The 72,089-nt window shown below is 30.4% G+C and overlaps 3 protein-coding genes, 1 long non-coding RNA gene, 1 other non-coding gene and 1 pseudogene across 5 annotated transcripts in view; 2 read left to right on the top strand and 4 right to left on the bottom strand.

Moving 5' to 3' along the window:
* LOC118027472 (protein SEEDLING PLASTID DEVELOPMENT 1-like) overlaps positions 1-7,952 on the bottom strand; it is a 12,884-nt pseudogene extending 4,932 nt beyond the window's left edge.
* A 34,649-nt stretch (positions 7,953-42,601) lies between these two features.
* On the top strand, positions 42,602-45,601 carry LOC118063546 (transcription factor TCP4-like). Its single transcript, XM_035077601.2, is given in 3 exon segments — positions 42,602-44,903; positions 44,905-45,206; positions 45,292-45,601. Coding segments are annotated over 2 exon segments (1,251 nt in total). The 5' UTR covers positions 42,602-43,919; the 3' UTR covers positions 45,172-45,206; positions 45,292-45,601.
* Positions 45,602-47,520: 1,919 nt separating this feature from the next.
* LOC118063573 (protein IQ-DOMAIN 10) lies at positions 47,521-51,012 on the bottom strand. The gene is made up of 6 exons (XM_035077636.2): positions 50,872-51,012; positions 50,512-50,576; positions 50,250-50,417; positions 48,991-49,218; positions 48,050-48,163; positions 47,521-47,961 (listed from the first exon to the last, which is right to left on the bottom strand). Exons 1-6 carry the CDS (start codon positions 50,888-50,890, stop codon positions 47,650-47,652), a joined length of 906 nt encoding a protein of 301 aa, XP_034933527.1. The 5' UTR covers positions 50,891-51,012; the 3' UTR covers positions 47,521-47,649.
* A 308-nt stretch (positions 51,013-51,320) lies between these two features.
* On the bottom strand, positions 51,321-51,394 carry TRNAI-UAU (transfer RNA isoleucine (anticodon UAU)). The gene has a single exon. It is a non-coding gene; the product is annotated as a tRNA-Ile (tRNA).
* Positions 51,395-71,100: 19,706 nt separating this feature from the next.
* Positions 71,101-72,089, top strand: part of LOC118027501 (uncharacterized) — a 1,345-nt gene continuing 356 nt past the window's right edge. Inside the window, exons 1-4 of the mRNA XM_035030884.2 lie at positions 71,101-71,213; positions 71,329-71,442; positions 71,703-71,842; positions 71,926-72,089. The exon at positions 71,926-72,089 is cut by the window's right edge and continues 41 nt beyond it. Coding sequence (XP_034886775.1) covers positions 71,160-71,213; positions 71,329-71,442; positions 71,703-71,842; positions 71,926-72,089 — 472 coding nt within the window. The 5' untranslated portion in view covers positions 71,101-71,159. The remainder of the gene's footprint in view (positions 71,214-71,328; positions 71,443-71,702; positions 71,843-71,925) is intronic.
* LOC140955687 (uncharacterized) overlaps positions 71,488-72,089 on the bottom strand; it is a 1,051-nt gene continuing 449 nt past the window's right edge. The window contains exon 2 of the long non-coding RNA XR_012170105.1: positions 71,488-72,089. This exon is cut by the window's right edge and continues 257 nt beyond it. This is a non-coding gene — a long non-coding RNA (uncharacterized lncRNA).

The following is a 72,089-nucleotide window of genomic DNA, read 5'->3' as shown; positions in this document are numbered from 1 at the left end:
CAGTGTCAACAAATAAGGAATCAGGAGAGACAGATCAGGGGGGGTGGGGGCGAATTGTTTCCGTGCAGAAAATCAGCATATGTCAATGGCAGATTCTTGGCAGAAATTTGTGCCTTTGACAAATGGGGAAGTTTTCCCCCATTTTCAGCTATAAGTAGAGAGGTTTAGAGAGAGCAAAGGGGAACAGAAAACACACTAAACATGTAGTAGAAGGAGCTGCCTCATTGCAGCAAGAAGGAGCTGTCTTCATTGGCAGAAGCAGCTGCAGAATGGCAGCATAACAGCTGCCTCTTGTCTTTGTAGATTTCCTTCAGCAACCTACCTTCAAACTCTCCTTTGTAAATTCTTACAAAATTTTTGCCACAATCTTGAGAATGTCTGTACAAGAACTAAAACAATAAAAATGGTAATTCTTTTGGTTTACTAAATCAGAAGAAAAAATACCTGACGAGAACTAGCATCCACTGTTGCTTCTAAGCTGCGATGAACTCGCAACTCAGTCTTTGAAATTATCTCCACCCCACAGCTAAATGTTGAAGGCCCTTTCCTCTCAAGCACTGTCTTCTGGACACCCCTCCGGTTTGCTTCTTCATCCCCTAGTGTCACACTCTGTAAAACTAATTGCATTAGTATAAATGATCAGAGAGGTATCTGTGTGCCGATATTGTTAACATAAATAGCAGCATTCAACAGAAACACAGCAAATAATGAGTAACTGGAGGAATAGAAAATCCCTGCATTGATAAAGGTGAGAAAGAACATAATAGAGATGTAGAAGAATAGGATTGCACTGCAAGTCCATCACTACTGCTAATGATTAAGCAAAGCAATGTGGAAGAGCAGTCATTGCAATCATGCCCAAAGAACGCCAAGCATTAAGCAAGAATGAATTCAAAAGAAGAATAAATAAAGGAAACAACATACAGTGAGGAATTGCAACAATATTCTCTTCGCTATTTAACTCCACACAATTATACTGCAGTACAATACTACACAAGCTTGGGAACAACATGGGCAAGTTGATCAGCTTTTTATATAATAATTTTCAGTGGTGCTGATTATCCAGAGGAACAATTCACTTCTGCATTGAACTTATCACGTCTTTCTTTCCCTTTTTATATCCGTTTATCTTTCCTTCTCCTTTATTTATTGATATGCATCTAGTAATTAAAAGATGGATACAGAAAAAAGAAGGGCCAGGTTTTTTTTTTAAAAGAAGAAGAAGAAGAAAGAGAAGCACACATTCTCAAAATTTCTGCATTAAAGATTCTTGATCCTTGATGAAGTAAAGAAATAACTTGAGTAAAATAAAGAACGGAGAAAATGAAAAACTACACCCTGCAGTGACACTTTTACACCTTGGTGGCAAGGTTATAAACTCCACCACTTCAATCCCTTGTCTTTACCTTTGTTACCGGGTGTCCTAATCCCTTAAAACAAATTTTGACAAGGCATCTATGAGGCTCTAACATTTTGACTGCTATGCCATGAAGAAACACATTGATGCAATGTCAATAACACAGTAACACTCAAGTGTCACACCTTTTAAAGCAGAGAGTAAAACAAAATCTCAAGCTGAGTTCAGAACTGTGTTCTGCACATGCACACATTTTCACACCTTTACTTTATTATCATTAGGAAAAAGAGGAATCCTTGAAAAAATCTTTCAATTAGAGGAAGCAACTATGATTGTTGAGCAACAAAACTTCTAGAAGCTGAACTTTTTAAATGAAAGAAATGTTTTTTTTTTTTTTTTTGTGATCATTAAAAATCAACTGACGTCTTGAGAAATAATATGAAAGTACATTTTTAAGAAAATATTCAATCAAAAGAACAATAGACGACTACTGAAACGAGACCAAAAACATCTAGATTCATTTTGGTTAAAGCTAGATTAGATCTTTGAAAAAAAATATAAAAGACCAAACCTCCCAGTCTTTTACCCCTTCCATCTTTGGTCGCATGGAAACTTAATCTATTATCATCTCTTGGCACATGCAAGATGACTTTATCAACTAAAATAGTTGGATCCACAAAAATGTTTTACATTTGTATTAATAGAAAGATGACACACTAGATCTGAATTTAACTCAAATCACAACAATAAATAAGAATAATCAAATCATATAATTGGAAGCTATCCTCCAAGTAATTTAGCACGTTCCAACTCCAATGTGAGCGGAATTTAATCTCTAATCTCTTGACACAATGCCTGGCACCCACAAAATGTTTTTACATTTTGTATTAACAAATAGGAGACGCATTAGATCTAAATTGAACTCAAATCCCAACGATAAATCTTAAAAATCAAATCATATGATTGCAAGCTGAAGACATACCTATTCAAATAGAATAAGTGACAAGGATTAAAAATAAAAAGTAAGGCACCTTTGTACCATATGTTGATGCTTTCATTTAAGGGACCAAGCACTAAATCACTAGCTGCAATTTTGTTTGTGAGCTTTTTTTGTGTGTGCTCGCTTGTAAACACATATCATTCATTTTATTTTTTTACTAGTTGGACAATATTTTCTCCTTAATTCAAATTATAGATGTTATGGAAGAAAGTTAGGGACATTGATCCCTGATAATCATCTATGTAAATCAGCCCTTATGTAGGTACAGTGATGCCCTGTAAATCAACCCTTGTTTAAGTAGATTAATGCCTTGTCAATCAACCCTCAAATTGTTGAAAATCAGCCTTACAAAGTACTATATAATGGAGGTCTCTAAAGGTGAAAAGGAGAAAAAACACAAATTTCTTTCATACTTTTGTGTCTTAATGTAGAGACAAGACCATTTTGTTAAGTTGGGTGTATTGGAGGGAAAGAAAATGGGAAAACAAACAAGAAAGACAAAAGGTGGTAGAGGAAACTTGGATCAATATTGCAGCGAACACAACCCTTTCACATGCTTCAACAGTATCTAAGAAAACCAAGAAAGACAATTGCCCAGTGATTTAACAAGTTAAGTCAAGTTTTAAGCTTCCAAAACTTGGTTCATCTGTATTGCTACTCATCTTGAGTTTTATTAAGCCCATCTAGACTTGAGCTTGAGTAGTTTCACATTATATGAGTAAAATTATAAGTTGAACTAGGCAGCAGGTCAATAAGTTAATTAGTTTAACTTGATACAAAAGAGGAGTATAGTATTGAGATCATTCTCAACCATAGATATAGCTGATTGGGTCATTTTTACAGGTCTACCAATAAGGAATCATTTCATCAGGTACGAAAAAATATTGATTATCTCAAAGTTTAGATTAGTTAATTTGATATACCATAACATTTATATGAACAAGCGAGGCAATGATGAAATTTACTTTCATGTTGAACATATCAATGCATGCATCCAAACACCATTATCACAGTAACAACATTGTAGTTCATTTTATTTCAAAATTTTCACAATCAACACCCAATAGCATTAGGAACTATTAGCATATGATAGTTTGCACACTCCATAGATCACAACATAAAAGTTAGAGCCCTTGACATATAGCATAGCAAATACACAAACCAATTACTCATCTTCATTGAAAAAAATAATGTTACCTGTATTCCTCCAACAAGCATCTCCAGAGAAGGATTCATTATCAAATTCTCTATTGTGATTCCATGAGCGGTGGCTACTAGCTGAATCCCACGCTGTGCAATTGTACTTGCAGCCATTGCTTCAAGTTTTGTCCCAATTTCATCTATCACAATCACTTGAGGCATATGATTTTCTACTGCCTCTATTAATACCTAAACATTAGAAACTTGTAAGCATTTGCCCCCGCTGACAATAAAATTACAAAATAACGCATCTAGGTCTCTGGATCAGGAAGTGAAAACAATAAAATCATGTTGTTAACAAAACTAAAAAAAAATGGCATGCATTGCTCATTGTAGTAGTACAATGATCATATGCCAATTACTAAACAGTAGTGTTATATGCTTCAGAAATTTCATTTCCCAAGGGCATAACATGCGTATATGCTTAATTAATGCTAGTCATGTCACTTTATAATTGAAATATCTATTAATGTCATTAACAACATTTCTTATCAAACTTCAGCTAGTCAACTTTGTTTCATGAAAACAGGCCCATAAAGGAGATCACACACTTCCAGCCTATACCTTATGTTGCATATCTAAATCAGGAACTTGCATCCGTCGAGCATTGCCTATTCCAGCATGAGGTATATCACCATCGCCTCCTATCTCATTGGATGTATCAACAATCATCACTCGTTTCTTGTAATCATTTGCAAGCATTCGAGCAATTTCCCTGCAAAACTTAGGATTTTAGGTCACCCTAAAGAATGATGGATGCACCAAGCAAAAATCCACTATTAGAACAGCGCAGATGCAAACTCGGTACTCAAATCCGAGTAAGACTGGTTTACACCATTGTTAAGCATATAATAAATTCAGCAACAAAAGTTCTCTCCTGCTACAAAATATAAGCAAAAGATAGCATATTTCGACTTCATCTATTTTTCCATGCCCAGGATATTAGATGTCTTCAGAAATGGAACAAAACATTTGCATAGAAATATTTAAGGATGAATAAAAAAAGCAAAGATGGTCTAAGTCAACAGTAGTGGTGAAATAAGGGGCATTGAGAAATTGAAAAGCATAAGAAAAATGAACTAGTTAGCCGGGGGAATTTTAAGAAAGCAAAAACCTATAGAAGAATACTAAATTTTCCAAAACAAAAACTATTATACATTGCTCTAAAAGTAGAGCACCATGGTTCTTTATAACATGGGACTGTGACATAGTTTAACACCAAACTAACATGAAACGCCTTTTTTCTTTTAGGACACAATTCATTAACGAAGTATCACATCTAAGAGTAGCATGCCCACTTTAATTAGGCAGGCAAGTAGATTCAGGTGAAATAAAACAAGAATCATTATTCTTCTTCTAAATAAAACCTTCAATAATCAAGAGTCAGTAGCTCACTACAGTGCTCAAAACACTCCTCGACCTAATTGCAACGTAGGCAATTGCTCATTTCTTTTAATGCATGACAACTTGATGCAGAAAACAATTTAGAACAAAATAGAAGCTTTTGTGTGAAATCATATCATGTCCATAAAAAACAAGAACAGCTAACCTGATAATTGTAGTCTTTCCCACCCCCGGAGGACCAATGAACAAAAGGGAAGCACCATCGTGAACTAAATCTCTCAGCAAACTAGCACTGCCTGGTATTGCCCGACCAACACGACAAGTAAGACCAATGATTTGGCCCTCTCGATTTCTTATGGCACTAATGCGATGCAATGTTTGGCTGATGCCTGCTCGATTGTCAATAGCAAAGTCACCAACCTACACTATGCCATTCTAGTAAGCCAAAAGCCTCTATTTACCATTAATGATTAATCATGCGAGAAAAAAAACAATTATATAGTATGGAAGAATGAGGTAGTGATAGCTTAACTAAAATATTGCTATTGAAGAAAAAGAAAAAATTCAAACCAGGAATTTAAGCAAAATAAAAAAAGCAGAGAGGGAAATGCTTGAAAAATGGATCATAAAAATTTAGTGAAGAATCTAGGTCGTTCTCCTTGGGGGACTAAACTCGAAATTATGCTCCTTGAACTTTTGATAAATGGTTCAAGACTTCAAATTTCATCCAACTCATTTCTCCTCCTAATTCTGAAAATTAAATATGTCAAACTTAATATGTAAAACTTAGAACTTTTTTCTTTTCTTTTCAGTTAGTAAACGTTGGAAATACAATCAAAGCATCCTTTATTTTTTCTTTACTTTCTCAAAAACAAATGTTGCCAATATTGATAATTTAAGAATTATGAAGAATAGTATGCTATTATTCAAATCCTTTAAAGTAGTGACAACAAAGACGATGATGATAAAGAAACCACTAATGAAATAACAAAGACACTAAATCAATCACAATATATTATCAAAATTGAATCACAAACATTATAAAATAGAACTCGTTGAATCCTCAACACAATGTATTTGAGTGGTGAGTAAAAACACGAAAAGAATTTAGAGTATACAATGCATCCCATGATGACAAAACGAGCTACCAATAATGTTGTTGTGAAAGAAACACGGAGTGGAGCTGTTGCATCTAGCTCATGTCACGAGGGGTACAACATTTGAAATATTACAGCCCCACATCAGAAAGAAAGAGAAGGAAACGTAATGTTGTACACACCTTAGAAACCTATTATTAACAGCTTAGAGCTCAGCTTTATACACTGGACTTGTCTATTTCAAGAGAAATTTTACAAGTTAGTTAGCAGGTGGAAACCACCAGTAGAATCCTGCTAGGTCAACAGCTGAAGAACAGGTCATCAGAAAAAGAAGGAAAAGTGAGCATGTATGTAACTACCTACTTGATCCACTATTGATAACTTGATTTTTAAGTTCTTTTGCCACATGAAAAGGACTATGTTGCACAGCATTGTTAGGCCAATGAGTTACTTGGGCATTGCAATATTACCCTTGTATCTTTTTTTTATCTCTAGTTATGTGAAATGTATATGACCCTAAGATTTGTCAAGGATAATAAGTGGTAGCAGAAAAGTTTTCAAATTTGTGATAGTTAAGAATATTGTAGAGATGTGATCTTGCCATCAGGTTGAGATTAATTTGCAACCATTCATACAAAGAAGCTATCAAAAGAAAATAAAATGAGTTATATGGTTCAAAACTTGACAGAAAATAAGGTATTTCCACTAATTCATCCTTGAAAACTACTAGAAAAAATAAACGACTATTCTTTTGAGCCTTACATCTCTATTCCTCTCAACAAGAGCCTATTATTTATGTATATTGTTGTGTTCGTAGCTATCTCAGTTATTATGATCAAATAGTGGGAACTGGAAAGCATGTCTCAGCAAAACTATCTTAGAAATAAACCCAACAACATCGCCAAACAAGTCCACCAAATGAGAAGTCAATAATTCAAAGGTGTGATTAGTACCTCGGTCGCTATCATCTGGTAGTTTAAGGTTCAAGAGCAACTTGTCAACGAATACAATGTCAACAATATAATGAGTAACGACTAAAGAACGACCACGACCTCCCAATCTACTAGGCTTCAGCATTGCAATATCACTGAAAGCCCTAAAAATTGAAATGACTTTCCTTGCACTCAAAAAGCTGACTTGATTGATACTATCTCAACAGACATAACACTGGAAAATTTTGAGAGGTCATAAGTTTACAAAATTGTGATTACAATTTACAAGCACGAAACATTTATCATTCAACTAAATAGTATCCTCTACCCAACATTGAATTAGAAAAGTACAACATCATCCTAAACTAACATAAATTATAAGCGCATTTTATCAAGAACTTAGAAGGCAAGAATAACAAAACAATTCGGAACCTGTGAAGTAGCATGTTGGAGATCCTGAAGAGTGATGGGGCAATCAGATAGAACAAAGTCCCCAGATGGAAATCTCGCTAGGGGCTTCCTACCCAAATCCATAACCACCTCAACCAAGTCAAGAAGCTCCGGGTGTTCACTAACTCTTCTTCTCATTTCTTGGGGTAATAAGGCCAAAAGGTGACCCAACTCCACCTCAAAACCATCTTCTGGCGAAGGAGAAACTGAAGAATTCGAAATCGAAAGTAACCCACAAAGTTTTTTGGAGAGAAATTGTCGAGGAAGTCGTTGTTTTGGAGAGAAATGAAGGGTTTTGGAGAGTGGATAAGTATGGTGTGGGAGTTCGGTCAAGGGAGGTAGAGGTAGATGGTGTGGGATTTGCAGCCGAGAAAGAGAAAGCATTTGATTTTGGCGGGAATCGAAAAGAAATTGTTTTGGAATATTAAAAAGCAGGGCAGGATTATAGGTTCTGCAGTGGGATGGATATCAGATCAGATCAAATTAACAATGGGAGAAAGAGAAGAGAAGCCACAGCTTTAATGGGGGTTGGGGTGTTTAGGAAATCTATCCATCCACGTATAGATAATTAGGAGTTTTTTTCGTCATATGCTTACGATGGGTATGTTTGTGCTGTTGGCGATGTTGATGGTTTTTTTTGTTATAAACACAGAGTAAACTTTTATCAAACATTACAATTACATTTATTTACAATTACAATTATAATTATAATTACAATTATTATAAAACAAACTAAAGGAAATCATCATTCGTTTGTTCATTTTTACTTTAGAAAAGGTCACAAATGCTGGGAGTGTAGTTTGTTCTTTTTTAAGGTGTTTATGAAAATAAAAAATTATTTTAAGAAAAATATCTCTAGAGGTCTTTACCCTGTCAAACTAGAACATAAATTATTTTATGGCCCAAATTTTAATGATATATTTATTTTTATTTTATTTCTTTAATATATAGAGATATATTTTACAATTTAATTTTACACTTTAATTATTAAAATCTATAATTAATGCCTAATATTTTATTTTTGTCAATTCATTTAATTTAATATCAGAAATATACATTATATTATAAAATTTATACACCAAATATTAATTAAACAAATTAATTCCTATGGTGTTTTCTGAAATCTTTATCAAATTCTAATGGATAATTCACAAACTTGTTATGATATCGATTAATTAATTTTTGTATTTTTTTTTAAAGTATGATAAAAATGCAATTTATTTTATTTAAAAACCAACAAATGAATGAAAACTCTTAGAATTTGACCATATGCACATAAATAAAAACATATTTATTTATATTTTGAAAATAGCGAAATTTTTTATTTTTCTAAAATTTTAAAGAAAAGCATATATATTTAATATTGGGTCAATATCTTACAATGTAAGTTTAGAACCATAAATATTAAACAAAATAGTTGAGAAAACATGCAAAAGACCCATAAATAATTTTAAAATGATCTTTGAATTTTCTTTAGAATTTCTAGAAATCATTTGGGGTATTTTGGCAAACACTAAAAAAATAGAAAAACAAATGTAGGGAAAATCAGCATAGCATGTTTACTAAACATGTCTTTGGCTAAAAATTAAAAGCTTAAAAATTATCTTAAGGTCGTGTTTGGCAAACACGTTTTAAGGATAGGAAAAAAAAAAAAAAAAAAACTCTTTTGAACATTTTTGGCATGCCAAAAGCGCTCTTATCTAAATGGACTCAACTTAGTCATATGGGTTAGGCTTCCCAAGCTAAAACATAGAAGCCCAAAAGTAAGATTCATTCTCAATTTTGCAAGAAAAAAGATCGAAAGGTTTTTTTTTTTTTTGCTTTAATTTTACTAAGAACATAAGAACATGCCGATAAACCTAAACACGCAATCAATGATGCAAACCATATTTCATTGATTGAACAGCATAGATAAATAAAGAATGGAAGATTGAAACGAAATGATGCATGGTATAAGAACAAAAAACCAAGAATGGCTTGAAATCGAGCCCAATAGCCATGAACACAAATTTTAACATTCAAACTTTCAAAGATCGATTGATCCAAAATAGGCAATTAATAGACAAATAAATGGCAAAGAATAAACATGTATAAGTATCACCTTTTATTGAAGTATAAAAGTCAAGCTAAAACATTTATTTTTAGAAAATTGAGAATTTCAACTTGAGAATATTTAAACCATACCTAGAAAATGTGTCTATACCTAAAATTGGCCTAAACTTTAGAAGCAAAACATAAACATACCAAGGCTAGCTTGGGCATGCATCTCCTGACCTGCTAAAAATCATAAAAAAAAAACTTAAAAAAAAACCAAAAAAAAGGATAAAAAAGTAGCTCAGCCAAATCAAACCTCAAGATCTAAATAATGCAATTCCTTAACCAAAACATTATTGCATTGATTATAAGATACATTCCTAATTGTCGTCACTCTTTTAAGTTATCATTCTACCAAGAACAACATGTAATTGTACCTTTGTTGAAACAATAAAAGGAATCTAAATAGATTTATTTACTAAAAATGCATTAAATTATGTTGGACTTCCTTTTGAATAGCATTAATAACATCAAATCTCAACTTTAAAACAACAAACTATGAATTAAACATTATCTTAAACACACACACACACACACACACACACACACACACATATATATATATATATATATATATATATATATATATATATATATATATTAGTTGAAACATGAATAAATGCATTTTAACACATGTACTAGCCACTAAAATATAATGTATGAACATTAAACAATCCTACAAGAGTTTAAAAAACATTCAAGGGGAGGCAATGTTATCTTCATCCTCCTTGTCCTATTTTTTATATTTTCTTACTTCTTCGACCTCTCTGTCTAACTCATGATTTATACCTTTCTCTTTCTACCCTTTGGATATTATTTCTTTATATCTTTTCTAAATAAAATTCAAAGACTCCTCTCTTTTCTCTTTATTGTCCTTTTTTTATTTTCTCTTTGTGTTTTCATCTTTTTCTCTCTGTTTTCTTCTTTAAATTCCCCATATTCTCTTATGCTCAAAGAGTGAATAGCTTTTTACAAACAAACTAAAACCAGAAATGGCAAAACCATGATAGTCTTTACCAATAGTTTGTTAAAGAATATTTGTATTCTCTCTTCCAAAACCTCTCTCTCTGAAAATAAAGGGTGTCTAGTCCCCTTTTATCCTCTTGTAAAAAGAAATCATACATAAGAAAATAACTTTAAAGTCTTTTTGTAATGGTGAAATTTTCTTCAAACATGGATGATTAAGTTGGATACTTTGTTAAGGTTATTGTGAAGATTGAGACATAAATTATTCATTTAAGGATCTAAATATTATAGAAGGGATGTAGATCCACAATAGGGATCAAACCACACTTGATTTAGAGGTATATAACTCTACATTCATTTATTAGAAAGTAAACTCTCGATCAGCCCGAATATGTCAATCAGGGAAAAGATGTTGTCGAGTTTATTGAGCCGAATGAGGCATAAACATGTGATAATGATTGCTAATACTTGTACATGAGATGTTTCTCAGTCGAATGGTGGCAGGTGACACCTCTAAGGTTGTCAGAGATGCTATATTCATTAGCCTAAAGGTGGCATGTTGATCAATCTTCATCTGTTCCAGAAGATGGTGAACAAAATTGGACGACGTGTCATTTATTCCTTCATTAAAGTCTGAGTGACATGTCATTTGTTTAAACCTTAAAAACTAAAATTTTAAAAAAGGATCTTAGGGAAATCTCAAATTACTCCTTGTTCTTCCAAATTAAGCATATGCAACCTCAATTGACCCCTAAACTTCTTAAATTTTACAATTACACCCCTGAAACCTTAATTTAAATCCTTTAATTTGAGCATCTTTTCACCTCAGTCCTTAGTTTTCAAAATATCCAATTTCAACCCCTATCAATCATCAAACTTTCAATTTATTTTAAATTGACCAATGATTTCATCAATATCAGTCATTGAACTCAAACGTCTTTTGCACTTTGATTCTTGGTTTTGAGACTCTTCAATTTAACCCTTAATCAACCTTCAATCTTTAACTTTCTTTCAATCAAACCATTGATTTCATCCAATTAAGCTTGTAAAAATTAAATTTGGTCTTTCAAAATTCCAATCTTCTTAATTAAACTCAAATTAGGCTTCCAAACTTAATGTTTCACCAACTAAATCCTTAATAAAATTAATTTAACCAATTAAAAGTCTAATTAAGTCCTTACACTTAATCAATTCTTTTAATTTTGGCCTAAAATTATTTTTAAACCTAATTAAATCTTTAATTAGGATCATGACTAAATCAAATCAACCTAATAAAATCTAATTAAGTTCTCAAACTTAAATTTTATGCAAAATTTTCTAATATTCACTTAAGTGAACGTTGAATTTGTATTGTTTTTCATATTTATATGCTTCAAGGGTGCCATTGAATTTCTAATATTGTTAAAGATCTAGCTTGGTCTATGCATTTATTGTTAATGCATTTGGATCCCTTTTTATCTTGTTCTTTCCAATCAAGTCGCTTGTCCTACACATTTGTTTTATAAAAAAAGAACATGATAATTTTACGGAATCTAAAATTAGGTTATAATAGTGGTGGAACAACCACATTAGCCTAAAAATCTCAAAATGGCTTAAAGAGAATCTAAATGGTATTTTGGTATTGGTTTGATTCTTAGACATTAGTTTGGATTTATGTTTAGTGTGAAAGTGGGATGTAATTAATTGTTTAATCATTCTTCCATATATAAAGTGAGTGAGCTAGCTATTTGGAAGACATGGTAACCAAGACATTACCATGAATGACATTATCCAATTCAAAATGGAATTAGAAGGTATTTAGTTTACATTTACTTTTTGTGTGAGCCTTAATATGATTTTATAATAATACGATTCAAGTTTATATTGTATTTTTAATGTCGTGTTCAAAAATATGTTTTTGACAAAATTATTGTCCACCATTTTAAAAAAAAAAACAAAGAATAAAAGTTGGGCATGCAAGCTTAGCCTTTTACGCCTAAGCACCTAGTCCTTTTAGTTTTTTTAATTTAGAATAAAATTCACTATAAATAAAATTATTAAAATGATATTTGAAAAATTATCCAATTATGTTATAATTTTTCAAATAAGTTTATAACTTTTATGATAATATTAACAATTAATTTGTGAATTATTATATTTAAATATAATATGCAAAATTAAAAGAACAATTATTATTCATGAATATTCAATAAGAATAAAATATTTATTTTTTATTTTTATTTTTCACATAATTTTCTTATATTAATTATTCTTTTATTTTTCCTATAACTGTGTAGAAATTATTGAGTCATAGTTTTTTTTTATTGAAACTTGCCTTTTAGATTATGATAAAGTTTTATTTAAAAAATAATACTTCTTATAAAAATATTTTTGTTAAAACAAAAAAAAAGAAATAAGGAAAGGAGTTTAGATTGAAGACTTACATTTTCTCCACCTTAATTCAAATCATTAAAATTTTTATGAATATTAAATTTAATTGCTTAGTTTTATTATAAAAAAAAACATGCTACTAATATATATATATATATATATATATATATATAAAGATGCATGAATAAGAAAAAAAAATTTATCTACCAAAAGTTTTTTACATAGAATTTAAATCATTGTCGTTATTATAAATATCTCTTTTAATTATCATAAAAATTATATAAATATAGATTTTGAAAATTATCTTGCATGGTTGAGATACAATGGCCGGTTGTTTAAGATAAATGCAATTGTTTTTGTTAAAACAAAAAACAATACATGAATAAGGAAAGGAGTTTAGATTAAAGAGTTACATTTTCTCCACCTTAATTCAAATCATTAAAATTTTTATGAATATTAATTTTAATTGCTTAGTTTTATTAAAAACAATGCTACTAATATAAAAAATATATATTTTTATAAAAATAAGAAAAGATGCATGAATAAGAAAAAGAAAATTTATCTACCAAATTTTTTTTTACATAGAATTTAAATCATTGTCTTTATTATAAATATCTCTTTTAATTATCATAAAATTATGTAAATGTAGATTTTGAAAACTGTCTTAAAATGGCTAAGATACAATGGCTGGTTGTTTAAGATAAATGCAATTGTGTTTTAAAAGCAAGGTGAGAGACACTAGGTGTTTGGCACATGTTCTACTTTATGCTTTTAAAAATATTTTCAATTTGAAAATGCATTAACTTGATACTTTCTTAATGTTTTTTAATGATTTTCATGTGCGAATATCACAAGCAAACTGTTATATACCTATTTGATTAATATGTTTTGAAAGTCCTGAAAACTTAGTTAAATTGTATAACAAGTGTTGTTGTTGATTTATTGAGTTATTGTTTTTATCTTCCTTGTATCATTCTTTAAATATAAAAGTTTAAGGAAATTTCCAATAACTACTCACTCAACATTACTCTATATTTTGAGAATATGCAAATTAAACTACCTAACTAACTTCACTTCTTGTTGTTTTTTTTTTTTTTTTTCAAGTTTAGATCTCATCTGTCACAACCCAAAAATAAACACCCTTGGCCGAAATTCCAAATACTAAGAGGAAGAAATACTTTTTTTTTCTTTTCAAATTAACCTAATTAATGACAAACCCAAACATTTATTCCTTCATTAAACATGTAATTTACATAAATCCATGCATTCAAACCATTATAACATCAAGAACCCATCTTCACATAATACCAATTCTACTCAATCTAGTAATAAACATGAAAAACAATAAAATGGACCATCATGGAGAGTTTTCTTACCCTTAAGGAATGAAGAATCAAAAGCCAAAACAAGTTGAATCAAGTTCTTTTCCTTCACACTTCCTTCTAAGCTCAATTTTTTTTTCTTTCTCTAAAACCACTCCTAAATCTTTAAACTCCTTGTAGTCTCCTTAATGTATCAACCCTCTCTTTAATTACTTAACACTCTTTCTATCTTACACTTTGTTTTTTTTTGTTTTCTTTTTTCAAGCAATTTTCATGAAAAATAACACAAACCCTCTTTTTCTCATTTTTCTTCCCTTGGTCGGCTGCACATTCCCTCTTTCCTTTTCTTTTTAATTGCTGGCAGCTTGTAAAGAGGATGGTTTTGGGCAAAGTCTCAATTTGGTCCCTAAGGAATTTCTAGACAATCATTTGTGCCATTTGTTCTTTTATCTGAAAACAATTCTTATCATACTCCAAAAATTCTGAAATTTTAACCTAGGTTAAATTAATATTTTATAAGACTCCATGCAAAATTTCAACTTAATTTGATGACCAGATTGAAAGTTATGTGTTATAACATAAAATTAGCCGGTTTATAATTTTTCATCAAATTTCAGATTTTTTTTTTTAATATCTTTCATACTTGCACAAGTCATATCAATTAATTCACTCAATTCTCAAGACTTTTTTTTTTTTTTACCGGGTTTTACACCATCTCTTATGGTCCTTCCTTTTATCAGTCCAAACTTCATGATTCGTTTGGTTTACCCCATAACCAGGTCTATTTTAGTTTTCATCTAACCTCGACTTTGTTTAATATAGAAGCACTTATTGCGTCCAACCTATTATTTTATTTTTCTTGTATTTTGATTCAAATTACTTCTCTAATTAAATTGTTGTATGTTGTGCAACTATATGATATTATGAATATAAGGATATAAAGAAAACAAAAGAAGAAGAAGAAGAAGAAGAAAAATCAAATACTTGTATAATATCTTACCTATTTTAGCTATGTTTAAGTTCATGGATGAATAGAAAAATAAACTCAAAAAGAAAAACTATATATATAAGCTTGGAGAACTCTTTACACTAATTTCTCACGGCAACCCAAAATCTTTCAATGCTAAATGATTGTTATACTAAATTATAACCATTGTTGAATGTGGATTTCGAGGCAAGCTAATGTGTTGAAAGGGATAAAATAGAAAAAAGAATTTACCCCAAGGTAATGATAACTATAAATCCTAACTAGTATTTTAAAATTTCTAAGTAAGGAATTGGTTATGTAATATAAAATATAGACATCTCCTTATACATCCTACCTAAAATAAGCTACATTGTTGTTTATTTTTAATGATAAAACATGTTGAATGTGCTTTAATCTTATGGCTCTGGGCATGTTATAATGCAAATGTTATATCATGTGTGCATGAGAATAACTCCATATCCAATCCAAAAAATTAAAATAATGCATAGTATATAAATAAATGAATTACCTAAATATAAACCAAATTAGTCGAACAAACATAATAAAAATAATCCCATCATCATTGAAAAATAGTAACAAAGCTTAGCCTTTTTGGATCCCTAGTTAAGTCGTCATTATATCATATATGAACATCAAGGCGAGCTAATATGTTGAAAAGGGTAAGAGAGAAAGAAAAAAAAGTTGCCATCTAGTTTTATAATAATTAGAAACCTTAACTGATCTTTTAAAGTTTCTAGTTAAGTCATAATTATACCATAAAGTCTCATGTTAAGTAATTTTATTATCATTCCAGTTAACATTTCAGGATAATGCCAAATGCTGGTTTATGTTAACCAATGTTTTATCTTCAAAAGTTATTTATTTGAAAGATAGGCCCAAAATATTTTTATTAAATAATTTTATTATTCTTTTGGTCAACTTTTAAGGATAAAACATTGATTTTTTATTTGTCCCATATTGATCTTGAACATTAAACCCTGACACACAATCAAAACTTGAATAATTATTTATTTGAAAGGTAGGTAAAAAGTATTTTTACCAGGTAGTTTTATTATCCTTTTGGTCAACTTTTAAAGATTAAATCATTGAATATAGACCCATTAATAATAAAACCTTAACTGAATATTTATGATTTGAAAATATATTTTTTTCAAGACGATTTAATTGACTTCTAAGGATAAAATCCACTAAAGATTTATTTATCTTATGTAAACCATAACCAAAATTTATGATTTAAAAATGTTTTTTCAAAATGCTTTTCTTAGTTGAATAAATATTAAAACAAATTTATTATCATTTTTACATCAACTTCTAAGAATAAAATCATTAAGGTTTTTTTATATCCTATGTCCACTTATGATAATAAAATCTTGAACAAATATTTACAAGTTGAAATATATCATAATCATTTAAACATCAAATCCTAAGGATAAAAACTGTTAAGGTATTTTTTTATATCTTATGTCCACTTATGATAATAAAACATCGCTGATATGAACCAAGTCAAGTCCGAATGTCACATTAAAATGTTAGCTAACTAATTTTGCGAGATCGAACATATCTCTCAAATCATACATTGGAATGCGCTAAAATTTTACAAGGAAATATCAGACACATGAAAATATATTTTGAAAAATTTTCATGTCAAATGCAGTTTAAAAAGAAATATTATTTCAGAGGGTCAAATTTACTAGAAAAATCTTGACAAATTTGCTAAACTAGACCTTTGTGTACTAGTTGGGACATATTTGGAGTTATAGTTGGAATGCTGTTTCGCTTGAAGTTAGGATGGAAACTAGACATCACAATCTTTCCAATCATATGTGGTTGGTCCAATAATTCATCCAGACGAGAGAGAACAATGTGTTTGAAGTCAGGATTGAAAATCTGCTAAAAATGTGCAAAAATTAAAGATACGGGCTACATGGAGGAATTTTGGCATGAAGACTTTGTTATTATTATCCTATTTTATTTATTTATTTATTTGTTTGTTTTTGGATAATTATTTTTTTAATTTAGGTTTGTTCTAGCCCATTAGACATTGCTTAGAGGTTTATTTCATTATTGAACTTATATTAGTTGATTACTAGTTTAGAACCATTAACTTGCAACTTAAAAGTAATCTTTTAGGGATAGTTGAATGAGACCATATTATGTTTTTTAGCTGAAAATTTTAGCAGCAAGATGGAGAATAAACTTGAGTTTTTCATTTTGTTTATTTGTGGCAAAACAACTTTTTTTGCATGGATACAGATCATATAATGGCTTATCAAATATTAATTGGCTTCGTGGCTTTATTCACATACTTAGAGTTTTTAGATACAAGGTTATCTTTAGGTCCAAGTTTTTTTCTAGTACCTTTGGTTCTTAAATATAAGACTGCATCTGGTAATAGGTTCTATCAAACCTAATTTTCAGCTTTCCGGGTTGTTATCTACTTCTTTAAAGATTGCTTTAATGCTTGATCAAGAGGTTTTCATTAATTGGTATTAGATATAGGCTTTAAAAATTAGGTTATATCCTTTATTTTTTTCTTGTTAGTTTTGGCTTTCTTAGGTTTAGTTGTCTTTAAATTGGTTTTTTATTATTTTGTGTCTAAAGCTTAGTAGTTTGCATCTAGGGTTTCTTAAAAAAAGATTTTATTTTAGTTTGTCATTGTCTCAAAACATATCACCATAATAAAAAGTCAAAAAAAGGGAAAAAAACATCTAAAAGTCACTTTTGTCAAATTTTTCATGGCACACAAATAAAGGATAATTTGGATCAAAACAATTCAAAAAATTATCATATTTTATTTACTAGTTCTACGAGTCCTAATCGCTCATCATATAAAATTTGAGCTCATTTAAAGATCGTTTTCCATAGTAACCAAGGTTGGGATTAAAATTTGTCGTAACAAGTCAGATTCGTATTAGAAGGGAATCTCAGGTCAAAGAAATTTAGAAAAATCTCAAATTTTATATTCTGATTTTTAAGGTTCTAATATATCCCCATATATAATTTAAGGTCATTTGGAGTTCTTTTTCTATAGGAACCACATTCAGGATTGAAATTTGTCGCAATGGCTATAATTCGCATCAATAACTCAAGCTGGTTTTACTGCTGTTATTTTTCAATTATGACAGTACAATAACATTAAAATTGTGATATTTACATTTCTTATAAATTTTTATATATACAACCTTTGCATGTTTTTTCTTTTGCATCTTAAAAAACATCCATTTTTTGTACAGCTTCACTTGTTACTCGTGAAATTGTAATCGTAATTTTGTCATTACTTGTTTTCACATTTTTCATGCTTCTTGAATTATATGCACACATTTAGATACACTGTTATGACTGTTATATTTGGTGTTGATTTCAATTCTGCAATAGTCAAAGAAATGTGACATGAAAGAAAAATGGAGTAATGAGCATATTTGAGTGAAACACAAAAGGAGTGTAAACATATGAGAGAGTGGGTGTGGAATATATATTTCTTGCCAGCTAACCAGTTTTCATATTCAAATATATTGAAGGCAAGAAACAACATGGCACCACACAGGGGGAAACAATGAAATTGTAGCGGATGGATTAAATGACTAATGAATTTAGAGATAGGCTTGATAAGTTGAAGAGGCAACATGTTAATAATCATGATAGGGTTCAGATTAGGCCTGAGCAAAGAGAATTTAATGTTAAGAGGGCTGTTAGGCGAGTTAACACTAATATGGATACATTTGTGGCTGATAATGCGAACACGAGTGGAGTTTAATTTGATAATGATGTTATTCTTTAGCTTGATACTGATTTTTTTACCTTAAAACATTTTTTTCATGATACAAATTTGAGGTGATATCTTTTTAAAGAAGGGGAAGATGATATGAATCAAGTTAGGTTCAAATTTGTCCTGAAAATGTTTGCTGACTAGTTTTGCAAGATCAAGTATATCTCTTAAATCATACATCAAAATGAGCTACAATTTCATAGGAATATACTAGATATATGAAACTATATTTTGGTAAATTTTCATGTTAAATGGGGTTCATAAATATATTATTTTAAAGGGTCAAAATTATTAGATAAATCTTATCAAATTTGTCAAACTAGACCTTTGTATAGTTTGGGACATATCTAGAGTTACATGTACAATATTGCTGCAATTCAAGTTAGGCTGAAAACTAGAAATCTTAATCTTTTCAACCATATATGGTAAGAACAGTAATTAATTCAGATGAGAGAGAATGGCATGTTAGAATTAAGGAATGAAAATCTATCAAGAATGTGTAGAAATTGAAGATTCGGGCTACATGGAGGAATTTTGGCATGGAGAACTTTTTTAATTTTCCTATTTTAGTTATTTATTTATTTTTCAATAATTATAGTTTTAATTTGGGTTTAGGCCCATTAGTTTTATTAGGCTTAGTTAGACAAGACTATATTATGTTTTATTTGCTGTAAATTTCAGCAGCAAGTTGGAGAATAAATATGATTTTTCTTTTTATTTCTTTATGATTAAACAACTTTTATTTACAGGGATAAAGATTATATACTAACTTATCGAAAATTAACTAGCTTCATAACGTCATTCACATATTTAGAGTTCTTAGATATAATGTTATCTCTGGGTCCAAGTTTTTTTTTCCAATACATTTGACTCTTAGATACATGATTATTTCTAGGTCAAAGTTCTATCAAACCTATTTTTTTTGTTTTTTGGATTGTTATCCCATGTTATTGAGAGATTCACATCAGTCAAACATATATTTTTTATTTGAAAATATATTATTATTAATTTTTAAAAACTATTTTATTATCATTTTCATGTTGACTTTCAAAGATAAAACCATTAAGGTTTTTTTGTATCCTATATGTCCGCTTATGATAATTAATTCTTGAATAAATATTTAAGAGTTGAAAATATTATTATTATTATTAAGCAACAATTCAATTATTAATTTTAAATTATAAAACCACTCAACATATTCACGACTAAAAAAATATCAATCAAACAAATTTAGAATCAAATCAAATTATATTAAGTTTCACAAAAATCAAACCAAAAGCTCAATTGAATTCAACAAAACTCATGGTTCCAAAACATAACCCCAATCATTCAGTAATTCAGCAAAACTCATTGTTCTAAAACCTAAACTCAATCATTCAATAATCAACTCAACAAATCCTCTCCTAATATTCCATAATCAATCCAAATCAAAAAAAATCATTTCAAATAATATTTTACCCACGAGATCAACTCAATGTTTAAACAAATTCTTTTAAACAATACTTTCAAATCAAGCATATAAATTATGGAAACAATCATACAAAATAATTCCTTGTATTTTTTAGAGAGAGTGATTTAGTATGTATTATGGGGTGTTGGTGTGTGTTGTGAGGATTAGAAAAACTGTTTTTTTTTTTTTTTTTGTGGGGTTTTTTAGATGTATTATTATGGTGTGTAAAAGATACAGGTTCGTGTTTATAATTTATATTGTTTTTCGAACAAGTACTTTCACATTCTAAATTTTTAAAATTCTATCTTATGATATAGCTTTGATTTTCCATCTTTTTTGTTTTCTTCGCTTTTATTATTTTTCAACTAAACTAGTCATTTTTATTGTTTTATGTTATTGTCCTTGGAAGACAACTATGATAAACCTTCTTAACCTTTCCATCACTTCTACTACTTCTTTTTCTCATGTCATCATTTTTTCATTTTTTTTGGTCGTCTCAAATTCAACCAACATTTATATATACAACCTTAAATATCAATTTATTATTTTATTTACTCTATTTTTGAGCTCTTTCTTCTTTGTATTGTTACCTTCTTTTGCCTTATTTTTGCACCTACATTTAAAAACAATTTATTGTATCAAGTTAAAGATTATCTACTAATATTTCTTGACAAATGTGTTTAGGGTCAAATGTCTCACATAAAAATATAGCCCAAATTATAAAAATAAAAATAAACATGGTAGTTTGTTCGATACCCTGACTTACCAAGATATTTCTAAAACACTAACTAAAATCCAAATTTTAATATCTTTACCCCCCCCCGCCTCAATAAAAATATAAAAAAAATAAACATATTTATATTCATATAAATATATTTAGCCAAACCTCATTTTATCATTCAAATCTTCGGTCTTTATATTCATATTTATTTCCATATCCATCTCTATATGTATGTACGTGTGATGTTCACAACTCACAAATAATTAGGCAAATGAGCGTATGCTATTTAGATTATAAGTATGTATCCTTACAAGTTCATCGTAAATACAACAAACCGAACACAAGATAGCATGCACACTACAAAAATATACATATATAAAAAAATCTTGCATAAGATATAGGAATACAATCCTAACAGCATACTAAACATGGAAATATATTATACATTAATAAAACTAGTTAAGTGCACTTACTTATTGAAATACTTACAATATAATCAAGATGAAATTTTATTATTATCAAAGATTAATTGTTTATGCTTAAATTTTTATTGCTCTTCACTTAATACAAAAGGTTTGATTCAATAAGTCTCTTAGGATTCCAACAATAATACTTTGTTTAGGTGCATTGAAGACAATGTCTAATGAACCAAGAAAATTATGCTCAAATATCTCTCTACAAGACCAAACCTAAACTCTAAATTTAAAAGAAAAAATAAAGCTCAAAACTGAGGAGAAAAAACTAAAAAAATAAAAATAGAAATAATGCAAAATAATAATAATTAAAAAAACCTTATTAAAAACTCTCTTTTCAACCTCCCTTTTTATAGCGGATTTGAAAAGCTAAAAGATAAAGAATCAATTATGGTAATAACCAAAATTAATTGCCACCATTACCAATTATGATAAAACTAGAATCAAACTTGAACATTTTGACTTTAAAAGCCCGTTTGGAAACGTGGACTTGCATTTTTTAAAAAAAATTAATTTTTTTGTTAAAAATTAATTTTTTATATAAGTTTTAAGATTGTTTTGATGCGCTTATCTCAAAAAATATTTTTTTAAAAAAATAAAAAAAAAACATTATTTTGATGCATTTCGGCATGAAAAACATTTTGAAAATCAATTGCAACCACAACTCCCAAACATGCCTTAAATCAAATGTCTTTTGAGTTGAAAAAACTATTTAGGTTTTATGAAAATCTTTGGAAATAAAACTGATCAGATTTTATCACTCATGGGTTATACTAGACAAACCAATGGGTTAAAGAAACAATTTTCATGAACCAAACTATGACTAGACCCAAGATCAAATTTAACTCAAAAAAAATTAATTTTTTATAACCTAAAAAATTATTTTATAATAAACTTAAACCCAAACTTAGGCATGAAGTCAAGATGAGCCACTTGCTCACGCATGTATATGAGAACTTAAGCTAAAAGCCCATTTTACTTAGGTCTCATCCTCTTTAAAAGTTGGGTGTTTTTTGGGCCTAATTTTAATGTTCCACCTACCCACTTTATGAACAAGGAAAACTTGTTTATTTAAGTTTATTATAAAGGTTTTGGGTTTTTTCAAAGCATATCAACCAATAGTTATTTGAAATTAGTTTCTGTTTTACATATAATTTGTTTAAATCATGTTAATATTTCATATTAAATAGTTTATATTTGGATTTTAAATTTCAATAAAATTTTAATCCACAAAATAAATGGACTTCACTTTTAAATCGGCTTTAAATTTATCAATAAATCATGTTTTAAATAAATTTTACCTCAAATACATATGTTTTAAACTTATGATTTTTTTTTTTTAGTTTTCATCTTGTTGGTTTCTCTATTTGCCAATTGGGTTTTTGAAGAACTTTTTAACCTAGTGCCTAGAATCATGGTTTTAGCATATGAGTGTGCTTCTGTTTAATAAAATTCCTCTCAGAATTTTTCATATGTTGTGAGAACGTATTTTTATTAAGAATACCGTCTGAGATGTTGGCAGGCTTTTGCGTTTGCTTGATAAAAATCCTCTTTTTTTTTTTTCTTTTTTTTTTCTGGGTTTTCACTTTGTTTAATGGGTTGTGAAGATTTTCTTGACACTACTTACTGCGTAGAATCTTGAGGTTAGGATATGGGCATTGAAAAAGAAACCAAGACATATCGCAACTTTGCTGCTGCTGCATGAACTCATAGTCCCCATAGTTGTATCTAATGGAATTTAGAATCAAAACCAGAAACCTTTGGGGGAAACTGCACTTCTTAAACTTAAAGCGAAGAGAGACTCCTTTGCCTTAAGAAAAACAGGATGTTTTTAATAATTTTCCCTCTAATTAATCAATCATCGCCATGGATGTAAAAGAAGTTTCAATGGTGTTTGTGAGTTTATGTAATGTCTCCGGCATCCAACTCACACTAGACGTTTCATAAAAATAAATAATTTGCAAGACACTGTTGGATGTGGATCCAGGCATCATGAAATCCTACTCTCGAAAGCCATTGGAAGGATATGTTTTGTGCGAATAAAAAACTATAAGTAGAGGGTTGCCAGGATTTGGAAATAGAGAGAAGCTGGTTGTTTTAATTCCAGCCAACGAAAGTAAGCATAATTCAATATATATATATATATATATATATATTATATATATATATATATATATATATATATATGGGGACAGTGTATACGTCCTGAATATGTGTGAACATATATAGAATCTATTTGAATACGCTAAAAATCAATAATAAAATCCAAAACTTCTTTTGGATACATAGGGAAGACTATAATTCAATATTTTTTTTAAGGAAAAACGGTATTTTAAATATAATTTAAAAAACTTTTACTTTTTAATAATCTGTTCATCATCACCATTTTGGATTACAGTCATTATAAATATTTATAGATGATTAATTAATGTTATTGTTAGTCCTTCGCCATTAGAGTGATGCCAATTTTTTTATATCGCTACTCTCTATTTTTTTTTATTTTTTTACTTTTTAAAAAATAAATAAAGACAAAATTTATACAAAAAATTGAGTGTTGTGTTTGATCTCCACGTCTATTTGTATCAAATACACTCCTAACAGCAATGTCATTGTTAAACCTAAATAATTAATAGGGTGATTAAGAGGTATGCTTTTTTTTTTCTTTATGGTACATTGGATTCAAACTTCGAGGACAAATTAATCTAGGAAAAATTATTAAGAAGTATATGAATACTAGTTTGATATTGGGAGTGCATTAGTAATATCATCCAGAAAAAAGAATTTAATATTAGTTGATGTTTATTAAAGATAAAATTAAAATATACATCCTCCAATAAAAAAATTATCATAATGTACATATTTCAGTTTTGCTATTTTTATCTATGCAATACTTGCAGTACGGATTACAGCACCTACTTGCAGTACGGATTACACAAGAACATTAAATTAAATTAATTTTTTTTTTTATTTTTAATTATGTTTTATTTGAAAAATTAGTGTTTAACAGTATTAAATGACATTATATAAATTAGACAGAAATCAGTTAATAACATAACATTTACAGAATTTGATCGAAATTCTAATTTTGGTCCTTGGTGATATTTTACCTGATATTATTGCGCACTTGAGAAATCAAAAAAAACTGTGATTCTTGTCTAATATATTTCATACGTGATGGAATTATAAATAATTTAATGGAACAATAAAAAATATTTTATATAAAATATTATTTATTTCATGATGTAATAACAATAGTTAAATCTATAATATTTAAATTTAAAACTATCAATATTAATATATATTTTTTAAAAAATTTATAATCTCAATTTGAAAAGCATTATTAACCAAACACATTAAATTATTTTTTGTTCAACCTTAATTTTAATTATAATTTTAACTAAATATATATAAATATCAAATCAACCCCATCTAAAAATATTTTTTATAAAATAATTTTTTTTAAACAATAACCATAAAATTTGCCACAATACCAACACAATCTACAGCATCTATTACGCACAAGAACATGAACTAGAAAAAACAAGGTCTGCCATTTATATATGTCAATTTGCAGTGGGGTTGGAGAGGTTAGAAAACGATATTCAGTTCTTGTATTGTTGTCAATATCATTGGAGAGGTTAGCAATGGAAAATATTGGAGTATTAAATATAATAATTTTCATGATGAGGTGTTGTATTTATTTATTTATTTATTTTCGTACTATAATAAGGTTTCTAAATTGATTTGGTCCGATTCATATACATTTTTTTATTTTAAAAATATTGATGGGACATGACTGGGAAAGTATTCGGATCCTCTTAACATCAATGATTATGCGTCAAATTCCATTATTTATTCTGAATTTAATAATTTACATTATTTGAAGAAAAAAATACTGAGTAATTTTGTGTGTATCATTTATAATACGAGATAAATCCTAAACGAGAAGTAAGAACTAGGGAAGTTCGTAACCCAATTGAAGATTTTTGTCGCCTTTTCTATACACAATGTTAGGTTCATATCCGACACTTAAAAAATGTAATTAATGTTATAGCAATCTCTTTATATGATGTATTGACGGTAACCTTAAAAAAAAAAAAATTCACTCAAAAACAACTTTATGAGAGAAAAAACTAATACAGCTTTGTGTTATTTTGTATAAACACCGCGCATTATTGATGATGGGGAAAGTCATGATGCCCGCAATTGTTTTATATATATATATATATATATATCAATGTCTTGTGTTTTATATATTCAAATGAAATGATGCGTAAGGGCTGAAGTCATACATTATTTACATAGCCTCATGAATTACATACATTTCATTTCATGTATGCTATCTACTTTATTTTGTAATTTTCAAAAAGTTTTTTTTGGTATCATGAGAAAAAATTGACATCAAATTCAAAGAAATTATTTTGAAGTGTGATTGCGGTTGCTTTTCAAAGTATTTCTTATTTAGAAATGTATCAAAATAATATTTTTTTATTTTTTAAAAAATATTTTTAAAATTATCACATCAAAATGATCTAAAAAACAAAAAAAAATTAATTTGAAGTAAAGAAAAAAATAAAAATTTTTTAATTCTTTTCAATAACGCTTTTGAAACACAAAAACAAATAGGGTCATATTCAACCTTGACCGCTATAAGATTTACTGCAGGTGCATTTATTTTACCTTGATTATAATTACTTTTGACCATGCTTTTATTTTGGAAATTTTATTGTCAAGGAGCAAATCTTCTAAGAAAAAAATAGCATTGTGTTGGTTGTGCATGTAAGTAATAATTATCCTATATTAAAAATAAATAAAGGTACAAGATATTTATATATAAGATGTACTTAATTATAACCTATAAGTTGAAGTTTTTTTTTTCTTTTAAGTGGTGTCCATTCTCTTAAGTGTGTTTTTGGTATTGCAGTAGCTATTGTAACCGTGGTTTTGAAAAAAAATATTTTATAAAAAGTACTTTTAGTTTGAGGTTAGTTTGAAAAAATATATGTTTGGTTAAAACTGTGGTTGAAATTGAGGTTGAACAAAAAGTAGTTTATTGTGTTTGGTTAAGAATGCTTTTGAAATTGAGGCTATAAAATAATTTTAAAAAATACATATTAATATTTATGGTTTTTAATTTAAATATTGTAGATTTAACTATTGCTATTACATCATGAAATAAATCATACTTTATATAATTTTTTTTTTTATTGTTTCATTAAATTATCTACAATTCCATTACATACAAAATTCATCCGACAAGAACTACAATTTTCATAATTTTTTGAGCGTGCAATAACATTAGGTAAAATATTATCAAGAATAAAATTGAGAATACAATAGGAATAAATTTAATTTATCTTAAATTAATTTTTTTTAAAAATAAAAATTATTGTTCACGTTTACGTGAATAGTGTGAGTGAAATCAATTAACTGCATTGGTTTTTTTTTTTTAAAAAAAAAAATTGTTCACGTGAACAGTGCGATAGCGGAGGCATGCTGCACTGTTCAGTGAACAGTGCAGTGCAGCATGGTGCACCCGCAAGAAGTAGCTCCTACCTGCTTTCCCTTTCCATGCGTTTCAAACGCAAAATTTTGTGGGACCCATGAACAGTAACCTATGTTTTTTTTTTGTAACTAAACGTTGTTGCAACTGCGTTTTAAGAAAACGCAGACGCAACTTCTTAGACAAACACTGTCTAAGTCTTTAAGAATGCATGTTTGTATTAGATATTCATATATTTTTCCAAATACAAATAACTTTTTAATTATATTGGGGGTGTAAGTTTTTAAAATTAAAATGTTAATAAGTTATTTTGTGTGATAAAAAGTTACAATGAAACATGGATAGTTGGTATAGTATGCATAGAGGAGAAATAAATAATGATTTAATGGTGAAAAGAAATTTCAATCCAAGAAATTTAAGAGAGAGAGAGATATCTCAAAATGAAAAGAAGAAAAATATATAAGAGGAAGGAGGACATTTGCACCAATCGAGAACTTCTGCACAATCCTTTCCTTTCCTTTGGTAAACAAGGCAGAGGGTTTTCAGTTTGTGTGCAGTCCCTTTCCTTCATTCGCTGCCCATCTATCCAGTTAAGATATACACTAGATATGTGCTTACAGATAAGTTGTGGTACGAATAATTTTTTTATTGATAAAATTTATTTTAATTTTTATGTATTTTATTCAAACAAACTAGATGATAAAATAAATAATCATGTTATATTATAAAAAATAAACTTGATTGATTTTTTTATTTAATTTGGATAAAATAATAATTTAAATAAATTTATCTTCATCAATTCAAATAATTATTCATTAACCAAAGCCAATTATTTTAACATTTTCAATTTTTCTTTTTGGTTGATTTGTGACAAAACATAATAAGGGTGTATTAATATGCAAATAGTTCAAATAATTCAATCATAAATAGATACTTTATTAAAATATACCAACATGTACAATTGAAACAATGTTATGCAGTATAAGAATATATGCAACAACATCCTAACAGTTTCAAACTTGTTTCATGCAAATAGTTCATAACATGTTTAAAGAATACTTAATGCGGTAAGTTGTATCCTGATAGTTCATAATATACTCAAAAACTACCATGCATCAGGTATTGTTATACAACTACATGCATCAAGTTCAAAGTACATCAAATATTCATCAAAGAGGTTCCTATGCTAAAAAGATACCATAGTTATTACAGACTAGAATATTCAATATTCATTATTCATTACTGATTAAAAATTAGTAAAATTCCAAAACAATTCAAAAAAAATTATGACGGCTGGTTGGTTGTTTATTGCTTACTTCCTCTTCCTTTCATGCATCATTGTCTCCCTCTTGCTTTGTCACCAATCATATTCCTCGTCTTCACCGACAATTGACTGATGCACTTGTTCGAAATATAAGTCGAGTGAACAAGTTTGTCATTAACCTGCATAATATCTTGTTGCATATCTATTAACAACTTATCAACTACATCAATAATTTATTCCTACTTGTCAGTAAGACTATCAGACTTGTTTGATAGTACATGCAATTGCTCTATTATAAAAGAGAGTAGGGTTGGTTTAAGGTGTTTTGGGCTGAGAGGAGGTAGACTCTTCAGAATGTGATCTTTTCTTACTATCCACAGTTTTAAATTTGACAACAATTACTACTGAGATCTTTCCATAAATCTTAACAGTTAGCTCAATGTCACACAAGGGTACTTTGGTTATGATTATTACCCTAGATATTGACCCATTAAAAGGCACACACATTTCCTTCTTAATTGTAGCTTTTTATATGATATCAATAAAGTGAGTAAATAGGTCGATATGAACTTCAATAGCAATAGTATACATGAACGAAGCTTTCTCAACTGTCAGCTCAATATGTCTTACAATAGGCTAGAAGTTTGTTAGCATGATTTTTGCTAACAGTTGGCAAGGATGTTGCATATTGTTCATAGGTAGTCAATGTGATTTGACTAAATATTTTGGTCTTTTAGGGCCAACAAAAAAATCATTCATCTAAGTCTTTGAAGGGCTCTTATTTTCTTATAGGGAAAGTCAAGATCTATGATTTCATATAGCTCATATAACTTCTTAATGATAGTAGAAGAAAACTTAAGGGTTTGATCTCTAATAATGAAAGTAATGTAGTGGTTATCAAGATGGAAAGGCTCATAGTTTGCATAAAACTCTCCAACTACTTCAACATATGGAGCAAGTGCTTTTTCATTCAATTTACCTTATTGTCTTTTCTTGAAGATGTCTTTTATAAAAGCAAAAATAAGGTTAGAAAGTTCACTTATCGAAACTTCTATTTCACCCATTACTCTTCTTGGAGAAGTTGAATCTATAAGCCATCTTAACATTAAGGGAAATGAAGCGGTTAGTTTCTCCAGATTGTGCTGCAGATTTATAGGAACGAACTAGCCATCGCTTCGCCCTTTTTTTCTCTCTTTTTAATATTAGAGGGCTGAACTTGAGTCCTTTCAGAAGATGAGGTCTCATGTTCTTCCTCATTGGAATATCATAAAATAGGGTTATAGGTTTCTTCTTTTCTTTTAGTTTATAACATCCCTTCGATAAGAAAATACGTTAGTCATTTTCAGAACAAATAAACCATAAGAAATGGGTTTTACAAATGTAGTGCACAAATGATTGTAAGACACATTTTTAATAATCCTCTTAAGAAATTTTAGATCAAGATAAGATATCCTTACCATTTTTGTAAAAAAGGCTAAATGAAAAATAAATAGATGCCTTGTCAATATTTTTCTTTTTTATTAGACGATATCAAGTAAAGATTAAGAGATTTTCTTGAAAAATAATATGAGATGAGTGCCTTAAAAAAATATTGAGAGAGAAAAAGAATGATGATTGCATGTTTTGATAACCAAAACCATTAATTGGTCATTGAAAAAGCTATTTTTCACATGTTCCCCGCTCACATCAAGCTTCATGATATGCACTTATAGTCTCTCTTATTATGACATGTCAATGATATGAAGAAGATTGACTCTCTAGACTAACCATTGCTTTTTTTTTTTCTTTCATATATTAGTTAGGCCACATCATTTTCACATGTTCTTCTCAACAGTGTATCTAATTATACATTTAGACATTAATATGGACCTACATTAAGTAACCCAATTTTCTAGCCTATAAATATTCACAGTTGATAATTTTGAAGAAGATACTTACCTTATTAATCATTGTTCATTCATGAATGCATATCATTTTAATTGACCAAAATAAGATGTGAGTGTGTGAATGAGAAAGACAACAGTTCTGCTTTAAAATTTCTTTTTTTATTTTATTTTTATTTTTGATCTGAGATATGCTAGCAAAGTGTGAGCATACCTTGAAAGTCCAACTTTATACCAAGGCTTAGATACAAAACATTTTCACACCTAACATAAGATTTGATGAACTCTATCATTTACATTATATAATTATTTGTCTATTTTCATAGTAAGCAATTGATTTTTTTCTTCACATTGGAAAGTGCAATGGACCCATACTGAAGTATTCGTCTATTTTTATAATGATGTGAACACTTGAATTTTTCTTAAAGATCTATCAGGAGGAGTGTCTTATTAGTTTGTTTACTAGGTTTAGCTAGTTTAAGTCAATTCAAGGTTACTCCCTCTTAATTATTAGATATCTGCTTTTAAATCAATTTTAGTTTTGTTAACAATTAGCAAAACAACTTGATTTCCTCATAGTGCTTAAAATAATACATTATTTGGTCTTCTAAAAAAATAGTGTTTTAAAAGTAAGACCATACCAAATAATATTTGCCTTGATATTTTTAAAAATAAATTTATAAGATATAAGGATATATATTAGGCATATTTATGAGGTTTGCTTCCATGCTTTAGTGTTAGCAACCTCTCACTTGCGTGAAAAAACATGTAAAAACACAAACAAAACTTTATACACATATATTTATTATTATTTTTTTACAGATTTTGCCTCTTTTAATAATTAAAGCATGTTACATACACCAATGGCTTTCCTAAAAAAAAAATCAAATTTTAAACCATCTAGAGGTTTCGTGAATAAGTAAATCAATCAATGTTCGATGTTCATATGTTCTAATTACACAATCTTTGATTCAACCAAGTCTTTAATGAAGTGAGATCTTATATCTATATGCTTGATTCTTAAATGTTGCACATGATTTTTAGAGATACTAATTGCAATGGAATTATCACAATAAATAGATATAGTATCTTGAGATAAATCATAATCCTCTAACATCCTTTTCATTCAAAGAAGTTGTGTGCAACAAATGCTTGATGCAATATAATTGGCTTCTACAATGGAAAATGAGATTTAATTTTGTTTCTTCCTCATCCATGCTGCAAAGTTGCCACTAACATAAAAACACTCTCCAGTAGTGTTTTATTTGTCGTCATCATTGCATGCCTAATCAATATCTGACTAATCAATTAGACTCAAGTTTAAATCTTTTGAATACCATATACCATAATGAATTGTAACACTAAGGTATTTTAAGATTCTTTTAACTATTGTAAGATGTGATTCTTTAGGATGAGATTGGAATTTAGCAGAAACACTTAGTCTACTAGCAGTAATGTAAAGTAGACTCCTTATCATGTTTTTATAAAGTGTAGAATTAATACATCTAGCATGTTTAACATATGTGCTCATATATGTACAAGCATGACTATTTCTTTCCATGCCATAATTTTTAACCATACATCTAACACATTTAGATTGAGAAATAAAAATTTTATTTTCACTCTAATTAATTTGTATGCCAAGAAAGAAGTTTAACTCACTAATTATACTCATTTCAAATTATAATTTCATTTCTTTTGAAAAATCATAAGAAAGTGAGTCACGAATAGCTCCAAACACAATGTCATCAATATTAAATGAGCAATGAGTAAATGTTTACTAGTTTTTCTTACGAAAAGAGTCATATCAGTTTGTTATTTTTTTTTAAACTATTATCTAGTAGATATTTTGTTAACTATTTGTGTCATGCTCATGGTGCTTGTTTGAGACCATAAAAGGGTTTCTTTAAACTGTATACATGATCAAGAAATAAATTATTAATGAAATCTTTTGGGTTGTTCTACATAGACTTTTTCTTGTAGAATTATATTTAGGGATAAACTCTTCATATTCATCTAATGCAGTTTGAACTTCAAGTGATAAGCTATTGTAAATAGTATCCGAACAAATTCTAAATGAGCTACTAGTGCAAATATTTCATCAAAATCAATCCCTTTAACTTGAGAATATCTTTGTGCCAATAGTCTTGCTTTGTTTCTGATAATTGTTCCATACTCGTCTGATTTGTTTTTGAAGATCCACCTAGTTCTGATTAATTTATAATTATTAAGTCATGAAACTAGTTCTCATACATCATTTCTTGTGAACTAACTTAGTTGCTCATACATGGCATTGATCCAACTTTCATCTTGTATGGCATCTCAACCTTCTTAGGTTTAGATTGTGAAAAATAACAAACATATAAGACTTAATTGATAACTCTTTTTCTTAACCTCATACCTTCATCCAATTTTCCAATAATGTTTTCCTTAAGATGATTGTATTTTATCAAAGAGGAAGGTTCTTTCTCTCGTGATTGTTCAAAATCATGTGAGAAACTCTCCTCCTAGTCTTTTTCATCTTATTCTAATGAGGTTTCTTCAATTATCTCAATGATGTTATTGAAATAAAGGGAGTTAAAATAAGTTATAAAAAATCAAGGGTTAACTTTGTTTTGGTTGGTTAGGAGCATCTTTAAAAATAGGAGCTTGACAACCTTATTGTAGTCTATAAGTGCATGAACCTTGTTCATTATGCAAGAAAAAGGTAGGATAGAGTTGACATCTCAAGAAATCTTACTTTTTTGCTTCTTATTATAGAAAATTGAGGGTTTCTGGGTTTTTTAAATAAATATAATACTCACGATAAATCTCATAGATACATAACTCCGTAGCCTCTTTATCATCAAAGCCTTCATGGATGTCCAAAGGTGCACTCCCTAAAATATTGAATATTATCAAGCAACCCCTTTTTGAAACCTTAATGCTCTCTACTTAAATAAGATATAATGACCTTTTCTCAATTAGAAAATAGCTTTTCAGTAAAGAGCTTATACATGAGAAGCCAAAAATTTATAAAACTAAAAGAAATATTGACATGTTAAGTTTACAATTAGGAAATTTAATAACTATTTGATCTTTAAATAATCAACTAGGCCATATAGTTCTAAGGTCATAATGAATTTCATTAAATGATCCTTGCAATTCCCTTGCTTACCATTGAAGGTCTAATCTTTAGGCCCATATAATCTTTTAGATAAGGCATTAGAGTTACACTTATATATAGGGACACTTGAGATCAAATGAAATAGAAAAGGCTTTTTATTGCTTTTTTTTAAGAGTTTCTCTAAGTCTTTCTTAATCACAAAGTAAAGTATAAAAGTATGGTCATGTTGGGTATTGAGGGTCAAGCCCCTTGATTTAGGTTGAGGAATTGAATTGCGTATTTAGTTAATGAAGATGTTTATACCTTGTAAGAGTGTTAAGTATATAATGGTGTCATTATATGGGCAAGTGGTGTTATTTTTTGAGAATGTGAGTTTCTTATTAATATCAATTGGGGTTACTTCATTAGTATTTTCATTATTGATGATAGGAGCATGTTTCTTTGGTAAGGCTTGGTTAAGGTCTTGTTATATGATGGGTGTGGTTGTGTAAGGGAGGAAATGAATAAGGGTAATGAGTACTTGAACAATAATGACATTACTCTTTTAAATGAATAAGGGTATGAGAGACTTGCATCTTTTCTTAAGTTTTCTTAAGAGTTTCTAGTATACTACCAATTGTGAAGAGTTGATTGATTGGTTAAGATGTCTTTTGAGTAAAGGGGAGGCCAAAATAAGAAGGGTTATTATTGATAGTGGTAATGGTGATGTTGGTGTTGTTATGGGTCTCTTAAGAGACTTCTATTATTTCATAGTCCTTGGGCTTTTGGGTGGTTGAGGCCTCTAATTGAGTTCTCTTTATATAGTCTTAATAGATGGAAATATTATAACCAAGCATTTCTACTTAATGGAGTTGCCAAATATATGTATAAGAGGTATTTTAAGGGTATTAGAAAGTGAGGTAATGTTCTATATATAAACAATACCTAGACGAGGGGCAAGTGTTATAGTGACAAGCATGGGAAGAAAGGTAGTAATTATAATGAGAGATGATATTATGGTAGGTAAAAGGGTGTGGAAGCATTGTAAAAAGATTTTGATTATGTGCCACTACCTAAAATTGCGATGAGCATCACACTGAGAGAAAGCATGAGGTCAAAGAGAAAAGCTCTCCAAATAAATAAATAGTCAAAAAGTTACCGAGTAAGGTAACGAGTGAGATATTTATAAGTGTAGGTTATGATGCTTGATCTTAGAACTGGGACAAATGTCTAGTGCATGAGAGTTAGATAAATATCATAAGTCTAGAAAGGATCCACAGGTAACATCCTCAAATCTTATTAAGAAAGATTGAAGGTGAGTTAGATCACTCTTAAACGAACCCTATTAAGCCAAATATTCCTAATCATTCTATATGACCCACTGACTAGCCAAGAGCCTTCTCACCTTATCGGTAGCCAACCTTTGTACGTCATCACTCTTATAAATTGACTTATTTGAATGCTATCTAAATAGGTCTATATAGCTCCATTTGAAAGGAAACTTGAATTAAAGAATTAGTATAAATATATAAGAGAAGATTTTACATATGAATGGATATAAAAAAAAATGGACATAAAAAAAATGTTATGTATATATAAATAACAACACCCTTTATTTAATGTTTATATTTATGTTTTTAATGTTTTATTAATAGCCATCTCCTTATTGCATTGAAATTGGGTAAATTATCAATGTGAATAAATAATCAAATTCAATAATTTATTGAATCAAAATCAAAATAAATAAAAAAAGTACAAGATGGTGTTACAATTAATTCGTCATTACTTAAACATTAAACATGTGTATGTAATTTCTTCATAATTAATTACAACTAATGATATCATTTATGTCATTTCATAAGAAACCATCACTGAGACTAGAAATCTAAATGAATTTTGTTGATGGTTAAATAAATATACTCCATCTTTAATGATTAAAACTCAAAATCCCAAGTTAGATAATTATAAAAATAATTAAAAGCTATTAGTAAGACAATATAGTCATAAATACATTTCATTAACCATTGGAATAGTGAAATGATGCTTATACTTTTAGATTAAAAAACTTAAGAAGCTTGCAATCAAGGGTAGAATCGTTTTTTTATAAAGAATTCATTGATCATTACAAAATTAATTGGAACAAATTTGTCATAACATCTTTTTTATCACTGTTAAATAACTATTTTATTCTCAAAAGCTAAAAAAAAAATCTATTAAGTTTTTATCATGGACTCTTTTTTTTTTTTAAAAAAAAACAATTTATATAGCAAAGTTACGATCATACTTTTTGGAGAAAAAGTAAACATGCATAGAGGATGTCTTGTTTTTTCTATTTTTTTAAACATATAAATTTCAAAATTATCCACTTTCCATAATTTAAAATATTATTAGTCAAATTCGTTCGAATAATTCAAGGAATATACACGTACATACTCCTCTAGAGAGATACTTTAGGACGAAAAAGAAAAGTAAAACTATGAGCAACTAGAAAAGAATACGCTGGGATATACCATATATTTACCAAAATGGGAAAACAAGAGACAGGTGGCTAGAACCCAGGCGATCAACTCACGACAGAATCTAGTAACAATCAAAGCCTTTTACTCTCTCTCAGATGCCATCTGTGGGCAAAATCGCTGCAAAAGAAGTGATTTTTCTATGCCGCACAGTAGTTAGTGATTTATTTATTTATTTATTTATTGAAGATCGTGAGCCTCCGAAGAAGATATGGAAGTTGGGGAGCTTTGTTCCTTCGTTGGCCAACACGTAAACATACTTAAATCAGGTTTTGCTTATTTATTGACAATCTTCTCCGATCAAGAATTTATGATTTCGCAATTTCATGCACAACATTGTGCTGTCATGTTGGTGACAAGACATATAATGAACAAGGTACACATGACATCATTTTTTATAGGCGATGTTCCAAGATTAATGATAACTATAAGGGTATAAAACAAGGATTTTGTCTCACATTATGAACTATTGTTCTTTATTTATGGTGCTTGAAGCCTCTCTTTTTTCTATTCTTTTTCCTTCTTCCTTAAGATAGAGATCTTTTGTCCAAGAACATGATCAGCCAAGAGGTGGGGTTATTTGAGCAATATTACAATTAAAGAACAGAAAGGGATGGAGCATAAAAATATGCGAAAAACATAATTTGAAGATGAAAGGGTCACCAAGAAAAGAAAAATGCTATTTGTCCTTGTGTATTTTCTCTTTTCCTTGAGCAATTTTAGTTTGCTTTCATTGTTGATAATGATGTGTTTAAAAAAAAATCAAAACAACTTTTTTTTTTTTAAAAAATTTATCAAAAAACCATCTCAACTTGAAAAATTAAGCTGTTAGGTAAAGTCCTGAATATATAATTTATATTATTCTTTAACACATTTTTTTAAAGTGAAAGTTCTTTGAACTTGAACCTTGCACATGTCTATGTTACTTTGTATTTATTTTTTATTCAAATAAATAAGGAATAAGTGAGATTTGAATTCATGATCACTTAATTATGAAGACTCTGATATCATGTCAAAGAACTGTTGTAATCTAAAAACATAAATTATTAAGTAAAATTTAAAAAATAAAATCTCAATATATAATTTATATTAATTTCTAACCTATTATATTTATATCATTTCGAGTAACACATCTAGCTACAGAAAATATCTGCACATACTTTTCCACCATGGAAGTTTCATTTAAGCAGGTCGGGAACGTCGGGAGTATCATTTCGAGTAAACATCTAGCTAAAGAAAATATCTGCACCTACTTTTCCACCATGGAAGTTTCATTTAAGCAGGTCGGGAACGTCGGGAGTGAACGTTCACATTTCATTGTCCATGGTTGAATTATATGTACGTGGATAAAAATCCTCCACCTCTCAATTCTATGAAAATGCTATGCCCATTTTCTAGATTGAGAATATCTAGAAATTCTTGGACGTGATGTTACTTGCATTAGTACAAAAAAGAAAAAGAAGAAAGCGCGTAATGAATTGAATAACATGATAACGATTATTTATTAAAATAATATTTTTTAAAAAAAATATTTTTTAACATTTAGAATTCAAAATAATCTAAAAATATTAAAAAATATATTTTCAGCAACCCAACCATAAAAACAAACGGTGTATTTGAACAAAATAAGTGAAAAGAATGGGTTCTTTCAAATAGCACAATCTAAAATATACTAGGAACATACCAAACTTGGGGAAATAATATAGATTGATGAGCCGTAGGAAAAACATAATTTTTAGGTTGTGTTATTCTCAACAATATAATAAAATATATATGCCATTGTATAATTTTTAATTTTAGACAAGCCAAAACTTCTAAAAAAGCTCAAACATTCAATGGAATAAAAACAACTATAATTTTATATCCGATCAATTGAATTTAAATTTTACAAAGTTATTCTACATGTCCAGTTCTATAAAAAAAAGTTGATTTATTGCAGCTGGTGAGGTTTGAAAGACCGTCAAATTATACCCAAAAATTTTTATTTTATTTTAGTTACTTTCTAGATAACTTCAAGTTCCAGTTACTTTTTCTACCTTGCTTTAATTCAAAAGGGTGCAACCTTGCCTTTTCTTCCTTCCAATCCACAACTTTTTATCAGACTTTTTTTTTTTAATTACAAAACATTTTTATGTGAAAATTATTGCTTATAACAAAAGAAAATAACAAAAATTGCTCAGCCTCAACACACCAATCGCCTTCGACAAGATGATCAATCCCATCTACATTCCCTTCCTTTTCCATGCTCCAAGGCTCCACTATTATATAAACACCCCAAACAAGTCTCTACTATCATGCTAAATATTTTACATTAATGTTTGTTAGGTGTATGTATGATGGATGAACTTCTTAGGGCATGAAAACGACACACAAATTAAATCAAATTGACATATCGACAATTTAAATATTCTTAACTCTTTATTGTTCATGATTGTCAGCCTAACTAGTAATTTGCCAAATTAGTCGATATTATTAAAAGGATGGAATTAATTTTATTTTTTTATTAACGTCGATGACTTGTGTGGACTAATTCATATAAGCCCTGAAGTTAATGACTGTGTAAGCCTCAAGTGACCATTATATTAGCAACCACATGGCTCGAATTTGAAACCACAAGAGGAGTAAATCCTTTAATATCAAGTTTTTACCACTTGACCATCTACTAGATTGTTAAATTAATCATTTACTTTAACGAGTCAAAGTTATTTACTCTAATAGTATTATACCGTAAAGAGAAATGAGATCTTAGATCCGATCTAAAAGAAAAACAATGAAAAGAAAAATATCAAAAAATAATTACTAATATACTAAAACACAATGATGTTTTACTTTTCATAAAACAAAAAAGATCATTTTAATGCACAATTTTTTTTTTTTTAGTAAACGGTCCCTTTAGTTTTAAATATTGTCCCTTTTGGTCTCTTTATAAATATAGTAAAATACATTGGCCATTTACTATTAATTGATTATTGATAGACCTTGTGGTCTCTATATTTTTTATATTTTTCAAAGGCGATCCCTTGAGTTTTAGATAAGGTCTATTTCAGTTTTTTAATTATCTATTTTTTTCACTATAGTCCCTTAGTTTTTTATGTTTTCATATTTGATAACTATAGTTTTCGTATTCTTCATTTATTAAGTCCCTATAGTTTTTGTTAAAGTCCATTTTGGTTCCTTCATTTTTCATACTCTCATTATTTGTTCCCTTATGATTAGTTAATATTTTTGTTTTCATAGTTGGTCCCTATTTTTCTTTTATAAATTTTCAATTTATTTGGTGCATATAGTTTTAGTTAAAGTACATTTTGATCCCTCAATTTTTTATATTCTCATATTTGGTATTTTTTGTTTTGGACTTTTACGTTTTAGTTCTAAACTTCATTTTTCTCAAGCTTCAGTCCCTATAAATTAAGAAAGAAGTGAGAAAGTCACCAGAAAATAAGAATTCATATAAGAATTCAAAGTATATCAAAGTTTGAAAAGTTTTTTTCTTTGTTTGATTTGATTTGAGGTCTTTAGATTGATTATAATATCTTTTGAGTTGGAAATAAATTTATTAAGGTTGCAATGAATTTATATATATAGATGAAAGTGAAAATTAGATTTTTAGGGTCTTGAACTCGTACCTTAATTTTCTAGTCATAAGATGTGATCAAAATATGTTGATCAAAATATGTTGCAGTCTATAATATTTCATCCATTCTATTAAAAACAACTTGAGTACATGGTATGTTTTTTTTTAATAGATTTGGGGTTTATTAAAAAGCTTGGTTTTTTGTTTGGGATTTTTAGATTGATTAAAGGGTGTTTTTAGTTGGAAATAAATTTATTAAGGTTCCGACAATATATATATATATATATATATATATATATATATATATATATATATATATATATATAAAAGTAAAAATAAGTTGAAAATATTTTTTTTTATTCCAACAACTCATATTTTAATTTTTTAGTCATCAAAAAGGTGATCAAAATTTATTGCAATAAACAATGCTTCATCCATTTTACTAAATAACAAAAACTTGAGCACATCACTTGTGGTCCACTTATTATTTTTTTTTTTTTTAAAAATCCAAATGCACATGAATTGTTTTCTTTGAGCTTATCCTTTCTAGTCTAACATGCTTAGCTTTTTTTTTTTTTTTTTTTTTAATTGATCTTCTAGTTTTTATTTTAAAATAAACTTTTTGAATAAAATTATTTAACTATTGTTTCAAATAAGATATGAACTCTTGACACTAATATTAACTATTAATTCATGAGTAGTTTATATATGAACCTAAGAAGTAGATTTTGTTTTTAAAAAATTTGCTCTTGAATATTCAATAAGAATAAAATTTTTTATTTTTTTATTGTTAATTTTTATATAATTTTATAAAATTAATTATTCTTTTATTCTTTTCATGCATTCACTTGGTTATAATTTTATTTTTTTAATGAAACTTGCTTATCAAACCATTATATGTTTTGTTTAAAAACCAATGCTTCAAGTATAAAAACATATTTTTTTCCAGAATATAAATTATTTTCTAAAAAAGACAAGTTTTTTGAAAAAAAATAAAAATACATGTATAAAAAAAGTCCTACAAAAGTATATTTTTGCTCTAAATTATAAATTATTATTTTTTACAAATATTTATTTTAACTATTATATAACTAAATAAAAAAACTCCCACTAACTAAGAAATAGCGCAGACTGTGACTAGTGCAGTATAAATTGAGCACAGCGAAAATATCACAAGTACAGAATGATGGTAATGTAATGTAATGTAACTTTCCGGTTGATTATTATTATTATTATTATTATTTTATTTTGGGTGTCTTTGTCGTTGTGTTTCGGGAGTGATTTAAAAAAAATACATTTTTTTTTATTATTTTAAATTTAAAATAATATATTTTTTATATTTTAAAATTATTTTGTATGTGTTAATATTAAAAATAATTTTTTTTAAAAAAATATATTTTTAATATATTTTAAATAAAAAATGTTTTAAAAAATAACGGTAGTCTTAAAAACACTTAAAATATCCAACAGTTCAGCGATATTTACAAGATTGCCTCCTCATCCTTCGGAGTTTGTGAATTACTCTGAGATGAAGTCGTGTAAGAACTAGGGATGGAATGCGTGCATTTGTGTCGTTTACGGGAGAAATGATAGCTTCAATGTAAATCTTTGTCTGCTAAATTCCAGTTTTTGATTGTAACAAGAGATACTCTAATGTTTCCATCAGAAAATATAAGATAATAGAATAATAAAATAAAATAAAGTTGCATGAAAAAGTTTGTGAGAGACCCATAGAATTTTTTAAAAAATGGCAAAATAATTTTATTGAATGGTTAAATTTAAAAGAAAAATAACTTTAATAGTATAAAAAAAAAAACATCAAAAGAATGAAGATCAAATTGAAAAAAAAAAATAATGCATTATAAATTTTAATTGAACAGTGCAAATAAAAACCAATAAAATTTTAACAAAAAAGTTAAAGAAAAAATAAATAAAAATAATGACCAAATTGAAGAAAAAAAATATATGATGAATTGTAATTGAAGAATTAATTTAAAAACCAAACAAAACTTTTATAAAAAGGTCATAAATAAAAATCATAAATTAAGAATAAAGACTGAAATTAAATACAAAAAATAAAGAGGACTAATGTGTATTTTTGAGATAAAAGAGAGAAAAAAAACAAAAAAAAAACCACTGACAACAAACTGCCTATCTGTAGTCATAACACGTTGAACCTAGAGGAAGAAAATGCATCGGTGCTTCCAACAACACGATAAAAGTTTAGATTTGGTTATTGAAGAGGTGTTGCATGTATCATCAAAATAGTGCACACACCTTTTACATACTGGCATATAAAAAGCACGTGCCAACAATATTTTATAATAAAAAATTATTTATTCAATGTAAAAAGATGAAAATATCTTCAATAAAAAAATTATATATGAAAAGATAAAATTACCCTTAGATGTATGTTTGATTTTTGCCTAATTCTAAGGGTAAAATTGATTTTTTATTATATTTTAAAAAATAAAAAGACAAAAAATTCATCCCCCCTCCACTTTTGAGATAAAAATAGCAATTAAAGACAATTAGTTCATTTGCCTTTCAACTTATGATGGTGAACAAACGAGTGAAGTGACCAATCTAACAATATTTTGGTTATGATTTACTTCTACTGACACATTTTTTTTTTTTTAAATCTCAATTTAAATAATTTATCAAGTACAAAATTCGCCCCAGTTTTTTTTTTTTATATATATAAGAAAGGACAATAACAATCTAAATGGTTGCAAGATTTTGCTTATTTGTAAATATTCAAATAACGAAAACTCGGATTTTCATAAATAATTTAACAACAAAGACTCAAGAAAAATGATAAATAATTAATCAAAGAAAGCCAAAACGATTGAATCATGAAACTTTAAGCTGAATGATTACAGCTAAAAGACCACAGTACCATAGCTCCAGTTCAAGTACAGCCAGTTCTTCCCTTTGGATCTTCTACCTCTACTTGGACTTATAAGTAATTTAAAAACACATGGCTACGTAAATAATATTCAGAAAAAGAAAAAGGAGAATAACAAATCGAGAGAAACATAATTTGGTTAAAAGGAAAAATATAAAAAAAAATACAGGGTGTCAAGATGCCATTGTATGAGAAATCCAACCAGAAAAAGATGGGGTGGAAGATGGTGTTGTTCCTTTTGAGCGAAGCAATAAAGAGAGGGGGAGCAGAGGAAAAGCTGTAAGGGAGGGTCACTTTCAAAAGCTGTGTTGGCATATAAAGGATCTAATCTCTCAAAGCATCCAGACCAGAGAGAGAGATAGATAGAGAGAGAGAGAGAGAGAGACGCACCACTCCCTTTGAACTACAACCAACGGTTCTAACTTCTAACCAGGTCAAGTAGGAATAGTAAAAAAAAAAATCTTAAAAGAACCGAATTGGCGAGTGAAACATACCAAACATTGAAAGAAAAGGGTGGAGAGAGACAGAGAGAGAGAGAGGAGGGGGTAAAATAAAGTTGAGGCTTGGAGACTTGTTGATTGAATCATTAGCTCTTTCTTGGTTGGTGTTTGTGCGTCCTGTGGTAGAAAGAACAGCAGCAGCAGACGCAGTGATGAGGTCACAGAGATCTTTAATCTCATTTCTGACCAAACACTGCCACACTTACCAGTGGCATCATCAAGGACTCCTCTTCTTATAGGTCAAGAAAGGAAGAAAGAATTTATCTTTCCCCAGCTAGCCATAGCCCCTATATTTACTGTTCCATAGCACCATATCCGCCCTTTCCCCTCTCTCTTCCCATACAAAACGATGAAACAACCGCAGGATATTTCCCAAGAAGACCCTTCTTGAGAATTCGGGGGTGTGGCTTGTTCTTGGTCTTCTTTCTCTAGAGGCTGCTTTCCGTATTACCCTTGTGCGGTGCTGCGTGGAGAGGGACAACCATCAAAAGCCTAGCTAGCTGCAGGTAGAGAGCAAGGGAGGAGGAGATGGGTTAGGCTAGGCGTAGGCTTTCAGGCTTGGTTTTCAGTTTTAGGTTAAGGGTTTTTATTTTATTTTGGAGGTGATGTTGGGTTTGATGGAAGTGGAAATATTGAATGGCAGAACCTTTTGGGAGAGGCAGCAGAAGCAGCAGCATCAGGTATCAGAGTGGTGGCAGCAGTTGCACAAGCAACAAGAAGAGATTAGGAAGCAGCAGATTAGAGAGAGTGGTAAAGAGACAACCCTCACCAATTAAAGAAAAGTGTTATCCAATAAAAGCTGGAACAGATAAAGAACAAGGGTCTGAGACTGGATCCTCGAAGGAATCACCACCGTCACCACCAACTTCAAAACGTAGTTCTCAATTCAAGACATGTAGAGGGAGAAGAAGAACAAGATCATCAATCACCCAAACAGCATCAATATCATCATCAACAACAAGTGCCACCCTTTCTTGGCCACCATCAATATCTCCAAAACACAGAGTCCCAACAAGATCAAAACCAACTCTTATATCAAAGATTAGACACACAGCAACAGCAGCAGTCTCCTCTACAACCATCCAAGAAAAGATCTTACTTCCTATCTTCTTCATCTTCAACTCTTCAAGAGCAAGGCCTCGAATATGCAAGAAAAATGGGAGAGAGCCATCGCCAAGCAGCAACATCGTCAAGATTGGGGATAAGAAACACAGTGGGAGAGATTGTGGAGGTCCAAGGAGGCCACATTGTTCGGTCCACAGGAAGAAAAGACCGCCACAGCAAGGTCTGTACTGCCAAGGGCCCCAGAGACCGCCGCGTCCGGCTCTCAGCGCACACTGCCATCCAGTTCTACGATGTGCAGGACCGCCTAGGCTACGACCGGCCCAGCAAAGCCGTCGATTGGCTCATCAAGAAAGCCAAGGCTTCCATAGACGAGCTTGCAGAGCTACCCGCATGGGATCCAACCACAGCGGGATTCACCCCCGCAACCAGTAAAACTACAACAAGAAGCACCCAGCAACAGAACATAAGCGACGAGAGGGAGTATCAGCTTTCCATGGAAAATGTTGCCGCTTCAAAAACAGCAGCAGCAGCAGCAATTGAAGTTCAAAATATGCAACAGCAAATGGCAGAAAATCCCAACTGTAGTTCGGGTTTTCTGCCACCATCTTTAGACTCAGATGCTATTGCTGACACAATCAAAACTTTCTTTCCAATGGGTGCTTCTACGGAGACATCGTCTCCAACTATACAGTTTCAGAACTATCCACCAGATTTGCTGTCAAGAACCAGCAGCCAGAGCCAAGATCTGAGGCTCTCGCTCCAATCATTTCAAGAACCAATTCTTTTGCAACATCAAGCACACCATCATGGCCATCAAGCTCAAAATGAACATCAAGTGCTGTTCTCTGGAACCACTGCTCATTATCTCGGCCTAGATGGCTCTTCTAGTGGGTGGTCTGAGCAGCACCACACACCAGAAATCAACCGTTTCCAAAGAAATTTGGTGGCTTGGAATGCAGCTGGCGGCGGCGGCGGCGTCGGTGGAGGTGGAGGATTCTTCTTCAACACACCACTACCACCGCTACAGACGATGTCGCCATCGCCACCTATACAGCCGTTTTTCGGCCCAAACCAGTTTTTTTTCACAGAGGGGACCCCTTCAGTCCAGTTACACGCCTTCAGTTCGTGCTTGGATAGACCCAGCAATCACTCCTGATCATCATGAACAACAACAAATTCCACAAATTTATCATCAGCAAACTGCAATATCAGGCATTGGATTCACTGCCTCAGGTGGTGAGTTCTATGGGTTTCGAGTTCCAGCACGAATTCAAGGCGAAGATGAGGAGCACGACGGCATTCACAACAAGCCGTCCTCTGCTTCCTCTGATTCTCGCCATTGATCGAGCAAAAACGTCAAAAATTTCACCTTTACCAGGTGCTACCATGAGAACCCATTTCTCAATTTCATATATTATATCCATATAATGTCATCATTTTTTCATTTTAGCTCGTTCTTGCAGGACTTGTTCATAGTTTAAGAGAGACTAATACGGTGCTAAGAAGATATCTCAAAGACTGGCCTGGTGACTTGAAGATGAATCAATGGCAAATACCGTGGGAAGAGAGAGAGATCTGAGTGGATGTTTCAGGTTTTTCGATCCCCGGTCTGTTTAGTTTCTATCAGATGTTTATTTGTATTACTTTCTAGCTGTTGTTTTAGCTTCCATGTGTGGGAGGGCTTTGATACCTCAGCTTTGCTTCGAACTTGTGTTGGATTGGCTGTGTGTTTATCTTGCTACGCTTTTTGTATGTCATGGATGTTTGGTTGTATTTGATTCCATTTCTAGAATTGCTGATAGAAGCAGAGCTACTTTGATTTGATGAATGGTTTCATGTTTTCCCCAGCTAGAGCAGACCTGATAGGCATGATCTGTTATCCTTTCAATGATTTTCTATAAAACAGGCAACCCCAGATCAGCAAACATAGACTTTTTGTGGTAGCTAGCATTTTCCCCTTGCTCAATACTATATCGTGTTCTTTTGAACTGCTTGTTATTTTCTCTGGTGTCAGATTGGGAGCAACACGATACGGGTTACTTCCTCTGTTTGGACATGTTCATTTTTTTTTTTTCATGTAGATGAGAGAGAGTTTCCCTTTGTGATTGTATTTGTCTGTTGCTTTTCTGCCTTTTGATGCCTGAACAACTTCCTTAAATCTGCAAAAAGAATTGAAAGAATAAACCCATCTTTAACATCTCTTTCGTTGCTTGGATTTTCGGGAGCATCGAACAATGAGTCATTTTCCATCAACAGTAGAAGCTGTTTGCAATGTGGAATAGAATAGGAAGCTGGAAAAGAAATGGAGACTTTATGTCTGTTGAGTGGAGAATTGTGTTTTTTCTGTTTTACTAGCCTCTTTAGTATGATTTGACTAGGCTTGTGTCTGAAAGTAAAACATAGAGTTCATCATATAAGAGGAAGCAAATCAAAGATAGATCTCGGAAACCTCATTTTCTTCATAGCAGAAAAAACAGTGTAGTTATCTGAATTCCCTTATTTAGCCAACCTGAAAGAGATCCAGGTGTTGTTGGAGGATCTATTTGTGCTTAGGTTGTTGATGTGGGATTTGAAATACAAGCCCTCCAGTCCTGGATGATACATTTGCATCAAGATCAGGCTGTGAGGAGGAATCCAAAGGTCATGGCCTGCCATTCTTGGTGTAATCAATGATTCCTAAGCTTAGATAAATTTAGAAGGTAGAACAAGTGGAGTGGGGCTACATTTGCTGGATGATGTCTTTGTTTTTGCTTTAAAAGAATGTTTTTGATTTTTTTTTTTCGAATTAGTTTTGATATTCATATATCAAAAACAAATTAATTAAAAAAAATATTATTTTATGTATTTGAATTTTAAAAGTATTTTAAAAAGTAACCCCAACAACAATTCCAAACATCATTAAATAATGGGATGAACACAGCAAAGCTCAATTATGGAAGAATACACATGATGGCATGAACACAGCAAGGCTCAATTATGGAAGAATACACAGATGGATTCCACTAAAAATGCGATACTTTGCCATCTGTCTTGGGTCCCCTACCCTGTAAATCTCAGTCCCTCAAAAAAATCTCTTCAGCCTAGCTGGGTTTTAATTCTTGGCACCGGGGGAGAAACCAAAACATATTAAAGTGAAACACTTGGATTCAATGGAGATGGTGACATTTTGCTTTATGCTGGTTGCTAGCTAGTGTTCTTTATACTGGAATTGATAATTACTACTGCAAGGGCAAGGTACAGCCATAAGCTTAATTCTACACCAAAATCCCTTCCTTTACCTCGTTGAAAGCTAAGAACATAGGGTGGCTGGCGGGGATACCGGTACGCATGAGATGAACATGTTGAATAGCGCCCTAGTAAACTAAGATTTACAGGAAAAATACAGATTTATTGGGGTTAGGAATGCAAGATCTTGTTGGGATGTACTTGTTCTTGTCTAGCTATGCAACCAACAATGGATTGGTGTGGTAATTGATGCATAATGGACGCACGAGCTAGCTCAAAGTGCGAAGCTCTTCTGGTTGCCTGCTGATTTAAGAACATTAATTAATTTCACGGTTAAAATGCATCCTTCCTCGGTGGTTTCGAGCTCCATGTCCATGTTTCTTCTTTTCGAGGCAAGAAAATGAAGCCTCTTGTCATTACCGAACAAGCCAAATTTGCTTGATTAATCTTTTTAGTTACTAAGATAATTTACTTAATAATAAAATAATAACTGTAAGCAAAAATATGTTTATTTTACACGCTGCATGCCAGTCTCACACCAACCCCGAAATTAAACAATACAGAGACACAGGATCAAGAAGGGAGTGTCAAGAAGGTCAACTCGGAATCAGCTGATGAGACGAGCCGGCTGTAGAACCGGCAGCCTGGGCAGCTTGACAATCCACGGCTGGGCTAGGCAACATTTTAGATTTAGCAGTCACCTTCCCGTTTGACAAAGCAGGTTTGGTTGGAAGTGTCGATTTGCTCTCTTGCTTTGAATGAGCTTTCTTGAGGTTATGAGGCTCGGAATGAACCCTAATCTCCCATGGCCGAGCTGCAATCCAGCGCTCCTTCCAGCTCCAACCCCAGTTTTCTTTTCCGAGGCTGTAATAGGCCTGGCCTAGATATTGGGTAGGGTTGGCTCTCCACTGTAAATCATTCACATTAAGCTCACACGTTTACCTCTCCAACTGAACCAGAGACTGCAGGAAATAATTATGTTAACAGTTAATGGACCTGATGAGAGAAGGCATATGCCATGGCCCGTTCACGTTTGACTGCTGCTTCTTCTCTTTGCTGGATCCTGGAGAGGATTTCCTCCATGGTATCGGAGCCACCGCACCACTCCACCTGGTCAACAAAGTCAAAGCTAAGCAAACAACTGTGGACAGTGGATCTTAAATTCGTGCAATAATTTAGAGGTCCGGGCTTACAACCACATTCCATATAAAATACATAATGGTAGGGCGCCATTAAATTCTTCCTTTGGGAACATCGCTTCTGGGGAACCATATATGGTTAATTGCCCTTTTCTTTCTTTCTTTTTTTTTCTTTTTTTTTTCTTGGGAGCTAACCACTTTGGATGCATTTAATTTCTCTCAGAGCATGTATCTGTACAACAAACCTTATGCAATTCTTCCTTTTCATGAAATATTATTTGAAACACAACTCCAAACTACAAGGAGAGTAGCTGCTGACTTCCTTTTCTCTTGAATCCTTGTAAATTTCTTTTATAACTGTTCACTGGGAAAGTAGTGACGCATGAAGAGGTCAGATCAATGCATAATTAAATTCTGCCACTTAACTAGAAGACATTTCCCACTTGGATGGATTTCATTTTTTTTTCAAATAGCCTCATCTCACAGAGAAAAAAGCCAACAGCTACCAGTCCACACAGAATGGGTCAGGCTCATTCATTGCTCATCAAGAATTATTTTGTATTGTAAATAAAAACAAGCTTCAACAAAATAAAAAAGAGTTCATCTTCTTGGAATTATGCAATAAATTAGCGTGACACTCGCTTCAATGCGGTGGAAAAATCTTCAACAAAATTTAGTGGGAACCGACGATCTGTATTGGTTGACAGGTCAGGTGCCTCTTAAAATTGGCAACATTCAAGCATATTTTTCTGTGACATAATTTTCTGTACTATTTCATTTTGTAACAGTGATTAGTACCTCAATCTCTTGAAGTTTGGCCTCGAGTTTCAACTGGTTTTCTAATTTCTTCTGCTTGATACGGCCTTCGGTGACCATATGGTGCCGGCGGGCTCTAATCTGTGCCTGAATGTTGCTCCATGAATGAATATGGCTTAATGTGCTTGAAGCTTGCTTTTGAGTGTCATTAGCATGAATCAGCACATTAAACCTCACGGCGCCCTTAAGACGGTGCATTGCTTTTCTTGCCTGAAAACGAGAAAAGCAGCCATTATTACTTCACAGAAAAGACAACTTCTATAATGGTTGGGTTGGCCATAAGCTCAAGAGAGCAAGCAAGTAGATTGCTTGAAATTCCATCAGCGTTAACAAAAAAAGTTTCTATCCTTCCTTCATGGCCTCTTTGGTCCCCACCCCCCTCTAGGCTACTTCACTTCCTCCCGCAGACCACCAAATCTCCCTGACAAACAAGAAAATCTATGTTGTCCGCCCGGAGTATAAATTGCTATAAATTATTATCAGTGTTTTTCAAAGTATATTAGAATTTTTAATAAAAAAATTAATCTAAAACAAAATAAATTAAAATTTTAATAAAAAAAAACAGGTTTAACCTGAAAAAATCACTTAAAAAAGGACAACCGGATACCATAATCTTGAAATCGATCTGCTGGGGAAAGGACTGGCAAGTAAAATGAAATCCCAAAATTATGTTGGCTAAATCAATGAAACATGGTGAACCTCACAGAAATGAATAAATTATTATCTGACACAGATTGTTTTAATAAGAAATATAGACATCTCATGTTGGTATGAGGTTTCTAGACATGCATGCACGATGGAGAAAAAGGAACAAGGTTCTAAAAGGGTAAAGAGGCACACAACTCAACACGTTGAAAAAAGAGCATCCTACATGATATCAGGTATGTTTGGCTAGTTTGATTATCAAGCAGTGATGAGGAGCTATGAGATTGGTACGAATCCCATTGCAGCTGTCCGCAAAAGGGAGGAGAGTGAGTGAATGTTTTGAAGTTATCACTCTCTGTTTCTTCTATGCCAAATCAAATTCTTCATCCATTATACGCAGGAGGAGATTTCAACTTACAAAATGAAGCTGCTGCCATAAGCAGCTGTCCTGTAAAGAAGGAAGAAACGAAACTGGCAGTCGCTGCCATGTTCTTGATGTTCTTCTTATCATAATCAAAGGGTTGATTCATGGGTCCAAAAAAAAATAAAAAATGAATGCTCCTATATATATGTATAATCACACCGTTGAAATGTACCTTGTATGCCCGAAAAGCATCTTGAATCCTGACAGCAGCTATATACTCAGGAGACAATCCAGGAACAACATGATTGCTCTCCAAATCACCATTGGCAAGATTACTTGATTCTCCATGGGTGGGTGAGCTCCCCTTTGACCCGTTTGCCTTTTCGGTAGCCGAATGTACCTGTCTCACAGAGATGCAGGAACAGATTACAAAAAGAAACAACAGCTCCTGTATTACCAGAAGGAATCATCAGAATCCAGCTGAGTATTTTTACCTTTACTTTCTTTGATCCATCTTTCTTCGCTTTTCTCGTTCTTATAATTGACTTCAACCACTTCCCTGAGCCCATTGGTATAGATCAGCTTAATTATTTCTAGCAGATTAAGCGTGCGTATGTATATAGAAAATCAAGAACATCCCTCCATTTCTAATGATTAGTTCAGCAAACTTAATCAACGTACACACAGCAGAATCAATGATTAGCGAATCAACTACAGATTTCATTAATATAAGCCAGAATAAACAAGTACACTAGAACATAGCTATCATCAATCATTGATAAGTTGATGCTGACATGAACACATGATCTTGTTTATGAGAGAAAATTAATAACTAGACGTAGTGGCAAACATACCAGAGAAGAGACAACCCATGTTTGTTTTTATGGGGGGTTCAATAAGAGAAGCAACACATTCTTCGTTGGATTGGGTTGTGGAGATCAATACTGGCACTCCAAGTATTAATTAAGAAGTAGAAGTTGAAGTGCAATGCAAGAAACAGGTGGAAAGGGGATGGGTGCTATCTTCTCTTCTCCTTCAACTGACTGCTCAACCAAACTGAAACTGGTGTTTCATCTTTTGGAAGGTCAACAGTCAAATACATTAAAACGACTGCGCAATCAGGTGTCCGACGGAGCACCTAACCTGGTTGGATTTCACCAATCATTAGTCCCAAGGTTTGAGAATCCCAAACCATATTTTTTAAAACTTTAAATATTTTTAAATTATTTTAATATATTAATCTCAAAAATAATTTTTTTAAAATAAAAAATTTTAGGGAAATCAAAATATACTACAGAAGCGATGGTCCCGGCGGGGCTCGAACCCGCGACCTTCGGCTCATAAGACCAACGCTCTAACCAACTGAGCTACGGGACCCTGCTTTTCTTAAGGTGATAATAAATTTATAATATATAAACTAAAACAACTCATTGGAAGAAAGACATATAGGAGGTCAAACAATGTTTCAAAACCTTTTCCTTATCCCTCTGGGGGCTAATTCTATGTTGATCCTTTTCAACTCAGCTCCACGAGATTTTATTCATATTTCCTTAATACAACATCAAATATGATTTTTCAAAAATCAAACGCTAATAAGAATAATAATTTGGAAAAATTACACTGAGTTAGTTTGTTTTTCACTTACCCGGCTCACTTTGAAAAAATATATTTTTATGTCCTGAAATTTACTAGTGTGACAATATACAGCCTTGTTTGGTGTGTTTTAAAAAAATCAATAAAAAATATTTGATTATCACATAATTGTTATTGTATTTTATTTAATTACTAAAGTGCCCTTATATCAAATATTCAAACTTAATTTGCCATTAAATTGAGAGGAAAAAAAAAACCCACCATCTTCAACCGTCTTCTCCTCCAGAATTGCTTTGAATATTTCTTAGAATAGATTTTTGTTTTACTTTCAATTTCAATTTGAAATCTGAAATTAGATTCAAGAATCTTGAAGGGAAAAAAATCCAGGAACTTGATTTTCAACAATGAGTAACCAATATTATGAACATCCTACTAAATGATTTAAAACAGTTTGTTTCTCACAAAAATTCTAGATACACTATCTTCAATTTTGTCCACAAGAACACAAATTTGATAACCTAGTCCCCAAATTGAGAAAATCCCAAAAATCAATTCATAAAAATTCAACCCAATTTGAAAAACCTAGTTCCTAAACTAAGAAAAACCCAAAAATCAATTTAAAGAAATTCAACCCAATACCTAAATTGAGAAAAAGTAAAAAGTTAGTTCATAGATATTTGAGTTTTTGTAATGTAAAGAAGATAAATAACAATAATATTTGAAGAAGAAGACGAGGAATAAATTAAAAAGCCAAATCTATTGATTTACAATAGGGTTTTATAAACAATAAAATATGAAAATCAATTTAAAGTATTTTTTGGGGATTTAAAACAACCCTACGAATTGAATCTCACTACGCAAACCCTCCACCTCTAGCCCTAGCTTTCAAAGTTAATAAAAAAAAGGAATCTCAAGCACAATAATGGTTGGTTGACATGTGGTTGATTGATATATGTATACATATTTGTTCACTTTGCCAATACTTGGTGACCATGCCTTTAAAAGTCTACTGCCGAATAATCAAGTTATATTTAAAGGCACAAAACATGCACATGGGTTCATCACGTTGACACAGTAAATGCAAATAGGTTCATCATGTTAACACTAAAATCAATAAGCTACATACTCACTAGCTCTCTAAGTAATACAATAAATTGAGCCTTAAATTAGCTTTAAAACTTGATTTTTTTTAAAACAAATATGAAGTACAAAACAATGAAAATGTCAACATTTTCTCGATGATAAGATTGATTAAAAATGACATGTTATTTTGTTTGATATTGGTTCAAAAAAAGAGAGAAAATGGTTTTTGAATGCAAAACAAAATTGTCACTTGAAAACATGCCTAAACACTTGTGGACAAGCCTAAAGTGCTCATGGATAGGTTTATAGCACTCATATAAGGGTCAGCATCAAAATCATCATAACTCGTAAACAAGTTAGGAATGCTCATGGACGGATCTGTCTTAGTCTCACGTTCATGATAAGCAATCCCATCTTCTTCTAAGGTCACTTCGAGACACTCAATCTCGCTAACCTATTATAGTCCAACATGGAAAAAGTTTAGAGTATTATTGGTTAGGGCATATCCCATCTCATTAACTTCTTTACGAATAATGAATACAACTCTTCAAGCCTCTTGTAATGAATACAATAAATACATTAAAAATAACTATCACCTGCCAATCATATATAATAATATCAACAATATTTAATAAGTGTTGTATATAAAAAAACATTGCATATCAATTGATTTTGTCTAAGATATCACAGCTCGTAATGCATTGGATTATATAAATGCCTCAAGAAATATGACCATATAGATGCAATAAACCGATGTGTTATTGGCAAATACCATCTCATGCGGGTGTCTAGATCAATTATCAGTTTCTGCTCTACAAACATTCAATCTCTTTTGACACCCTAAAGATTAAGATAATCTACATGAATTACCAACTAATGTCATTCATGCCAACCCTCACAACTGATAGCATGTAACTCCTTACCGGTAGTAAGATAATTTGGGATGTGCTGTGACAATCCAAGCAACATGACCTTTGCTAACCATTATACATCGCCCTTTTGATTTATAGGTGTAATTGATAATATGAAATCATCAGTATATGACATCTATATAACATATCAAGACACGAAAGACATATAATAGAAAGTAAGTTGAAATTAAAAAAAATAACTCCTAAATAAAAAAAAATTATAGCACAAACCTGGTAAGGTTGTTGTGCATCAAACTTGTCCCGGTAGAACTTGTGGGCATAAGTGAGATGCAAAGTGAAATGTCTTACCTCACACCATCTAACATGAGAAGTCACAAATTTAGTATATTTTTTAATTTAATTTATAAAAAGATAAAAAAAACTATTAGATTTTATTAATACCTAGATCTTATAGAGAAGCATCTAGGTATCAACATCAAATATGTTATTATCTCAACTTTTTAGACATCCAATATAGAAATACTTCCATAACTAGAGCTATATTAATTTACATTTAAACTTTGAAGTTGGTTTTTTTAAATGGGATTAATTGTCATAAACAAAGAAATCATTTGCTAGAAAATAGCAAAAAATAATTATACCTGGAGAAGTAGTAGACACCTTGCTATTTGTTTCATCTTCTTCATATATGTTTTATATAGTTGTTGATATAAGTATGCAATCATGCCCCCTACTGTAGTTAAGAATGACCTAAAAGTCATGAAGTAGTGTCTGGAAAAATAAGGAAATAAAAAGAGAAAATGGACGAGATTAGGTCTCAAGGTTATTATTTGTTTGGAGTTGCAAGCCTCTCATGCGACTCGCAAGTCACGGATGTAGCATGCAACACACAAGTTGCAGATGTAGCATGTAATATGGTATTTTTCTAAATATTTTATATATCATGGTATTTTCCCGCTTTATTTTATTGTGAAAAAAAAAATCATGCTTTCAGTTGACGTTCCTCGCATTACAGGTTTGTTGGAAAAAACAAAATTATTATCCCATAGTCGCTCAAGTGTGGGTCAATTGGGTGAATTTTGGTTACCATTATAAAGAGACAAAGACTATTTGAGACATCTTTCCTCTCTACTTCTTGTTTTAAAATGAAAAGAACTCATTTTAAATCCATCCTAATTTCTTTTTCCATTTGTCTCTATCCCTTTAATTAAATATCTTTTTGTTCCTTTTGTATTTGCAAAGACACTAACTAAATGCAGCCTTATAAGAAAATAAACAAAAATGAAAGGGTGGTTTGGAATAGTGCCAAATATTGTTCACACACTCACAATGCATTGAAAACTGGAGTAATTTTTTTTTTTTTCTAATCTTTTTTTTATTTTGGTCCATTTACTTCTTTTTTTTTTTTTTGTTGATTGTGTCCTTTAATTGAAAAAATAGTAGCCAATTGCTTCGAATTTGTTGGCTATGGATAAAATTAAAAGAAAGAGGACTAACTTGTACAATTTAGTAGAAGCAAAATGTATAATTTAGTCCTTCAATTTCCATAATTAGAAATTTTTGGTCCCTTAAGTTTTTCTAAATTCAATTTTGGCACCAAAATTTATTTTTATTATTTTTCAGTCCCTGATATTTTAAAGAGACATAAAGTTTTGCTAGATTCCAATATGGAGAAAAAGAAAGTCACTGTTTTTTTACATATTCTAGCCACCAAATTGGTTAATAGTAGTATCCATAGGTCTCATTTGATGAAAAGATCTTGTTGGCGGTTGTTTAAAACCTCAGTATTATCTATAAAAAAATATTAAGGTCGAAGAAGAAAAATCTAACCCTGTTTAGTTTTTATGTTTTGAGGTCTTTATGGAGTTTCTTAGGTTGATAAATTGGTTTCTAAGTGTTACGCGGGTGGTTGTGAGTTTTTATTTATTTCAAAAGAAACATAAAGGTTGATGACATGTCATCCACTACATAAAAAGATTAAAAAAAATATAAGGCCTAGGCATGGAAGCCCAGGCTCTTTTTTTATTAGGTCGAAACATGCTGGGCCACTAGGCTTGCAAGTCTGGGGTTTTTTGTGGGGATTTTTTTTTCTTAGGTGAAAATTAATTTTAGATACAAATTTATTAGACTTGATTGAGTCCTTGGTGCATATTGCAAATTCAATGAGTTAGGACACAACATCCATGGCCTTTTTTGTTTAATTCATTTCTTTCCCTTGATTTAACAATAAATAAATATAGTTTAACCCTTTATTATCATTGGATTTTTTTTTTATTATTTAACTTAAAATGAAAAGGAATGAAATTTCATTATTTTTATCACTTAGCTTAAGAAAATTATGCCTAATTGAGATCGTGTTATAACCTGGGTTTTAAGTTTTGTCATTTAATTGAAGTTGACCGGGGTTGATACAATATAATATTTTTCAAATTTCAAATTTGATTTTCTTATAACTCTTCAATTTGCTTCCACAATTTAATTCAATTTGTGGTTAATTAAGACCAATCAACACCCATCTAAGAAGAGAATAAGGGAAGGAATAAAAAGACATATTAACCAACGAGGTTAACTCATTATAATTATGTTCATTACTCGAGTTGTAAATTTAATGTGTTAACCCGAGTCAATATAGCGTGTTGTCATCTTTTCATTTCACTCTTTCAATTTTTTTTTCCTAATTTAATCATTTATTAATTTATTGTTTCACATTTAAGCTAGGGTTAGATAAGGCTAAAATGATAATAGCATGAATGCTTTTTTTTTTTTTTAAACCAGATTATTATGTGGCGAATACTAAAAGAAAAAAAAATAAATTGAGAAAAAACAATACATAAAACTACAATGAAAGCTTGTTAAAAATAATAAATATAGCTACTACACAATAGACTTATGAAAATAAATCAAGGAAACATGAGAAAATCTTGAAAGAGAAGATAATTGCAAAGCTTTAAGAGAAAATTTTATTGAATTCTGTATGATGAGACAAGTTAAATAATACAATAAAAAATAGCTATCCTTATACATTAATATATGATCTAAAAAATTATTTGTCAAACAATTAAAATAATTTTTAATAAGTTATAGCGCTAATCTTTCTAATAGATCTCGAGTTTGAACTTATAAATAATTTAAATTGACTTTAGAATTTACACTCTAAATAGAAAATCATTGCTTAAGATAATTTAAGAGAGACAACATAGAACAATAAACCCATAGTAAAAAGAATATTAAATTTATTTTATAAATATTGAAAATAAAAAACCTTGTATAAGTGAATCAATATAAGTCACATATTTAGTATATTTTTTTCATTTAATTTATAAAAAATAAAAATAAACTATTAGATTTTATTAATACCTAGATTTTATAGAGAGTTGGCTCTAGGTGTCAACATCAAGCATAATATTTCCCAACTCTCTAGACATCCAATATAGAGATGCTTCCGAAACTAGAACTATATTAATTTACATTTAAACTTCTAAGTTAGTTTTTAAAATGGGATTAATTGTCATAAACAAAGTAAATCATTTGCTAGAAAATATTAAAAAAATTATTATACTTGAAGAAGTAGTGGACACCTGGCTATTTGTCTCATCTTCTTCATATATATTTTATATAGCTGTCGATCTATATATGCAATCATGCCCTCTATTGTAGTTAAGATTGGCCCAGAAATCATGAAGTACTCTTAGGAAGAACATGGAAATAAAGAGAGAAAAGGGAAGAGATTAGGTCTCAATGTTATAATTTGCTTAGAGTCATAAACCTCACATGTGAATCGCAAGTTGTAAATGTAGCATGCAACACGCAACTTGCAGATGTAGCATGGAACATGTGAGTTATAGATGAGACTTTTGATTCATAAAAGTTAGTTATTATCCTAAATATTTTCTATATTATGGTATTTTCACTTTGTTTTTTACTCCGCGAAAAAAAAAAAAAAAAACTCGTGCTTACAATTAATGTTCCTCATATTACAAGTTTGTTAGAAAAACAAAATTCTTATTCCATAGTTGCTCAAGTGTGGGTCAATAATTGAAGCTTGGTTACCGGATAAAAATTATTTGGGACATATCTCCTTTATACTTCTTATTTTAAAATGAAAAGAATTCATTTTAAATCCATCCTAAATTTATTATTTTTTAATCTATCTATGTCCCTTTAATTAAATATCTTTCTCTTCTTTTTATATTTGCAAAGACATTAACTAAATGCAACCTTATAAGAAAATAAACTAAAATGGAAGGGTGGTCTGGAACAATGCCATATATTGTTTACACACTCACCATTCATTGTGAATTGGAGTAGTGTTTTTCTTCTTCTAATTTTCTTTTTATTTTGGTTCCTTAACTTCTTTTTTCAATGATTGTGTCCTTTAATTGAAAAAATAATAGCCAATTGCTTCAAATTTGTTGGCTACGGAAAAAATTAAAAGAAAGTGGGTCAACCTAGAAAAGGTGCCAAAAATAGCTGGTGTGTTTAAAGTTGGAGCAAAATGTACAATTTAGTCATTCAATTTCCATAATTAGAACTTTTTGGTTCCTTAAGTTTTTCTACATTGAATTTTGGCAACAAAATTTATTTTTATTATTTTTCAGACCTTGATATTTTAAAAGAGAAAAAGTTTTACTAGATTACAATATGCAGAGAGAGACAGAGAGAGGAACACCTCAATTTTAAATTTTAAATTTGATTTTATAGCTCTCAATTTACTTCCATATTTAATTTAATTTGTGGTCAATTAAGACCAATCAAGGCCCACCCAATAAGATAATAAGGGAAGGAATAAGAAGGACAAATTATCCAACTAGATTACCTTATTATAATCATGTCCATTACTCCATATGTAAATTTAACGTATTAATTCGAGTTAATGTAGTATGTTGTCTTTTTATTTCACTCTCTTAATTTTTTTCCTGATTTAATCATTTATCAATTTTTTTTTTTATATATATTTAAGCTAGGGTTAGACAAGGTTAAAACAACAGTAGCATGAATTGTTTTTTAACTAGATTATTATGTGGCGAATACTTAAAGAAAAAAAACTAAATTGAGAAAAAAAATAAAATAAAACTACAATGAAAGCTTGTAAAAAATAATAAATAAAGCTAGTACATAATAGAATTATGAAAATAAAAAAAAAAATATGAGAAAATCTTGAAATAGAAGATAATTGCAAAGCTTTAAGAATTTTATTTTTTTTTATTGAATTGTATATGATGAGACAATAATACAATCAACATAGTTATCCTTGTATACTAATCTATGATCTAAAAAATTATTTGTCAAACAATTAAAATAATTTTTAATAAGTTATAACTCATCTTTCTAATAGATTTCGAGTTTGAAATATTTATAAATAATTTAAATTGACTTTAGAATTTACACTCTGACATAAAATTACAAAATATTTTTCTTCTATTGATTCACTTATACAAGGTTTTTTATTTTCAATATTTATAAAAGAATTTAATGTTCTATTATTTGTCAAATATTAAACTCTTTTACATTCCCACACATAAACATATTTAATCAGAGTAAAAGGTTATGTTTAAGCATGATTTTGTAATTTTATGTCACATCAAGTTTGCCAAGAAGAGTTGAGCTAGCAAGTCAAGTGGCAGATGCCACCCATACCCAAGAAAGACTCATTCAACCCACAGCGATGAGGCAATCTGCCAGGAAGATAGACGTGCCTTAACTCATTCATTCCACAACTGTATTGGGGAGAGGTAAACAGTAAAAAAGCAAGAATGAAATCTTGGAAGAGAATCTTATCATTAGATGGCAACATGGGCGTCCTTATATTTTGTGTATCCAACAAAATCTTGGCGTTATAGGTCACCGGAGGGGAGTTGTGTCATGGAGGCTCCACCGTCCATCCTCGTGCATGTGGGCTGGTACTGCTCTCTGGGTTTTGTTGCAGACAGGAGTTTTGTTTTCTTTCCTCAACGTTAGAGATAGTTTGTTGTGGCTAATGTGGGCCCTTTTAGAAAGGTAGAGGTAGCATTTCTTATTGGCATAGCCAAATAAGATTTGAAGTCTCAATCTAATCTTGACATCTCAACTTGTGTGCTTCTTTTTTTCTTTGCCTCATTCTCTTCATTTATAGGATCCCAGCTTATATATATATATATATATATATCTTTGTTTAATTCATTTTCACCACCAAAATTACGAGAAAAAGTCATATTATCTTAAACGTGTATAGAACATAGTTGGTGACAAATTCATTTGAAATGCTGGACAAAACTTGACAAGTCATGCAATGTTTACGGAACAAACTAAATACTTGACTGGTGATATGTTTTCTAAACGTTAAAAAAATATCACGAAGACAAAACCCGAAATATATTGAATAATACATGTTTTAGCTATTGAGTGGGTGAAATAGTACATCATATATTTTTATTAAATATCGAGATTATGACATATTGAGTCAAATAAAGTCAACCTCGGCTAACCTGCAAAATCTATAATCTAGATCATGAGATCATGATAACCCTATAAAATATAATTTGAACTAAATCAGGAAGCCCAATTCTCTATTAACAAAATATTGAATGATGAAAATGAAAAAAAAAACTAATTTTTTAAGATGACAAAAAAGGTGACTTAAGTCAACTTAAGTAAACATGCCAGACTCGTGAATTCTGAAATTCAATTCCTAACCAACCAATGCTAAAGGATGAGTGAAAAAAATTCAACCTGAAAAAATGACAAAACAATAACTCGGGTTGACCCAAGTTAATCTACAAAACCTTATTTTCTCTTGTGAGACATTTTTTTGTATTTAATTATATGACAACAAAAACAAACACTAACAAAATTGAGGACCAACCAAATACCGAAAGGTTTGTTTGAACCTGTAATAATCCTATAGAAAACAAACTGAAACAAATTACAAATCCTAATTCAAAATCAACAAAATATTGAAGGATGAAATTAAAAAAAAAAGTAAGAAAAAACTAACATTGAAGTATGATGTTGAAAAAAAAATCAAAGAGAGAAAAAAAGGACCAAAAAAAAATAATCCAAGTCAACCTAAGTTAAACTTCCAAATTCATGACATGGGTGATTACACATAGAAAGCAAATAAAAAAAATTATGAAGCCTTATCTCTAACAGACTTAATTCTCAATCAATACAATGTTAAAGGATGAAGATGAGAAAAAAAATATTCAATTTGAAAAAAATATTCAAAAACCAAAAAAGGGAAACTTTAGTAAGACCTAGGTAAATCCGTTAGACTTTTGATTGGGATCATGAAAACAGTATAACCACAAAGAAAATCAAACCTAAAAAGATTTTGAAACTCAATTCTCAACCAGCCTATATTGAAGGAGGAAAGAGAAAAAAAATCAACACAAGAAAAATGATAAAAAAAAAAGACCTAAGTCAACGTGGCTTAACTTGCTAAACAAAAAAAGAATTATGAAACTCAATTTTTAACTAACCAAATTGGTGATGGATGGAATAAAAAAAATGTTTAAAAAGTACAATAAAAAATAATCAAAATCAATCCTGGCTAACCTTCCAAACTTGTGTCCCAAGTTATGAGACCAATATTAATCCATAGAAAGAAAATAATAATTATGAATGATGAAATTAAAAAAGAATCTAATTTTAGAAAAGGACATAAAAAAAATAACAATTAAAAGAATAAGGACCAAGATTGATATAGGAGATAATTAACAAAGCAAGGAACAAAAACCAAGTGAAGGAGAGAGAAATGAGAAAGGACGAGAAAAAAACCATCAAGACACACCGCAGCCCCAAACACCAACACGCACCATCCTATATAGTAGCCCTCGTCTAGAAAATTAAAAAAAGACCATGGAACAACCCATCTGGTAGTCAAAGGATGGTGCACACACCGGTAAGGCACAAAGGTTTTCCTAACTTGCACGTGTCAACCATTCTTCCCTTACTTGTTTTATTTCATCTCTGATTGTGTTTTGTTTGCAAATTTGATCCTTCAAGACTTATTTGTTTTATATCAATGCAATTGAGTTTTATTTCATGAAAATAAGCATTAACTGCTTGCTGAAATGTTTCCTTGACATCACAAGACCCCTGTATATAGGCAATTGAAACAAACCCTCAAGTCCAATACTAAATAAATTCAATGTAAAATGATCAAATCAAAAAAATAAAAAGTTAAGTCATAAGGAAATAGGATAAAAATTTTGCACTCCCATCCAATTTAGTCTCAAGTGTCAGCAAGAAAACGCAGCTTAACATTTGTCCAGCCTTCAAATCCAGTCCTTATAAATTTAATTGTTTTAAATGAAAACAATTTCAATTAATCTTGACAAACCAAATAATGAGATTTTTCCTCGATATTGTATAATCCCCTAGCCCACGTAGCCTAAATAAACCACCAAGCCTAATCCCAAATAAACACAATATTAAAGAAAAAAATTGAAATAAAAATAAAATCAAAGGGCTAAAATAAAAAAAATTCAAAGGATCAATTGAAAAAAAAAAATGTTAAACACTATTACAATCCATAATATTTTTCTTTTTCGATACAATTTATTTGTCACATCCTTTAGTTCTTTTTTTTTTTCTTGTAATTAAACAGGATAAACCAAGTTATATAGTGTTCTGTGCATATATTTAAGGAACAAGTTTGTTCAACATCATAGACAAAATCCTTATTCCAGTACAATATCATCTATAATCTAATATAGTCCTATCAATTCCAATTTCATCTATTCATCCTATCCATCACAAAGGCATCCCTAGACCAACTTCCCAAGATGTCCATACATTAACAATTTCTTTTCCAATTTATCACTCGTTCTTATTATAAAAAGTAAATTTTTTATAGTTACCAATTTTGTCTCCGTTCTAGTTTCCTAATGGGTGATAAATATTTATTTCATCAAGATTAATTGTAAGATTGTGATGTTGATATGCAATAACCACATTGTATTCTTAGTCTTTCTTTCATGGAATTTTAGGGGTTGTTTAATATCATTTTTATTTTTTCTATCAAATTTTTAAAAAAACAATATATGAAATTTGTTTGTTTTAGTTTTTCTTCTTTGAAAAAAATAAAATTGATAGCAAGTGTTGAAAAAAAAGTGGTTTAAAAGTTTTGACCATGTTGAGGGTTTGGGTAGGGACCTAGTTTGAGTTGCTTGGAATTCAGGCAAGGACATGGTCTGGGGCACTCAAGATTTTTATCAGAACCAATAATGGAGCACTTAAAGATTAGTTTAGGACCAAGTCTGAGGCCTCAAGTGTGGTTTGAGGATTAGGTATGGGGTTAGTTGGGAATCAAATTTGGGTTGCTCGAGGGTTAATCCAAGACTAGGTCTAAGACATAGTGCTAGGTTACATTTACTTTGTATCCCAAGACAAAAAAGACAAATACAAAAAAGATAAAAACATGTTTGATTGAAGAGAGACAAATATAAAATAAATTTGTCTCTTAAAGAGTTTTTTTAATGAAGTTTTGTATTTTTAAAAGAGAAAGTACAATGAGACATGTCTTCTCTATCCCATTATCTCTATCTCTTCTATCCTAAAATAATAACCAAACACTACATTAAGGACTTGGGAATTGGTACAAGATCATGTATGAAGTGCTCGAGTTTTAGTTTAGGACCAGGTATAGGGTGCCAAAGAATCAATTCAAGACTAGAACCAGGGTATTTGTGATGCGGTTCAAAATTAGGTTTGGGGCACTTAAGGTTTATGTTAGGTCTTGATTCTAATCATTTGGATCTCAAGATAATACTTGGTTTAAAGGGCTCATGGTTAGGAATAGGATTAGGCATGGGGATGAGATCTAAATTGGATCGTTTCAGGTTAAAGCAAGACCTGAGCTAAAGATTTCAAGAATCAAATCCATGTCACTTAGAGATTGGGTCTAGAGTGTCTATGTTGTAGACTACACCTCGGTCTAAGTCACATGGGTTTGGGTTTTGAGGTTTAGTGCAAAAAATTCAAAGATCAAGCTAAGATTGAGGACATGGTTTTAAGGTGTAAGGTCATGATTAGGTCCATAATGTTATATATAAGGTTGGGTCAAGGGCTTTTAAGTTTTCAGTATGGGAAGTCCAATGATAAGTCTTGATAATTTGAGTATTGAGATTATGTGCAATTTTTGAAAAAAAAAAAAGGCTAAAACAAAAAAACTAGCCAACTTAACAAGTTTCATATTTAAGAAAAAAAAATATTTAAAACTGAGAAAGAAACCTAGAAATGATATCAAACAACCCTTTACTAACTAATATTAATGTGATGATAAATATTTATGTTTATGTTATATGCAGATGATTATTAGTACCAATTTTTATGTAACAGATAGAATTTTAAGTCAGTTTTGAACATAATAAAAGAATGTGTTAATGTTGCGGATCCATTTTTGAATATCCTGATTGCTTTTTAATTTAAAAATGTAAACATGCTATTTATATTGTAGCCAGTATTTCAAGTCAATTTTTATTTTGAAAAATAATACATTATGGATATGTTTTCATGTATCATTTTTTTTAAAATTGAGAAATAAAAATATATTGTTTATATTTTATAAAATACAATAAGTTGATAAATAAAAAAAAAAGCTATTAATACTAATTAAATATTAAAGTAGAAAGGTAATTTTCATAGTATAAATAACAAATACATGCATATACAAATGTTTTACATTACTATTTTTTTTATTTTAAATGTTTTGATTTATTTTATCTTAATGGCTAAATGTTGTGGCTAATAACAATTGATTATATATATATATATATATATATAGAAACTTCATATAAATACAAATAATTCATATAAAATATAAGATGAAAATAATTTGATATAAATCAAACTAATCCCTTTAACATATCTTGCAACTTAAAAAATATATAAAAAGTTCAATCACTATTTTAAAAACAAAGTTAATTCAATTTATTTAAGAAATACAAGAGATGACATAAATCAATATTTAAATGGAAATAATTATGAAAGGGTAAAAAAATAAAAATAAAAACATAAAAAAAGTCAAACGTTGATGGGTTAGGCCCACACACATGGCCTTAATAAAAACAAGCTCATATATGCCTAAGGCTAGAAGCCTAAGCCTACACTTGTTTATTTTTTTTTTTCCGTCAAGGGTGGTCCACTCTTGTATTTTTTTTTTAAGGCAAGCAACAAGTTGTTTTTTTAGTCATCTCTAGTGACGGCAAACTTAAGGTCGATATTTTTGGAATCTAAAAACCCAAATTTTAGCTTATTTTTATATGAAAACACCATAAAAACCTCAAAAAATATTTAACTACTCTAAAACACCCTAAAATCCTCTAAAAATAAAAATTAACTGAATCAAAATATATCAAACGAAACACAATATTATGTGAACCCTCACGAAATTTAATGGAATTCGCGACCCCAAGATCAATGTATTGAACTTCTTAGCCCTAAACCTAGTAACTAGACCAATTAGAACCTCCAATGGATCATTTGATAGTTAGATCGCATCGCAATATACTTTTTCTATCATGTTTAAAGGTAACAACTACCTTTATTGAACTCCTCTCAAGAAAAGAAATCAATTGTTACAAAGATCATCCTTTTTATGGTCAAAATATGGCTAGCTAACAACTTCCTCTCTCCTTTATTTTTTTTTGGAGAATCTCTCTTTCATCTCTCAAACTCGCAGATTGAAAAATAAATAAGATAAACTTTTAGATCAAAATAAAAAAGTCAAAAACTTTGAGATTAATCGTATATTTTCTTTGTCTTTAACACAATGGTCCTCTTTCTTTTAATTTTATCATTCTACTATATTTAATTTTTTTTCCTCATAAATTTATGACAAAAGGAGAAAATTAAAAAAAGTATGTGGATGAAATATAAAAAGAGAAGAAAATGAAAGAATAAAAAAGTGTGAGAGGTAATGAACCTTCACTATTTAGTTCCTTTAGTTGTTTGTATAACTTGTTGTTGCAAATTTTTAAATAGATAAGCCATAAATGAAAAATAAATTTCAAAGGGTAATTTGAATAATTAAATGATATAGGTTTGGTAGAAATAAAAAGAAAAGGAAAGTAATGGTTGGATCTATAAAAAAGAAGAAGAAGAACTGTTGGATCATTATCAATTTGGAAATCACCTACTAATTATAAAGAAAACTATGAGGTGAATTTTTCACGCTATAGACATGGGCATTGTGCACTCTCTTATAATTCATTGTGGATTAGAGCGGTGTTTTTTTTCTTTTCTTTTCATTTTCTCATTTTGGTCCCTAAATTTTTGTTCATCGACTAAGTCCTTTAATTGGAAAATCAATAGCCAATTGCTTCCTAACATGACTAAAAGATTGATGTTTTCTCCCAAGTGTAGGAGTGTCGAAATAATAAATAACCTGGCAAGACCAGAATCGAACCACAGGAAAATTAATTGTATAAATTATAAATAACAATAATAACAACAATAATAATAACAATAATATTAGTAGTAGTAGTAGTAGTAGTAGCAGCAGCAGCAGCAGTAGTAATCAAGAAGAAGAAGAAGAGAAAAAAGTTGATGAGAATTTTAAAATGGAAGATCAATGTGATAATTAAACAATGATAAAAACAAGTATCAAGGTTAGGATCCACTAATGATATTTCAAAACAAGTATAAGTATAAAAATCTTATTACTCAACTAGAAACATATACAAGAAGATTCCAATCGGATGATTTGTCATTAATAGCTCATTACAAATTGTTAACATGATCATATTAATTATCTTATTTAAGTAACACCAAACTTTTAAATATTGTAAGGAATTCATGATGCTAACTTATGTTAACAACAAATCAAGTTCCTTTCATAGCATAAGTGTAGGTAATACTATACGGTTGAGCTATGAGAGTGCGAAGCATTTGTTGTACCAAGTTTATCAACACAAATTTAGATTAACCATTTAACCATTTTACAAGCAATGTATTAAGAATTAGTACGATAAAAAAGATAAGACATGTTAATATTAAATATTAACATTATACTTGTTCTACACTAATTAGTATAACTTTTCACCTTGACATAATAAACTTAGCTAAACATAATAAAAAAAGAAACATAAATAAACAAAATAAGAACATAAATAAGATACAAGTTAACTAAGTAAAGGAAGGAAATGAAAAAGCATAAACAAGGTATTAATGAAAGCAAAACTTAAGAATTACAAAAAAATATATATAAAAAGAGAGAGCAAGAGCAAGTTCTTGATCTGAACAACCAAGATGCCTAAAATGCATGGCAAATCCTTTTATAGGCCAAAATTTGGAACTATTGATTTGATGACTAATTGTTGAGTGGGTGACCAACTCTTGATTTGATGAAAATCCTTATCTTCTTGTATGAATAAAATGTCATTGCTAACATCATAATTGAAACCACCTGTACTCATGAAAGTTCTAGGAAACTGTCTTATCTTTCCAGAAAAAAAAAATTAAGGTCATTTGGACTTCTAGAACTCGAGATATGGGTTGAACACTGAACAGTGTCTAGGCTACAGGACAGATTCAGACTTCTCTGTTGTTGCTATAATTTGGACTTGAAAATAGCCTTTTTAAATCTGGACTCCAACATGAAAGTTGTAGGGCCTATGTCTTACCGAATCTATTCAAAAAATTGAGGTCATTTGGACATCTAGAACTCGAGATATGACCTAATTACCGAATAGTGTTCCAGTTTGGACTTCACCAACATCTCTTTTCTAAATTTGACCCTCTCTTTGTCCTTTCAATTTCAATACTTAAACTCATCAATCAATCCTTTCATTTATGTGATAGGCCTGCATTTTAAGATGATTTACCATAAATTAAAGGTATCTTATATTATTAGTATGTTATTATAAAACATGCTTTAGTTAAGGAGTTATTGATATTTCAAGTGCAAAATGATGATATAAAACCTTGATAAAAATGCACTTTTAAGTACTAATCACTTCCTTTTTGTTGGTCATGGGAAAAATTAAAAGAAGAATGACGAATATAGAAAAGGCACTGAAAATGAGTGGGTTTGAAGTTGGCAAGAAAATTTCAATTTAATCCGCTAACTTTCTAATTTGTACCCATTTGGTTCCCTGATTTTTTTGCAATTCAATTTTGGTATAAAATTTTATTTTTATTTTTTTAGTTCATAGCATGATAGGAGAGAGAGAGAGAGAGAGAGAGAGAGATCGTTAGATTTTGGTGATGAGAGATAAAGTCATCGTTTCACACCATTTTTTACCACCAAAATGGTTGTCCATGGTGTCTACAATATGCAATGAGATGAGTTTGATGGGGGTTGCTTAGAGTTTCAATGTAACCTAAAAAAATAAATCCAAATCAATGGAAGATCAAATCTAAATTAGTTTGATTTTGAGTTTTTTTGAATCTTTTTTTGGAGGTTTTTTTAGGGTTGATGAACTGGTTTTTAAAAGTTTTAAAGGTGTTGGTAAGGTGTTTTGGGTTTAAATGACTTTAACATAGGGTTTTAAAGCGAAAAAACCTATAACCTGATTTTTAAGCCATCATAGTGGTGGCTAGAATTTGGTTAGTAGACCCACATATCATCTGTCTTAGTAGGTGATGTATGTGCCTATTTTTTATAAATAAAAAGGGTGGATGACAGGTTATTCTCCCTTTTAAAAGAAAAAAAAATAAAATCGGACTTAGACGTGCTGGCATGAGCTTAAAGGCCCACATGTCTGGGCTCTCCCTTTTAAAGGCCTAGACATTCTGGGTGGGCCCGCACACTTGGGCTCCTTTTTTGGCTATTTATATTTAGGTTTAAATATAAATTTAAGAAAGATAAAATTTAATGGAACCCGGTTGAGTTCATGATCTGGATTGCAGTTTTGACAGGTTAAGCCACAATGTCTAGGCTATTTTTTGTTGTTTAATGCTTTTTTTTACCTCAATTTAAAATAAAAATACAATTTCACCATTTATTATTGTGATCTATTTTTATTTAATTTAAAATTAAAAAAAAATTCATCATTTGTTATCAATGATTTACTTTTACTGTTTTAGTTTATCTTGCTTGTCCTGGTTTTTTTTTCCTTTTAAAAAATATTTTGAGTGTTGATTTTCACCAACAACAATCAGAATTATTGAGGATTAACTTCTTTTTTTTTATTTTTTTATAAGATTGTCTTTTGTGTGTTTCGTAGGTCAACCTAAATTAACATAGATAAATCAAATAAATATATAATTATATATATATATATATATATATATATATATTATTCATTGATTTGAATTATAGTTGAAAATTTTTTGAATAAATGATCAACTATTCCTAGATATTTGTTTTTATTTCAAAATAAAATTATGTACGGCCTGCAACGTAGCTTAAGAGTAATTATATATGGGCTTGTGTGGAGAGGTGCGAGACTGCTCCCCTACAGTCAATTTTCAGGCCAATTTTCTTTACTAAATTTAATGATATCAAGTTCTTTACCAGTTTTGTAGTTAATCCTATGTTTTAAACTTTTGCTGTTTTTGATATGTTCACCAAGACCTGCATGGGCCATGCCGGCACCTTCCTTGTGCGCTCACATGCCTTGCTCAAAGAATGTTTGCGTTACATAGCAAAATTTAAGTGCGATTGTGAAATTGAATATCATATTATAACCTTCTTTGTATTTAAGATGTATATTGTATTTTTTATCATAAAATAAGAAAAATACATCTGATATAGTTATATCATATAACTTTATGCCTTAAGAATATTTTAATATAGTCTCGAGTTCTTACACCTTCGAATTTGATCTTCTCATAAATTATTTTTAAAATAGAAAAAAATTTAATACCTTCATCATTTACAAGATAAGTAAGAAGTTGCTCTATATTTTAGAGAATATATATTATTATAGGAATGGTGGAGTTAGTCAACGTAAGTGTAATATTTCAAGCATATTATTTTTCAAACAAACTATTCTATTGGGGAAAAAAAAAAAAAAAAAAGTCCAGTAATAAAGGGACCCAAATCCCAAAATCGAAGTGGTAAATTCCATGCAGGTGTGTTAGGGACAATCCGAAGAACACACATTAGGGCCAAAAAGCTGCAAAGCCAGCAAGGGATTACCTAAAATGAAACAAACAAGCAAAGGTGGCATTGCCTGCTTACACTTGTCTCTTAGCTCCTTTTAGAAGATTTAGCACATAATTTAGAGAGAGAAATGAAATCTGACTGAGAGAGAAAGAAAATGAGAGTGAGTGAGTGAGAGAGATCCTGAGAGTAGGTGTAGGAATGAAAAGAGGAGAGTGGAGCGAGAATTTGGGCATAAGAAAAAATCGAGAGAAAAATGTATCTGATATTCTTAAATAGTGCTTTAGATTTTGCATGGTTTGAATTTTTCTACCACTTAATTTTTCTTTAAGTAATCTGCTTCTCCGACAATAAGATATGAGAAAAATCAGAAACCTCCTCAGATTCTCTCTCTCTACACTTCCAAGTCCCTACTTTGTTTCTCTCTCCCTCTCTCCCTCTCCCTCTCTAATTTTCTAGCTTGAAGGCTGGCTAGGTTGAAGGGTTTTTGCTCTCTCTCTCAATCATACCGATCTTGACACCATACCTTGCGAGATTTTTGGTAATCTTTTTCTGTTTGTTTCCTTTCTTTCTTGAAACTGGGTCCTTAAAGTTGTCTAGATTTTGCTGTTGTAATCGTCAGATTTTGATTTCATATTATGGTTTCTTCCAACTCACGATTTGGACATGTTGTCTTTTTCTCTCTCTAAATCTTTGTATCTGGCTTCTTTAACTTCTTCTGAAACTCTTTCCTTTATAACAAGACTAGCCGAGGAAGAGCAATACATATAGTGGTGCGGTATTATTAATTAGTGCTAGCAGCTGCAGCAAAATCAAGATTTATTGTGTGTGGCTGTCTAAATCCTTGCATGTTGATGGCAAGAAAGTTCCAAGAAGAGAAGAGCAGAAACAGGAACAATGGTATATATACTGACACTAGCATGGAAAGTGAGGGTGATGTCTTCTTCTTTCTTTTCTTTTTATTAGGGTTTCCTTTGAATTATTGAAAACTTTCTTTTATGGAAGATAATTATAACAATGGCTCAAGAAGAACAAACCAAGAAATGTAACACTAGTAGTAATGGTAATGGTGATGGTGGTATTAGAAGTGGCCACATTAGTAGATCTTGTAGGAAGCACAAGCAAAAGAAAGTGCCACAAAGAGGGCTTGGTGTTGCACAACTAGAGAAGATGAGACTAGAGGAGCAACAGAAGAACGATGTCTCTGTAAATCTGCCTTCTCCAGGTCCTATATCACAAATTAAGCCTTCCAATCTCTCTCTGCCAATTCCAAATGTTTATGAATCTCGTTCTAATTCATCATATTCTTCCTGAATCTTCTCATCTCCAAAGTCAATGTTTAGGCCCCAAAATATAGAACTAATCAACTCAAACAGTACTATTCCATCGGAAAATTCGGTGGGGTGGCAATCAGTTGCTGTTCAAGGGCAAAAAACTATGCCTAAGATGTGGAATTCTAGTGATTACAATCTTGAAAAGGAAAATTGTGGGGTTGATTGCACTTGTTTCGGCCGAATTTGAATTTACCTTATGAATCAACCCCATTTGGCCTCTTCCTAGTTTGATGCAAAGAGCACAGCAACATCGACAACATTCTTCTTCTTCTCCATGCTCAATGGTAACTAAATACGTGTGTGGTTTCTTATTTTCTTTCTTAAATTTAGTGTGATCTTTTTTTGTGTAAATCCTAAATAATCTTGCTTTGCCTTGTATATTTCGTGGAAATTGTGTAGGTAAATGCCTCGTCAGGAAGTTCATCATCATCTTTGCAAAATCCTCAGATGGAGCCCCCTTCAAACCAAAGTTATTATGACAACTATATACCTGTTTGGATAGAGGAAGAGAAGGTGATTTAACTCTTCTCTTAATCAGTGAGTTAATGAATGCAATAGTACACTTTAACTCATTATATATTTTTCTTTAGTTTTTATTATAATCAATCAAGATTTCTTTTTAACAATAATGCTTAATACAATTCGAAGGGGGGAAAAAGGAACACACCAATTTGTAAATGTGCTGGTGGGAAATTTTTATTGGTTTTGAATTGAATGAAAATAATGGGAAGCATTTCTTATTTGTGAATTTGTTTCATCACATCTAAGTATAGATGGTTGGCAAGAAGAGACCGCATCCCTTTTCGCTAGGCTATCCACCAGGTTCTTCTTTCCACTGCTACAAGTGTCCCACAAATACCTCATTTGGCAATGGAGGCTTGTATAATTTCAGTTTCAGCAGCCGAAATTGCAGGTTTTTTTCTTATTCTTCATGGCATCCTTGAATATTCTACTTTACAAGTGTTTTTATTGTATACTCCTGTGCCCATACTTTAGAGAAGACTCCTCCTGTTCTACTTGTATCTTGGAGCCCACTTCAAAGAAAATCATCGAAGAAAATGGGGCATGCAATGTAGATTTCCTCGCTCCAGCCCCTCCTCCTGCTACAACTTTGACATCTACAGACTTCAAGCTCATGCCTTCAGATTATCTGGACTTCC

This window comes from Populus alba, chromosome 1 (assembly GCF_005239225.2).
Source record: "Populus alba chromosome 1, ASM523922v2, whole genome shotgun sequence".
NCBI classification, from domain to species: domain Eukaryota; kingdom Viridiplantae; phylum Streptophyta; class Magnoliopsida; order Malpighiales; family Salicaceae; genus Populus; species Populus alba.
The sequence above is the reverse complement of the archived record's forward strand: the minus strand, read 5'-3'. Positions and strand labels throughout refer to the sequence as shown.

Excerpts from the sequence above, each read along its gene's own strand:
- LOC118063573 (XM_035077636.2), bottom strand. Across the intron at positions 49,219-50,249 it reads ATGCTTTTCGGGCATACAAG|GCAAGAAAAGCAATGCACCG; the intron begins GTACATTTCAAC and ends TCTCGTTTTCAG. Across the intron at positions 48,164-48,990 it reads CCAAACTTCAAGAGATTGAG|GTGGAGTGGTGCGGTGGCTC; the intron begins GTACTAATCACT and ends TTTGTTGACCAG.